This window comes from Anolis carolinensis, chromosome 2, assembly GCF_035594765.1.
Source record: "Anolis carolinensis isolate JA03-04 chromosome 2, rAnoCar3.1.pri, whole genome shotgun sequence".
NCBI classification, from domain to species: domain Eukaryota; kingdom Metazoa; phylum Chordata; class Lepidosauria; order Squamata; family Dactyloidae; genus Anolis; species Anolis carolinensis.
The window spans coordinates 169,947,946-170,015,004 of record NC_085842.1 but is presented as its reverse complement, the minus strand read 5'-3'; the positions used below and the strand labels follow the sequence as shown (position 1 = coordinate 170,015,004).

General features: G+C 40.8%; 4 long non-coding RNA genes across 11 annotated transcripts in view; 2 read left to right on the top strand and 2 right to left on the bottom strand.

Annotated features, from left to right (window-relative positions):
• Positions 1-7,954: 7,954 nt before the first annotated feature.
• Positions 7,955-14,218, bottom strand: LOC134296356 (uncharacterized). The gene is made up of 4 exons (XR_010003078.1): positions 14,026-14,218; positions 11,127-11,159; positions 10,471-10,500; positions 7,955-9,089 (listed from the first exon to the last, which is right to left on the bottom strand). It is a non-coding gene; the product is annotated as an uncharacterized LOC134296356 (long non-coding RNA).
• Positions 14,219-25,357: 11,139 nt separating this feature from the next.
• On the top strand, positions 25,358-34,424 carry LOC134296355 (uncharacterized). Of its 2 annotated transcripts, none has more exons than XR_010003076.1 (5): positions 25,358-26,001; positions 32,222-32,411; positions 33,372-33,410; positions 33,955-33,984; positions 34,244-34,424. It is a non-coding gene; the product is annotated as an uncharacterized LOC134296355 (long non-coding RNA). The 2 variants fall into 2 exon arrangements; XR_010003077.1 differs by lacking the exon at positions 25,358-26,001 and adding an exon at positions 29,359-29,592.
• A 4,540-nt stretch (positions 34,425-38,964) lies between these two features.
• Positions 38,965-44,111, top strand: LOC134295837 (uncharacterized). The gene is made up of 4 exons (XR_010002431.1): positions 38,965-39,640; positions 40,262-40,300; positions 40,764-40,793; positions 43,695-44,111. It is a non-coding gene; the product is annotated as an uncharacterized LOC134295837 (long non-coding RNA).
• A 12,875-nt stretch (positions 44,112-56,986) lies between these two features.
• The window catches only part of LOC103279764 (brain acid soluble protein 1), a 37,538-nt gene continuing 27,465 nt past the window's right edge, over positions 56,987-67,059 (bottom strand). For 3 of the 7 annotated variants that reach the window (XR_010003069.1, XR_010003074.1, XR_010003073.1), the window contains 6 exons: positions 65,133-65,171; positions 64,602-64,640; positions 63,435-63,473; positions 61,922-61,960; positions 61,524-61,562; positions 60,131-60,898 (listed from right to left, as the gene is read on the bottom strand). This is a non-coding gene — a long non-coding RNA (brain acid soluble protein 1). Of the gene's footprint in view, positions 57,226-58,356; positions 58,392-58,807; positions 58,847-60,130; positions 60,899-61,523; positions 61,563-61,921; positions 61,961-63,434; positions 63,474-64,601; positions 64,641-65,132; positions 65,172-67,059 lie in introns of those variants that run through there. The other 4 variants (XR_010003072.1, XR_010003075.1, XR_010003070.1 and 1 more) reach the window with 3 other exon arrangements.

Sequence of the window (67,059 nt, the reverse complement as noted above, 5' to 3'; positions counted from 1 at the left end):
CCATGCTGAGCGCATACTTAGGAGTGCTGAGAGGGGATCTTCTGACCATGCTGAGAGGGGATCTTTAGGACATGCTGAGAGAGGATCTTCAGGCCATGCTGAGCGCATACTTAGGAGTGCTGAGAGGGGATCTTCTGACCATGCTGAGAGGGGATCTTTAGGACATGCTGAGAGAGGATCTTCAGGCCATGCTGAGCGCATACTTAGGAGTGCTGAGAGGGGATCTTCTGACCATGCTGAGAGGGGATCTTTAGGACATGCTGAGAGAGGATCTTCAGGCCATGCTGAGCGCATACTTAGGAGTGCTGAGAGGGGATCTTCTGACCATGCTGAGAGAGGATCTTCAGGCCATGCTGAGCGCATACTTAGGAGTGCTGAGAGGGGATCTTCTGACCATGCTGAGAGGGGATCTTTAGGACATGCTGAGAGAGGATCTTCAGGCCATGCTGAGCGCATACTTAGGAGTGCTGAGAGGGGATCTTCAGACCATGCTGAGAGGGGAGCTTCAGGCCATGCTGAGCGCATACTTAGGAGTGCTGAGAGGGGAGCCTCTGGCCATGCAGAGAGGGGAGCCTCTGGCCATGCAGAGAGGGGATCTTCAGGCCATGCTGAGCGCATACTTAGGAGTGCTGAGAGGGGATCTTCAGACCATGCTGAGAGGGGAGCTTCAGGCCATGCTGAGCGCATACTTAGGAGTGCTGAGAGGGGAGCCTCTGACCATGCTGAGAGGGGATCTTCAGGCCCCGCTGAGCGCATACTTAGGAGTGCTGACAGGGGAGCCTCTGGCCATGCAGAGAGGGGAGCCTCTGGCCATGCAGAGAGGGGATCTTCAGGCCATGCTGAGCGCATACTTAGGAGTGCTGAGAGGGGATCTTCTGACCATGCTGAGAGGGGAGCTTCTGGTCATGCTGAGAGGGGATCTTCAGGCCATGCTGAGCGCATACTCAGGAGTGCTGAGAGGGGAGCCTCTGACCATGTTGAGAGGGGATCTTCTGACCATGCAGAAAGGGGAGCCTCTGGTCATGCTGAGAGGGGGTCTTCTGGCCATGCTTAATATGTACTGTCTTAAATTTAATCTGATTATACATACAGCTCTATATCAAATTATATTCTGTTACCTAATAAAAAGTAGAGGCAAACAACAGAAACTGGCATTTTCCTTCACTTTCTTGAATCATCTCGGTCTGTAATGGAGTTGAGTGAACTGGGGAAAGGGTTTTTCAAGCAACACACTCTTAATTCTGTTTGCTCGTATGAAATAACATTTTAGTTTTTTAAAGAGAAAAATAGCCAAAAACCCATCGAAGAGACCCAAAACAATATGATTGCATTAAAATCTATGCACAAGATTTGAATTTTGAAATGCAATATATGCAATTTAAAAATCCATTTTTGGCCTCTATGATAGCTATTGATAGGGTTGAAAACATTTGTATGAAAGTTCATACTTTGGTGAATTTTGATAAATTCATCAGAAAGGATCTGAAATGAAATTCTCCCTGCTGCAATAAATGCCTCCCATTTTGTGCACAATTTTGTCTTTGTGTACTGGGTTGGAGGATTCAGTGGATTCAGTTATCAAATCCATGAAAACAAGTCAAGGATGGGGCAGCCAGAGCCTTTGCAGACTTGCAGGAGTAAATGTCGCCTATAAGTGAGGCAAGTTTCATTTTGATAAGCCTAAAAATGACAAAGAAATGAGTCTCTGAATTTTCCCCATTGGCACCAATGGACCAAATCTTTCTGGCATGAAAACAGAAACCCCTCTCAAATTTGGGAAGTTCCCAAAAAATGGACCAGGGGAGCAGCCAAAAACTGGGCACCAAAAACAGCACAGGTTTTTGTAGAATCGCACACCCCTAGTAGATATTAAAGATGAAGCAATTATCAGGGCATAGAAGAGGCAGAAATGTGAATTCGTGCTAACATAGCTGAATGCAACAAGCACTCAAATCTGGATGAAGATTCAGCGTTTCTAAAAGTTATTTTCCTCTTGATTCTGAATAAATGCTTGATTGCTGGTTAATTGTAATAATAACAATAAAATAACAATCATAAAGTTTATTTATATCCTGCCCCCTCTCCCCAGGGAACTCGGGGCGGCTTACAACATAAATAATATAATAGGTCAAATACAATAAAATACATAAAATAGCATAAATAATTAATAACACATCCAATCGATATAAAACAGAAAATACAGCACAACCAGGTAACAAAATTAACAATAAAATTATGAACATTAAATTAAAATAAAGAGATATCAGATCCTTAGACCTCATTATTGGTTTGCATACATGCAGTCAAGACCACTCCTTCTATATACTTTAAACAGTACTTGCATAATGTATATAGAAAGTAGTAAAGCCTGGCCAGAGACTTAAATCTGAATTTTCCAAATGATCAGCCTCACTAGTATGTCACACTGGCCACCAACCATGATCTCGAACATCAAAAGTGGTACATCAAAATTTAGGTTCAGCAAGATTGATTACACAACTGAAAATTCAGATCAGTTTCACTATGGATGAGGCAGATGATGTCAATTTCCTAGACTACTTCCAAAACAAATATTGTATAAAATCTAATTGATCAGATGACTTGAGCCTATAGAAGCTAGGACAGATTGATTTGAGGATGGCTAAATTACTGTATCAGCTGTAGTTATTGTCTAGATGTCACCTGAAAATAGTTACACATAACTTAGAAGCCACTGATGGCATATTTATTTCTTTGTACAATTGACCCCCCACACCTTTTCAGGGTTAAGTGCCCGTATAGATGTGCCCCACTGGGTTTCCATGGAACAAGCAGGGATTTGAACATAGGACTCCAAAACTGTAGCTCATCATTCAAACCAAAAAACCACATTGACACTTTAACAACATATTACATATCAACAATGTTTCTTAACCTCATTAATTCTGCACAGAAATCTGTCTAGTAGTGGTTTCTCAATGAAAATGCTAACATTTGTGATGGATTTTAGAAAAAGGAGTGGAAAAAAAGCAGAGTACAAACTACAGGAATATGAAATGACAGACTTGTGCATCTCACAACAAATCTCAGTCCTGTAATGTAACTGTGTTTAAAGAATTCCCATAAGTCATCCTTGTGCTTTGTTTATAGCACAGCAATACATACTCGAGATCTATGATAATTGATTACTTGGCATCATCATGATAAGCTATCGCTCAAGGCTGAGTATGATTGCCTTCCAAGTGTAGGGTCTTGGCAGTCGGTCTGTAGGTGACTGTAGAAACCTATTCTTGATCCACACAGTCTTTCGCAGTGAGAACATTGATTTCCAGATGGAAGGCAGTCCCAACAGAGGTTGGCTTGGCATGCCTTCCTCTTGACATGTTTCTCTCTTTCATTCTCCATTGAATTCCACAGCACTGTTGGTCACAGCTGACCTCCAGTTATAATAATAATAATAATAATAATAATAACTTTATTTTTATACCCCACCCCATCTCCCCGGGGGGACTCGGAGCGGCTTACATGGGGCCATGCCCGACAACAATACAACAGCAGCAATAAAACAATAAAACAAATATCGAGAATAAAACAAATGTCGCATCAATAAAACATCATCAGTTAGAGCGCTCAAAGGCCAGAGCTTCCCAGTTCTTGATGTCTATGCCACAGTTTTTAAGGTTGGCTTTAAGCCCATCTTTGAATTTCTTTGCCTGTCCACCAATATTCTGTTTTCCATTCTTGAGCTGAGAGTACAGCATCTGTTTTGGGAGATGGTGATCGGGCATTCAAACAATGTGGCCAGGCCAGCAAAGTTGATGACAGAGAAGCATCACTTCATTGCTAGTGGTTTTTGCTTCTTCCAGAATATTGATGTTTGCCTGTCACCTAGAAATTACTTATTGGATAGATGGCAAACTCTTTAACCTCAGCAGGCTAAAAACCAAAATTAAAGTCACAACAACTTCTGTTATAGAACTCCAAAAAGCTGGTAATAATGTAGTCTGTGCTCATTCAAACATCTTTAAACATCTTCCCAGAAGCATACAAAAAGCTTGGCGTCTCACTGAACATTGAGAAAACTGAAGTGCTCTACCAACAATCCCTCTGCAATGCCAGAAATAAAGACAAACATGGACTCTCAACTTTTGGAAAGATTCTATCAGCGTTGCCTCCAAAAATCTTGCAGATCTCTTGATATTACTTAGTACTACAAATTTGAATAGTGCTTTATAAAGCGTAAGCAAAAGCATGTCCCTGATCCCAGGGTTGTAGCCAGGGCGGGGTGGTGGTGGTGGTGGTGGTGGCGGCGGCGTTGTTAGGTGTTCAACCCCCTCCCTCCAAATTTTCAGATTTAAAAAAACCTGGTTTATTCATGAATTTTAACTGATTAACCAAATCTCCATGAGTGTCCACTGAAGTTTATCGATGGAGCCTGATTTCTAAATTGTTTTGTGTTATGGAACTACTCTTCATATGAATGGTACAAAAAGAAATGGGTAGTGATTTCAAGCAAATACACAAGACTAGTGGCTGCTTGATAAAATGAATTAGCAGCTCTGTGCCGAAGTCCACCCCCCATACTTTTTCGTCCCAGGTCTTCCTCTTCTGGACTGTTTGTACTAAACTGGGTTTGGAATGATACAAATATCTCCTTGGCCAAACCCACAGAGCCAGGGTTTCAGGATGTTTACCAGGAACAACCTTAGGTAACAGAGGTCTCAATAAAAGAACTGGAAATATTAATTGTAATCTGGCATGCAGGACAAATAAAATCATCACTAGCCCTCAGTACATCAGCATGCTGGGAAATTAGCACTTATCTAACCACAAAGCCACACATTTCAGTTAATTTTGCATTAGCATATACTGATTTATTAATATACCCCCTGGATGTTTTAATCCCTTTTTTATATTCGTAACGGGCTCCAAACCTGGAACCCTATTCTACCGTGACAGTAATAGGTAAGAACCAGTATGCGATGGTGTTGGACTATGACCTGGAGACCAGGGCTTTGAACAAATTTTGACAAGAAAACCCCCATGAGACGTTCACATTAGGGTTACCATAAGTCAGAAATGACTTGAAGGCATATAACAGAAAAAATAATAGATTATATTTCTAATTTTTCTAGTCACCTCTCAAAGCAGCATAGTTATACAGTCCTATAAGTATCCATTCAGAAGTAAATCCTATCAATTTCCAAAGTCCTTGTTCTGAGCAATGTGTACAGAATTATACCCCAAGTTAAAGCCACCTTTGTTACCAGTGAATCCCACAGATCTATTCTGCATTTTTGAAGAACTGCTGCAAGTGAGGTAGATAGGTGACTAAGACATACATCCCCCCTTTTAATATGCTTAAATGAAATGTTTGCTAAGTAATATTTTCCAGCAATTTATACAGAATTGAATTATAGGTCACTGGTCTTTAATTTTCCGTTTCTGTCCTGGATCCTTTCTGAAAATTAAGGTTACATTGATCACTGTTCACTGCTTTAATCAGGATCTCAGATCTCAGATCTAATATGTATGTGATAGGTTTTGTTAACATGTCACCATAGTGCTACTGTTTGCTGTTGTATGTTGGAATCCGCCCTGGGTCCCCTTGGGGAGATAAAGTGGAATACAAATAAAGTATGTTTATTTATTTATTATTCATGTATGTGCATGGAATGTATTTATGTATGTGCGGGAAGGTAACAGCACTCCATGTAGTCATGCCAGCCACATGACCTTGGAGGGGTCTATGGACAACGTCTTAGAAATGGAGATGAGCACCAACCCTCAGAGTCAAACACGACTAGACTTAATGTCAGGGGAAACCCATTGCCTTTTACTATGTCCACTGAAAAACAGCTGGGAACAATATGGTTCAAGCACAAGACTTTAAACAATATCAGGGCCCTCTAGTTTGTCTGGAACAAGTATTTTGTTCAAGATAACCTTCAACTTGATTCCAGTTGTTCTGGGACCATCTGCAATTATCCAATAATTATGAAGAGGTACCTTGCCCGATGGCACTGTTACCTCTGTGTTTTCAGGTGTAAACTTTGACATTTCTCTCTCCTCGAAAAAAGGGAGGCTCCAAAGGTTTGTCATCACAAATTATATCCTGGATGTTATGGAGCAAATTTTAAGCACAGCTGCCTTGTAGCCCTTTAGGAATAGAAAGCCATTCAGATTTGACATTTGCAAATGTTATTTGTAAAAAGGATGATCCCTCTTTAATGAGGTTGCTTGTAAATCCTACCTCTGGGCTCACGTCCTTCCGGGAGCTCTGATTGGTTTGTGATGCTTTTATAAAGCAGTACAAGAAGAACACAAATCAAAAGGGCTTCCTGTTGATGCTCAGACTCCCCTGTGTACTCAGACAACCCTTGTCATGTTGTCTCTGTCTTCTCAGGGCTCTTCCACACAGCCATATAACACAGAATATCAAGGCAGAAAAAGCCCACAGTATCTGCTTTGAACTGGGTTATCTGAATCCACACTACCATATATACCAGGATCACAGTTTGGGGGTTCTCCTGGACACCTCATTGAATCTGGAGCCCCAGGTCTCGGTGGTGGCCAGGGGAGCATTCGCACAACTGACACTTGTGCGCCAGCTGTGCCCGTTCCTTGGGAGGTCTGACTTGGCCACGGTGGTCCATGCTCTGGTTACATCCCATTTGGATTACTGCAACGCACTCTATGTGGGGCTGCCTTTGAAGACGGCCTGGAAGCTCCAATTAGTACAATGGGCGGCAGCCAGATTAATAACTGGGGCAGCTTACAGGGAGCGTACCACCCCCTGCTAAGCCAGCTCCACTGGCTGCCGACATGCTACCGAGCCCAATTTAAAGTGCTGGTTTTGACCTACAAAGCCCTAAATGGTTCTGGTCTAACTTATCTGTCCGAACACATCTCCTCCTATCAGCTCACGAGAACCTTAAGATCATCCGGGGAGGCCCTGCTCTCGATCTCACCTGCCTCACAAGTGCGGCTGGTGGGGACGAGAGACAGGGCCTTCTCGATGGTGGCTCCTCAGCTGTGGAACTCCCTCCCCAGTGACATCCGGCAGGCTCCATCCCTTCTGGGGTTTAGAAAGACGTTGAAGACCTGGCTATGTGCGCAAGCGTTTAATGAATGAACTCAGTTAGCGTTGACATGGATTGGATTAAGGCTCTTGCACAAGGTCTGATGGATGACTGGCATATATGTTCAGCGTTACACTGTGTTAAATCTTTTATATATTGTATTTTACTATGTTATTTAACTATTTTAATTGTTTTATTATTTTATTGTATTATGATATACTGGTAGTGATCCTGCCAGTTGTGTAAGCCACCCTGAGTCCCCTCAGGGAGAAGGGGGGGGGGGGTAGAAATATCGGAAATAATAAATAAATAAATAAATAAATAATGTGGGATTTTAATTAGCTGTGTGGAAGGCGCCTCAATCAGCAGCAACTCATGTCCTCTACTCCCTACTGTAATGGCCTTAGAAATTTTTGTGATTGAGGGTTCCAATCTGATCATTCAGTTTCTGCTCTTTTACTCAATTTTCCTATGCCAACTCAATGGTAAAGAATCTGGAGCCTAGTATGAATGGATTGGCAGAGTTTTTGAGGGAGCAGGAATCAAGCCAAGTTTGGAAAGATGAAAGTGGCAAGTTCATAAGCAGGAAGTTTGGCAAGGAAATGGGAAGACTGAGGCCCCTTCCACACAACTGTATGAAATCCACATTGAGCTGGATTATATGGCAGTGTGGACTCAGATAACCCAGTTCAAAGCAGATATTGTGGATAATCCACCTTGATATTCTGAGTTATATGGATGTGGGGAATGGTCCTAAAAAATCACAAAGAAAAAATACAATGGCTGCTGGTGTCTAGGCTACCATGCCAGTGGATGCTTTCTGGGGGTCCTTCCACATATCCCATAATATCAAGGCAGGAAATCCCACAATATCTGCTTTGAACTGGGTTATCTGAATCCACACTGCCATATATTCCAGTTCAAAGCAGATAATGTGGGATTTTCTGCCTTGATATTCTGGGATATAGGGCTGTGTGGAAGGGCTTGGGGTTTTAGTCTGAACTTTAAAGGAGCTATCTGAAGTATTTGAGATAGGGTTCAGCACTTTGAGTGATTTCTTGAAAGACTGGAATCAAGCCTTGGCTGCATTCACTGTGCCACTGCAATAGGGAAGAGAGGAGATAATGAAACCATAAACTAAGATAAGTTTAGGGGATTGACAATGTCTAGATTAAAATACTTAACAGGACAAAAATGAACTCCATCAACCCACTTCAGGAAATCTTTTAAATATATACAATTTTTTGGCTGGAGGTACACCTTAAAAATTTACCTGTCCTGATTTACACATAAATTCAACTTAAGAACAAATGTTTCTTTTCTTTTCTTTTTTTAAAAACATATTATTTCTTTGATTTTTGGTGGTATTTTGAGAGTTCTGATTACTTGAGTTTCAATTAAATGAGAGTCCACTGTACAAGCGGAGTTGTATTGAATTTTTTTTGTAATTCTGCTTATTTGCTGAAGTATATCCTGGATAGGAATGAAATATTGCTGATCATGCTGTTTTGTTTAATACACTTCTCAAATAATTATAGCAACAAACAGAACAACGAACAGCAACATTTATTCTTATGTGCTCCCCCTCTTGTTCTTTAAACTGAAGTTTCTCTCTTTCTTTCTCTTGGAATATCTATTACAACCTCATGTACCATACTCTCAGAAGACACTTGTTCATCCTGCAAAGAGAAGAATGGACCATGTTCCTCCAGCTCTGCACTTTGCCGCTTGATTCTCATGCTGCATCTTTCTTATGCCTTTGTTTTCAGCTACAACAACTGATGGTTTACTGAGAAATAGACAAACCATAAGCCAGACAAAACACTGACCACTTTTGCTGAGAAAAGGTTGACTACTTTATTGATTGCATATGCTGTCAACATGACTGTTACACAGAACCAAAAGACGGTTAGATGTTTCGACAGCCGGGCAGTCTTCAGCCCAGTGTATCTGTTACCTCACTCACAATACCGGCTAAATGGTCACCACTGCTACCACTGTTAAGTTTTTCTGCTTTTCCTCCATGGCCTGTAATGTAAAGAGACTAGAATTGAAATGACTGCTGCAGTACTTCATTTTCAATTTTCACATACATATGTCAGATGGCACACATCAGAATGACACACAAACTAAGGAAAGCCTCTGTCATTTCTATTGTACTAAGCGTCTTTAGTATTCATTGGAGTTTGATTCCATGGAAGCTCAATTCTCATTATATAAAACACTAGTAAAATCAAGGTTTGCTTTTTGGAATTTTTATTTTGGGAATATTTTCAAGCTGAAAATTGTTGAATATGTGGATGCAGAATTTGTGGATACAGAGAGCCAACTGTATTGTTTTACCTTTTCCTATTTTGGGAACATAATTCACCTGATGATTTGGGCCAAATGTTCTGAATTTATTAGAAGAAAAGTAATTTCATATCACGGTGTGTTATGGGGCATTCCTAGTGAACCTGACTTCCATGCCTGTCAAACATATCTCATGATTGCCAGTTTTATATAATTAAATTCCTAAAACTCAGTTCTTTTTTTTTCTTTATGCCAGGAGCGACTTGAGTAACTCCAAGTAGTTTCTGATGTGAAAGAATTGGCTGTCTGCAAGAATGTTGCCCAGGGGACGGCCAGATGTTTTACCAACCTGTGGGAGGCTTCTCTCATATCCCTGCATGGGAAGCTGGAGCTGACAGATGGGAGCTCACCCCACTCCCTGGATTCGAACTGCCGACCTTGTGGTCAGCAGGGTTTAACCCATTGCTCCAATTTCGGTACTACAACTCTCTAGGATTCCCAAGCTACTGTGGTCATTGATCTTGCTGAATATGGGATTCTTAGAGTTATGGTCCAAAAGTCAGTTTATCAGGGTATTTTCATGTAGAAATCCCTAATGTGGCTTTCCCATTTCAGTGTCATAGGGAGCATATACAGTGTAGAATTAATGCAGTGTTGCACCACTTTTACTGCCACAGCTTAATGCTGGGAATAGAATCCTGGGAGCTGAACTTTGGTAAGGTGCTAAAAGCTTGTTTGCAGCCTGAAAAGGTTTAGCCTATTTTAATTTTGGTCCTTAGCTACTGTCAAGTTGTTCAGGTCTGCTGTAGAATTAGTAAAATTTGGCACTACCACCATGAGTCAATGTAGTTTGGTGAGCCACCTGCACTCTGAGAAAAAAAAAGCTAAACACCTTGTAAAACCTTACCTTTTATTATTCAATAGCATTGAGCTGTAACAGTTAATGTTGTATCAAGCAGCATTCATTCTGCAGTGTAGATGCACCTTTTGTCTTCTAAATATATATATATAGAACTAGCAACAACAAAACTTGAGCTGATTCCACTGGGTGTTGTAGGACAGGGCCATATATCACATAAGCACTCTATGTATACATCCCTGGTGAGATAGCCCTTACCTTTAGGATTCCTCGGGTTTTCCTCAGCAGCTGCCATTGAAGTAGAATATAGGGAAGATAAATAAATGGAAAAATATATGTTAAATTGATAGGATCTTTAATAACATATCATTCAAATGTCTAATACCCCTTGCTCAATACTTTTCAGTAATACATTTTAAACTAGTTCCAGGTTTCAGTTATCCATAGATCTCCTATAAACACATAACACAGTTTTTAAAACTTCCAGAAAAGTAGTATGGTTTAACATCATGGATATCACACAAATTTCAATACCATGAACACATTTCTGTATTCTCCATTTGAACCTGAATTTATTTAGCATAGAAGATACAAACTTTATTTTTCATTTCTTATGAGGAACTGAGAATCTGAGCCAGATACCACTCTGGTTTGTTTCTTCTCAATCTGCTCTTCTAATCATCTCACCCCTTCGGGTGCATAAGGCACCCTGTGGGATTCGTCTAGCCTGACCCTCATGGGATTGTGTACAAGACAAATGAAGAAGGGATTGAACAACTCTACATGTCATCCTGAGTTTCTTGGAGAAAATGCTGGATATAAAGGTAGATATTAAACACACTTCCTAAGAGAATCTCCTCCTTTGTGTTTTTTTTTTAAAATCTGGGTCTGTTGACCCTTTTTCATATACTTACCAGCATTACTGCAGGAGACTTCATCAGAAGAGACTGAATATGAATAAAAAGACACATTGTTGAAAAAAACTGAATATTAGCAGAAGTAAGTTAAACTCATATTGGAAATGGTTATGTCACAAAGGCAGTTACTGCACTGAAACAGAAGGAAGCACATCTCAAACTGCTACAGAGGGGTGAAGCATACCTACACTTTTACAGCATCGATTACAGAGGGCAGAGTCAGCAGGTCTAATAGATTAGATGAAAAATGGTTGTTAATCAAGCAGCAGCTGAGATCTTGAGATACAAATCACTCAGAGCTGTGACTCCAGTGTTATCTAGTCGGACTCTGCGGCTTCCTGGTTTGTTCCCAACTTTGACTCCTGCAACTCTGAATTTTGAAATTGGCATCTTTGGGTTTGTTTTGTACATCACTTTTCTGACTTTGTACCGGACACCTAGATATTCTGTTGTTTTCCAAGGACTCTTGTATCTGTCATTTCTGATATTGGGCTATTGATGTTGACTAGCTTATCCATTTCAGTGTGTTTGTTTGGACTTAAGTCCCAGTCAGCTGCTGTGTTTACAACACATACCCTGACATCCATTTTGCATACTAACAATGGATCAGCCAGGAATGGTCCTCTTAGGGACTCTGTTAGCCACTCCTCCCCACCCTGCATGTCACCATAGTCTTACACCTTGAGACAGGTCCTACTTGTCTGCCATTGTACTATGGCATTGTACTATGATGTGAGCCAAGTTGATGGGATGCTGAAGGGTATGGGGGAGAAGAGAGAAAGGGAATCACAATAGTCTCCCATCTCACTTCTCTGCATGCCTCATTGCCCCAGCTGATGTCAGAGCACAGGATAGTGGACAGGCAGGATACTGCCAGAAAATGGAGGGTGAAGAAAGGGGGAAAGGGACTGCTGTCCCATGTCACTAGGCTGTCTGAGCTTGGGAAATAAGGAGTATCCACATACACTGTTGCATCTAGTTCTGTATCAGAACCAGATTAACTGTTACTACAAGTCATGAGTCAGCGGAATGTCCAAATTCTGTGGAAGAGTTCCTTGGAGAGAGTTAAGACTTTCCTTTGACTTTAGCTAATGTGGGAACAAGGATGTGTTAAGGTGGCCTTGCCTTATGCTACATCTAGTCCACCTTATGCAATGTTAGGTAACTGCGGGGCTGATCCATCTATACACCAACCTAAGAGGTCAGTGTAGATGAAGTCCAGGACAACTGTGGAAGGAGCCATGGGCTTACCCTTGTATTTGGAAAAATTGAAAGAACCAATGCTCCAATGGCAGCAAGTGAGTATGGATGTTGATCAGAGTCTGAGCAATCAGAGTTTGAGCAATCTGAAAAAACTGAATAGCATTCTTGTCCATAATCCCAAAAATTGCCCTATATTTCTGATGTCATTACACAAATTCACTTGATTAGCTTTCAGAGTAGGTCTAGCCACCTGGTTTCAGAGCCCTAAGGAGGAATTTAACTTCTGTCAGTCTAAACCTAATTTGCTTTAGAGTAGATGATTTTCTGTCTGCCAGCACCCCTCTTTTCAGCTCTTTTGCAATTCCTCAGGAAGGATCTGTTTGCATTATATGGAAAGAAAAAGCACGGAAGGATGTATAGTGAACACCATCCAGTTTTGGGAGGCATTGAAAGGGAATATGCCCATAATGATCCCTCAAGGGTTTCAAACATAGAGGAAGAAGCATGTGAGAAGAACATTTCCTAATAGAGACTAAGGTTACCATTATGGTTTTTTAGTATCATTGCCTCTAAAGCAGGGCTCCTTAAACTTTTTAAGCAGAGGGCCAGTCCACAATCCTTCAGACTGTTGAAGGGCCGAATTACCATTTGAAACAAACAAACAAACAAACAAATTCCTATGCACACTGCACATGTCTTATTTGTAGTGCAAAAAAAAAAAAAACAACAACCATGAAAGAACAATACAATATATAAAAATAAAAACAATTTTAACCCACATAAACCTATCAGGATTTTAGTGGGCCTGCTTCTGTCCAATGAGATAGTCAAATTAATTAGGATTGTTGTTGTTGTGTGCCTTCAAGTGATTTCAGACCTTGGGCAAGCTTAAGTCTAAAACTGAGACCAGGGGCCAGATAAATGACCTTGGAGGGCCGCATCCGGGGACCCCTGCTCTAAAGAGTCCAAATTTAGAATATGAGTAGCACTGAATATACAAGTTGAGCATCCCTTATCTTAAAATCCAGAATACTCTAAAATCCAAAATTGTCCAGAACGGAAGCTGACATAGTGACACCTCTGTTTCTGATGGTTCAAAATGCATAAACTTTGTTTCATCCACAAAATTATTTAAAATATTGTAAATAAAATGACTTTTAGGCTATATGTATATGAAACAGAAATTATTTCTATGTTAGACATGGATCTCACCTCTAAGATATCTCATTATGTATATAAGTAAAGGTAAAGGTTTTCCCCTGACATTAAGTCTAGTCGTGTCTGGCTCAAAGGGTTGGTGCTCATCTCAATTTCTAAAATGAAGAGCCGGCATTGTCCGTAGATGCCTCCAAAGTCATGTGGTCAACATGACTGCATGAAGCACTGTTACCTTTCCACCGGAGCAGTACCTATCAATCTACTCACATTTGCATGTTTTCGAACTGCTAGGTTGGTAGAAGCTGGGGCTAATGGTGGGAACTCACCCTGCTGCCTGGATTGGAACTGCCGGCCTTGCATTGTGTATATACAAGTATTCAAAAAGCAGAAAAAATGAAATACATAACACTTCTGGTCTCAAGTGTTTCAGATAAGGGATACTCAACCGATATCATGCTCTCATTATTGTAAACGAGTCCTTGCAGATGCAGTTTGACTGCAATCCCTGTCCTTGATTTGAGATAAGGAACTTTACCTTGAAGGGCCATTGTGTTTTCCATATTGTTTCTCATCGCATCTCAAAAATGATGAATATATGATTTGTTATATAACAAACGGTGTCTTCTGCTCATAGAATTTCAAGTGAGGTCTGTCACTGTCTTGAAGAGGAGAAGTTGGTATGGTTTCAGCTCATACCCTCATGCCCATCAGCACCTTAAAAAATAAATATTTCCTAGAAGAGGGCAAACAGGGAAGAAAAGAACAAGTGAGACTTACCTCCAGACACCAAGATGCAGGAAATAGCAACCAGCACGAGGAGCAAACGGGCCTTCATTGTCCTGGAACTCAGAACCTTCCTTGTAGTCTGAACAGTTGCAAGGAAACTCTGCTGAACCCACTTTGCTCTGTCACTTTATGAAGGGGATGATGACTAGCCTGAAGCACTGGCATCTGGCACTTTGTTCACCCAGTTAATTGAGTGGCAAATTAGTATAATTAAAAAGATAAACAATGCACAAAGTACATATAAAGTACACATTGTGTTGGATTAGTTTTCATGGGGATTACTGTAATAATATCTGTTCATACACTGAAATGCTGTTCCCAAAGTGTTCAAGTTAAATGTCTGTTTGCCTGAAGCATTACTGGTTTGCACAAGGAAAAGACCATTGCAGGGTAGCGTGCCCTCTTAGCTTGTCCAGTCATCATCATTAACTAACCATTTGTTCCCGTTTCTCTTTCCCCGCTTTCTATGTCTTTTCTTTTGTATTGGCATTATAGCATTTTTTATACAACGGGAACCCTTTATGATATTTTAGTGAACAAAAGAAAATGACTTGTTAATGTTTGGGTTTGATTATTAGAATGGATTGGTAACGTAAGAAAAGAACTGGTGTTCATGTTAGAGACAGATGTAGCACATTATATATGAATATTGAGAGGAAGATTGGAAGCCACCTCTTTTTCCCCTCTAGACTTTTTTTTCTATTCTTTCTTAATTTTATGTGCCATACTGTTACAAACTGTAATAAATAAATGTTTTAAAGCATGCTGGGTGGGTGGAGAAATTGGTATTATAGTAACACTAGCTGTGCCCGGCCACGCATTGCTGTGGCGAAGTCTGGTCATATGGGAAATAAAGTATTGAGGAATTGGTGGTAGTTAAGGTAAAGGGTCAAGGTTTTTCCCTGACATTAAGTCCAGTCGTGTCTGACTCTGGGGGTTGGTGCTCATCTCCATTTCTAAGCCGAAGAGCCAGCATTGTCCGTAGACTCCTCCAAGGTCATGTGGCCGGCATGACTGCATAGAGCGTCGTTACCTTCCCGCCGGAGCAGTACCTATTCATCTACTTTCATTTGCATGTTTTCGAACTTCGGGGTTGGCAGAAGCTGGGGCTTTAGATAATCTGTGGAAGAGGCCTAAGTGAAACCTAACTCTGCCTGTCCCTGGGCTAGGAGACCAAGTGGGTGGAGCTTACCCTTCTAACTGGCAGCAATTGGATAAAAAAATTATTTCTCTCCCTCTAATTAGGACTTTATTTTGCTTTTCCTTTTGTTGTATCAACCTAGAGGCGTGGATGATGGGTTGTGTTGTCAAATTTCAAGGTTGGGGGCCTGTAGTTTTGTTGTTTTGTGGGTTGCCCTGATGCCATCACTCTTTTATATATATAGACTAGCTGTGCCCGGCCACGCGTTGCTGTGGCGAAGTCTGGTGGCATGGGAAATAAAGTATTGAGGAATTGGTGGTAGTTAAGGTCAAGGGTAAAGGTTTTCCCCAGAGATTAAGTCCAGTCGTGTCTGACTCTGGAGGCTGGTGCTCATCTCCATTTCTAAGCCGAAGAGCCGGCGTTGTCCGTAGACTCCTCCAAGGTCATGTGGGATGACTACATGGAGCGGCGTTACCTTCCCGCCGGAGCAGTACCTATTGATGCACTCACATTTGCATGTTTTCGAACTTCTGAGTTGGCAGAAGCTGGGGCTAACAGTGGGGGCTCTCTCCGCTCCCCCAATTCAAACCTGTGGCCTTTCGGTCCAGAAGTTCAGCAGCTCAGTGCTTTAACACGCTGCGCCATCAGGGGATATTATTTCCTAAAGGTTGTGAATATACAATATTTCTGATTGGTTTTTTTTGTTTGTTGGAGGCAAGTATGAATGCTGCAATTAGGAAAAATGATTAGGATGTAATGGCCTTGCAGCTTTAAAGCCTGGCTGTTTCCTCCCTGAGTGAATTTTTTGTTGGGAGGTGTTAGCTGGCGCTGATTGTTTCCTGTCTGGAATTCCCTTGTTTTCAGAGTGGTGTTGTTTGCGATATTTTATGTGCTTCTACTGTCTGTGGCCCTGAGAAAACAGGATTTGCCAGACTTTAATGATGGGAATACTTTGTTGGGAGGTGTTAGCTGGCCCTGATTGTTTCCTGTCTGGAATTCCCTTGTTTTCAGAGTGGTGTTGTTTGCGATATTTTATGTGCTTCTACTGTCTGTGGCCCTGAGAAAACAGGATTTGCCAGACTTTAATGATGGGAATACTTTGTTGGGAGGTGTTAGCTGGCCCTGATTGTTTCCTGTGTGGAATTCCCCTGTTTATTTACTGTCCTGGCTTTAGAGATTATATTGTTCTGCATTATTCTATCCCAGTAATTATTTCATATCAAAGAAGAATCTCACTTATCCAGCATTCGCTTATACAATGTTCTGGATTATCCAACGCAGTCTGCCTTTTCATAATCAATGTTTTTGAGGTCAGTGTTTTAAATTCATTGTGATATTTTAGTGGTAAATTTGTAAATACAGTACAGTAGAGTCTCACTTATCCAACATAAACGGGCCGGCAGAACGTTGGATAAGTGAATATGTTGGATAATGAGGAATTAAGGATAACCCTATTAAACATCAAATTAAGTTATGATTTTACAAATTAAGCACCAAAACATCATGTTAGACAACAAATTTGTCAGAAAAAGTAGTTCAGTACACAGTAATGCTATGTAGTAATTACTGTATTTATGAATTTAGCACCAAAATATCACGATATATTGAAAGCATTGACTACAAAAATGCATTGGATAATCCAGAACGTTGGATAAGCGAGTGTTGGATAAGTGAGACTCTACTGTAAATACTACATAGCATTACTGCGCATGGAACTACTTTTTCTGTCAAATTTGTTGTATAATATGATGTTTTGGTGCTTAATTTGTATAACGATTACCTAATTTGATGTTTAATTGGCTTTTCCTGAATCCCTTCTTATTATCCAACATATTCACTTATCCTGCCAGCCTGTTTACGTTGGATAAGTGAGACTCTACTGTATATTTCTAATCTTATATTATCTGCTCAGAACTGGATTATCTGAGGCCCCTTCTTCACAGCTGTATAAAATGCACACTGAAGTGGATTATATGGCAGTGTGGAGTCAAGATAATCCAGTGCAAAGCAGATAATATAAGATTATAAATGGGTTATATAGCTGTGTGGAAGGGCCTTGAGTCTACACTGCCATATAATCCAGTGCAAATTAGATAATCTGTGGAAGAAGCCTAAGTGAGGCCTAAATCTGCCTGTCCCCTAACTGAAACCTGGCTGTCCCTTGGTTGCTAGGCAACCAAGTGGGCAGAGATTAGCCCTCTAAACTGGCAGCAATTGGATAAAAAAAAATTATTGCTCTCCCTCTAATTAGGACTTTATTTTTCTTTTCTTTTTGTTGTATCAACCTTGAGGCATGGATGATGGGTCGTGTTGTCAAATTTTGAGGTTGGGGGGCCTGTACTTTTGTTGTTTTGTCCGCTGCCCTGATGCCATCACTCTTTTATATATATAGATTGGGTTCAATTCACACATTTTGAAAATGCTTCCATCATAGAAGTCATTAAGTAGAGGAACAACTTTATTTCAGTTTATTTCTTCATAGCAAATGGCTTCATAAGATAGATGAAGCAATATTAAAAGTTAAATCCATGAGGAAGCAAACATGGCAAGTTTGCCCCTTCCTTCAGATGCTTTTGCCTTGTATGTTTGGGTTTTTGAACCCCTACACATTCAAACATGCTCAGATTTCAGACTTATGGTTGCCATTATGTTTATCTGACATCTGTTTTGAAATTTATTTATTGTGTCAGAAGCGAATTGATAAAAGTATAGTTATAACGTGTTTAAAAACATAAAAAGTTAAAATACTTAGCATTATACTAGATTTCTTTTGACTAGAAGCTGGTCACTTGGAGTGTTTTGAAATGCCAGGGAGGTGTGATATGTTTTTTTTTTACACTGGTGACTTCCCACTGGGATTTGCTGAGTGCAGGTGAGAGGAAATTTCATTCATTTCATTTTTTGATAGCTTGCGAAATTTCCCAAATATATTTATAAATACAATGTGAGCACATGAGAGGAAAAAATGTATTGTGGAATAAAGTAAGGATGATAAAATCAGAAATCCGGACAGAGGATTTGGACTCCTTGCTTATCACTGAAATGCCTAGGCGAAAGAAACCTTTGTAAATAAGAAAAGCTAACAGGTCATTAATGTGAACACAAATGTTCAGGAAAGTATTTGGACTTCTCTATATCAGCCTGTTATTTATTTATTTATTTATTTCATTTCTACCCCACCTTTCTCATCATGGAGGGGAATCAATGTGGCTTACAAAATCTGGCAAAAATTCAATGCTGCACAGACAAAGAAGAAAAAAAAATGCACGTAGTTTCATTCCATAGTTCCCTATTCACTAAACACCTGCGTAAAAAGCCAGGTCTTAAGGGTTTTTTTTCCTAAAACTAGGAGGGATGGGGCTTGCCTGATGTCACTGGGGAGGGAGTTCCACATCCAAGGGGCCACCACTGAGATGGCCCTGTCTCTAATTCCCATCAATCGCGCTTGCAAAGAGGTTGGGACCGAGAGCAGGGCCTCCACAGCTGATCTCAAAGCTCTTGTAGGCTCACAGAGGGGGGATGCATTTGAACGGGTAAGTTGGACTAGAAGCGTTTAGGGCTTTATAAGCCAAAGCCAGCACTTTGAATTGGGCTCGGTAGCAAATTGGCAGCCAGTGGAGCTGACACAGAAGGCACTCCCTGTATGCCACTCCAGTTAGAAACCTGGTTGCCACCCATTGGATTATTTGAAGCTTCTGGGCAGTCTTTAAAGGCAGCCCCATGTTGTGACTCAGCCTCAGAGTGACTCTGATGAGGATTTTGGGATACAGGTTCAAGATGAAGGGATTAAGTTTCAGGATGAGTTTCAAGATTACTCTTATGGGAATTATGGGATTCAGGTCCAGGATGAGTTTCAAGATAACTCCGATGGGAATTATGGGATTCAGGTACAGGGTGTTCCTGCTGTAGAAGATGGGGAACAGGGAGGCTTTCCCAAGGGAGGAAAAGGTGTTGTTAATGCTGATGTTTCACAGGTGCAAGAAGCAGGAAGGGAGAGCAGCTCCCAGCCTGATAACTAATGAGCAGTTTGGCCTTGACGATACAGCCGATTGGAATTTAGGGGGGTTTGCAGAAGTCTTAGAATAGCAAATAAGAGGGAGGTCAAAGGGCAAAGGAATGCCTTCATGTTAAGCTATTAAAACAGTCTGCTGAGAGAGGAATCTTTGTCAAAGCAATGTCTCTTTGAATCAAGAAGCAAGTTCTGCTTTCCTGGGTTGTCTTGTAGCTTTGATGTATTCTCGCTCATGGGACTTTGTCATGTACTTAAAAGGACTTTGCTTCATGCCAAGTGCTTTTTTGGATTATTTCTTACAGCCTTGTTTTGCAGCTATCTTTTGGAACTGAACTTTTTGCCTTTTAAGAACTATCTTTTTCCCTAATTCCAATAAACTACAAAAGACTATAACCTGTATATTGCCAGGTGTATTTTAGCAAGGTGAAGCTAACCTGAGGTGCGACACCCCACGTAGAGTGTGTTGCAGTAGTCTATTCGAGATGTAACAAGAGCATGGACCACCGCGGGCAGGTCTGGTTTCCCAAGGTTGGGTGCAACTGGTGCACAAGTTTTAATTGTACGAAAGCTCCCCTGGCCACCACTGAAACCTGAGGTTCCAGGAGCACTCCCAAGCTACGAACCTGTGCCTTTAGGGGGAGTGCAACCCTGTCCAACACAGGCTGTAACCCTATACCCTGTTTGGCCATAAGACTGACCAGGAGTACCTCCATCTTGTCTGGATTCAATTTCTATTTGTTTGTCCTCATCCAGACCATCACTGCCAGGAAATGGATCAGGGCCATGTCAGTACTGTCACCGCAGCAGGTAGTTGGAGAGCTCCAGAGAGCTACTGGCCATCACTACATGCCCAGGCAGAGTGTCCTGCTTGTCTCCCATAGTATTTACACAAGTGTCTTTGCTGATGGCAACAAAGGTGCTTGGCAATGGCCAATTCTCCAGGGCTATCTGGTCAGCTGCTGTGGCAACAATAACAGCAGGGCAGGTAAGGATGACAGTCCAGCTGGGCTGAATTGATTTTGGTCTATCTGGACCATCTGCCCCCACTGCTGATGCAGATCAGGGGTGGACGATATGAACACCTCCATGGCCTCCTAATCCAGTCTGGAGTATTTTCACTCAGACTGGCCCCAGATTTTTGGATAGATATAGATTTTTGGATAGATATAGCCTCCGGTGGCTCAGTGTGTTAAAGCTGCTGAACTTGCAGACCGAAAGGTCCCAGGTTCAAATCCTGGGAGCAGAGTGAGCACCCGCTGTTAGCTCCAGCTTCTGCCAACCTAGCAGTTTGAAAACATGCAAATGTGAGTAGATCAATAGGTACTGCTCCGGTGGGAAGGTAATGGCATTCCATGCAGTCATGCCGGCCACATGACCTTGGAGGTGTCTACGGACAACGCTGGCTCTTCGGCTTAGAAATGGAGATGAGCACCAACCCCCAGAGTCGGACACGACTGGACTTAATGTCAGGGGAAACCTTTACCTTTATAGATCAGACATTAATCACTGACATTTGCTCAAAGAAGAAACATGGCAAGTAGGCAAGTTGGAATGTGAGGAAAGGTCCCTTCTAAATCCATACTTGAAAATTCATTCTGAGACCATCTTATTTGTGAATGTTGGTAGGAGATGGCTTGGACAAAAGACAGACCACATTTGGGCATGGGATAGTTTGGCTTCTTCATTTTATTATGAGTATGACTGATAGTTAACAGCATTAAAAGCTTTTATAGTTTTCTGTTGACAGCCACTCAACCCAGTGAATCTGTTACATCAGTTAGAATATCAGCTACATTGTCACCATCACGAAGATTTCTTGCTCCATCTCCATGGCCTGTAATAGAAATAGTGTAGAAATTAAATAACTTAATATTCTTATGTATACCTCACAAAACAAAGCTAATAATGAACAAACACTGTGAGAAACATCCATCGTTATTGTATTATTTTACCTGTTCATATGTTTGTGACTCTTTTGAACTGTTGTGTTGAGACTAATATTATCCCAGTAACACAAAGAAGATGGATAGTTAAAAGAACATGAAAGAATCCATCAAATTCAATTTTGAATGCTGATGTTTTGGATACTGAGTGAGCGCTAAATCTGAATGATATGGATGCTCAGAGGTAGTTTTAATCAGCATGCCTGTCTAACTCAAAGATATGTCAGTTTAGGTTTAGGTGAAGAAAAACTTTTACTGAAGGCAATGTCCTTTTGCCAGCTGATTTAAAGGATTTTGTGACAGAAGTGCTCTTCCCGATGATAACTGAAGTGTTCTCCCCAGTGATGCCCTTCCTGTTAGACTCAAGAAAAAGCAAATTGCTGTAGAAACTCCTAGCTTGTCTCTTTTTTCACTTTTCTCTCTTTTGCTATCCTGACCACTCAATGTGTCCTATATTTCACCTGCAAAATGTTGGAAGATTATGGAAGGAACGCACAGGGCAATTTCTTCCACAGAGAGGAAAGGGGTAAAAGATCAGCATATTTGGGTTTACTCCCTGACTACTGTTAGAGAATTGTAATACCATGTCTTTATTTTTAGCGAGTGCCTTCCTGTTTACATGGCCCTTACCTTCAACATTTCTCAGGCTTCTCTCAGCAGCCGCTAGGGAGAAGAAAAGAGGTGTAGGAGGGATTGAAAAACAGGAAAGCAGATGTTACATTGATGAAACGCCTCACAGCAGCTCAACCAGAAAAAAGTTCAACACCATGCTCATAATTTCAGTAATAATCAATACATCAGGTGTGGGTCTCAATTACATATCTTTCACCCTCTGGCAACATATTTGATACTTTGGAAAAATACAGACATATCAATGTTTGTGTTCCTGAACTTCAAATGAATATCCCTTACTGTCCATTCCACAAATGCATGTAAAAATTGTAGAAAGATTGAGGTCCCTTTCACACTGCCCTATATTCCAGGATCTCATTCCAGATAAGCTATTTATCACAGATTATCTGGCAGTGTAGACTCATACAATCCAGTTCAAAGCAGATGAAATGGGATCAGATCCTGGGATATTGGGCAGTGTAGAACTAACCTGAGTTTCCTTTACACAACAATTAGAACTTTTTGTTTTGCTTCAACAGAACTCATGAAGAACTATAATTTCTACTCTTGGGATGTGGAATTTGGGACATATAAAAGCCAAAAATACTCAGTTCTTATTGTTTTCAGCTAATTCACACTATTTTTATAATGGAATCTAGATGGAATTCTATTTGGGTTAGCATACAAAATCTGAAATATGACCCATGTTGCAAACACTCATAGGAATTTAAAGGAATTAATTGTCTATTGTGCGTGCCATTCTGAAATGTCTTTCCTTTCAATGTCCTCTTGGTACCAATTTGAATACCAAATTAAAATGTGGTTTTTTATTACAACCTTTGGGAGTTATTGCTTTTATCCATTTAGAACCTAGACACATTATTGAGTCTTTTAACTTTTTAAAATGTTAGATAGTTTAATATGTTTTTGGATTATAAATTATGTTTTACTTTTACAATTGCTTTTCTTGTTAAAGTTCAAAGTGCAGCATCATTTTGAATTACATGAGGTCATTTTCCGTTTAATCACACCGAGATCCCAGGATATAGTGGATGGAAGCTATATAGCTGTGTCTCCCACCCTCATGGATCTTAGTACAGTTACAATGCATAGCTCAAATTAGTTTTGTTTTTATTTAGCCCACATTTTTAATCTTAATGCACCAGTGGGGTGGGACATTTTTTTCATCTAAACTTAAAACAACAGCATGAAAAGCAGAAACTGAGACCTCAAAAAGGTTATTTTATGCCCCAGGGCTAGGCTCCTCCAACTCAAACTGTTGAATAGCAACAATTGGGACACTAAAAAGATATAAATATTTTACTACTTTTTGCCATAGGGCAGCTCATCCACTCCTGTCAATGTGACATATTGCAGCAAAAATTGCTGTAAGCTAATTATTTGCTGAAGTGGGATGCAGCAAAGCAGAAGTTTGGGAGGGGAGGTGTATGTCACTTTGAGCTCTTTAGAAGAAGGACCAAATATAAAAGTAATAATAGAACCATTTCTCTGATAAGGGAATCACTACTTTGTACTGCTTCAAAAAATCTCTGTCCAGTTTATTCTGTTCTCACATACTTACTAGCACTGGTATGAGATTCTTCATTAGAAGAGGTTGAACCTGAAAAAGAAAAATACTTAACTGAAGGATTAAAGGTAAAGATAAAGGTTTCCCCTGACGCTAAGTCCAGTCATGTCTGACTCTGGGGGTTGGTGCTCATCTCCATTTCTATGCCGAAGAGCTGGTGTTGTCCGTAGACACCTCCAAGGTCATGTGGCCAGCATGACTGCATGGAGCGCCGTTACCTTCCTGCCGGAGCGGTACCTATTGATCTACTCACATTGGCATGTTTTCGAACTGCTAAGTTGGCAGAAGCTGGAGCTAACAGTGGGCGCTCATTCTGCTCCCAGGATTTGAACCTGGGACCTTTCGGTCTGCAAGTTCAGCAGCTCAGTGCTTTAACACACTTCGCCACTGGGGCTATAACTGAAGGATTACAGGAGTGTAAAAAGTCTTCTTACTTTTTAAGCAGAGGCCAAGGTCCTGTATCATCAACATAACTTTAAGGATGGAGCTTTGTCCCTGGTACTTTTGTTTGATGAAATGATCCCCTGCCCTCTCCCTCCAAAAACAGTGTGGAAGTATCCGAACTAAAGCGGTTCTGAAGTAATGCAAACCAAAAACACTGGAAAATGATATCTGCAGCACTATTTTGGTCATGGGCATGCTGAGAATAGACAGTTGCTTTTCTCAAGCCTTAGTCTAGGGTTGCTATCTAAATGACTGTCTCTTTTTATATGAGCTGGTCCAAAGTTTATTGTCTTCAAGGGATGGCTTTCTTTTGGTCTCACCACCATTGCAATCATGTTTAGTGTTGACACAGGAGAGAAAGCCTTCTCAGCAGCTGCCCCAAATTATAGTACACCTTTTCATAGAAAATCTGGTCAGCCCTTCCCTCCTCTCTTTCCTCAGATAGACTAAGACCTACTTATTTAGTCAGGCCATTGATGAATATATATATATTTGTCATATGGCAGAACAAACTGAAAATGTCCAACATTCAGATTCTCCCTCACTCTTGTTTTTCAGAAGAAAGACTTAGTGAAGCTGTGATTTACCACATTCTTAAAGCTTAGTGGCAGTTCGAATCCTAAGATCATCTGTGAAGAAGTGTATAATTATATTTTCTTTACAGATGATATGTGTATTTGATTCTGTGTAAACAGTCAGGTTTGGCTAAGTTTAAAATGGTGAGTATTTCAGTTGACCATATGTATGGGGGAAGGTAGCCATCTTAGAATGCTAGAGCAGGTTACCATAGCAACAGGGGCGGAGCCAACCGCAGCTTGGAAAGAAAAAGGGGAATGTTTTAAAACCCAGCAGTTGGTGATTCTCTAGACACAGAGAAGGATCTGATCCTTGTGTGGAGAATCAGACTGGCTTAAATAGAAAGATTTGAGTCAGATTTAGGTTAGACCAGACTAGGCAAGTTAGGTGATTTGTCTAGGGTCAGTTGTAGAATCTGTGGATTAGGGAACATTAATCCCAGGGGATCCAGGAGGATCAGGGTTTAGTGTAATCCAGAGAAAGAAGTATTTTGAAAGTTTAACCACCTCATAACCGTTTGTAACTATTAAGCGAAGTGCCTTTACCAAGTTATCTGAAACCATCAAGCTCTGTACCTGCAATAAACTTGTTTTGATTTTATTCAAATCAAGCCTCTGTCATACTCTCATATTAAGTTAAGTAACATCAACATCTGAAGTAGAACAAATAGAAAAAGCTTAAAGGAACCAGTGCCATCTGCCTGACGTCTCACCATTGGTGGCAGCGAAGAAGATAATCAAACAAATCATTAATTAACATCATCTCTCACAAAACATCTTTATTAAGTGGTGGTATCTCTGTGTGTGTGTGTGGGATCAAAAAAAAGGGTTCCATCACTGACACACATTCCCTATCACCTCAGCATCTCTACATAAATTGGTGGCAGCGGTGGGATTCAAGGGGATTCCATCCTCTGCCACATCAAGTCTTGACATTATTTGGTGGCAGCAGTGGGATCTGAAGGGGATTCCATCATCTGCCACATCAAGGCTCACCACATAAATTGGTGGCAGCGGTGGGATCTGAAGGGATTCCATCCTCTGCCACATCAAGTCCCGACATCATCCTTTAACAATGACAGCCTAATGTACAAGAGTGCGTCAAAAAGTAATGCCTTCATCAAGCTAACTTATTTCTTATTTCACTTTAACAGCTACTGGACTATCTATGCATGGAATGATAGCGGTAACCTTACTCTAATGATATAGTATTTGTGAGGGAATAGGAAATAAAGACTCCATATTGTGATGAGTTAACTGGAAAGGGTTGCTATGGCGACAGCTGCCTGGCTATGTCAGCCAACATTCTGATTGGTTGCTGCCTTTGGCAGAGGCAGACCAACGGTTTTTCCAACTGACGTTTTCAGTTTCAGTTTGTCTTCTGGAGAGTGAGGGAAAAGGTGCTGACAGGTATTTTTAGTCAGGAATGTAATGGCTGTTGTGCTCTCCAAAGTTTGACTATTTAAAGAAGGAATGAGGCATATTTAAAAGGGACTGTTACATATTGTTGCCCTGTGTATGTGTTAGAACTTTTGAACCTGAATAAAGATACTGTTATTGTTTCACTCAAGCCTAAAGTGACAAGCCTTATTACACAGCATTTATCTTGATTTAAAAACGGTGATAAAGCTTCCGTTTACATATTTACATATTTATTCCGTTTACATATTTTACATAACCACGCCAACAGTATTTTCTTGTTCAGACTAAATGATTAGTAGAGCTCTGCTTTTGTATAGAATTGTTGTCTCATTTTCATATTTTTGCTAACGAAAATGGGGCACCTATACCAACAGAATTTTCATCTGGTTTATGAAAAAAATGAAAATTTTTGGACCATTGACTGCAATGGGAGGGCTCCTGAGGCTCCCCCCCCCTCGGTTTTTGGGGTAGAGGGGTGAAAATTGTCACACACGGAGAGCATTTCGACCACTTTTAGCCCACCAACTTTTAAAATGTTTGGGTCTTCTCCAGAGTACTATTGTTATTCATATTATTATTATTATTAACACCCATTGCCACACATCGGATATAATGGGAAGGCACTCCTCTCTCAGACTCAGCTTAGGGTTTCAGGATAGCTATCCTTGTTAATATTCATATTAATATGATCACTAAGACCCATTGGCACACATCGGATATAATGGGAAGGCACTCCCCTCTCAGACTCAGCTTAGGGTTTCAGGATAGTAATCATTATTAATATTCATATTAATATGATCATCAAGACCCATTGGCACACATCGGATGTAATGTGAAGGTATGTCCCTCTCAGACTCAGCTTAGGGTCCCAGGATAGCTATCCTTATTAATATTCATATTAATATGATCATCAAGACCCATTGACACACATCAGATGTAATGGGGAGGCACTCCCCTCTCATACTCAGCTTAGAGTCCCAAGAAAGCTATCCTTATTAATTTTCATATTAATATGATCATTAAGACCCACTGACACACATTGGATATAATGGGGAGGCACTCCCCTCTCAGACTCAGTTTAGAGTCCCAGGAAAACTATCCTTATTAATATTCATATTAATATGATCATTAAGACCCATTGACACACATCGGATGTAATGGAGAGGCACTCCCCTCTCAGACTCAGCTTAGGGTCCCAGGATAGCTATCGTTATTTATATTAATATTATTATTAACACCCATTGGTACACATCAGCTGTAATGGGGAAGAAGCCCTCTGTCAGTACCTGCTTATTGTTAAAGGGCCGAAACGAAAAGAAAATGAAAGCAAGCACGATGATTGTGCAGCTTTCATTTTCGTGTCACCTATGGTTTTGTATGAAAATGTCATCATTTGTTTTGTGTAGATGAATGGCCAAAACAAAATGATATCACAAAGGAAATGAAGGAAAATTTTTCACGCACATCTCTACTGATTAGAACTATGAATCTGAAGCTAAAAGAAAGAGTTATGATTGAATTTCTGGCAAAAATGGTTGTGTACCTAAGGAAATCCATAATTGCTTGAAGAATGGTTATGGAGATGCTGAATTGATATTAACAATGTGCAGTGTCGGGTGAAGAAATTTGAAAACGGAGAAAACGGAATTGCAGATAAACGAAGAAACATCCGGCTGACAACATCAGTCACAAATACAAATGGAGAACGTGCTGCTGAATTCATTTGAGGAGACAGACGCGTTACAATTCAGAATGTTGCTGATGCATTGAATATCTCATAGAATCATAGAATCATAGAGTTGGAAGAGACCTCGTGGGCCATCCAGTCCAACCCCCTGCCAAGAAGCAGGAAAATCGCATTCATATGGCTCTGCCCAAGGAATCATTGCTGACTTGGGATATCACAAAGTGTCTACTAAGTGGGTTCTTAAGAAACACTTAAGAAACTTAAGGAGGCAATAAGATAGAAGAGACCACTAAAGAGGTTTGTTCCATCAAGCTTCATCACTATAATGCATACCCACACACATCATTTTTCACAACCCATGTGATTGCAAAAATAGGCTGGTCAATAGTGCCTCACCCACCCTTAGCCCTGATTTGGCCCCTTCTGACTTTTACTTGTTTGGACCTCTGAAAGACAACCTACGTGGTTTCAGATTAAATGACTTGAATGATGTTAAAACAGCTTTAAAATCATGAGTCACGAAGCCAAACCTTGAATTTTTCCAAAATGGTTTTCATGCCTGGGTTAAACAATGGCACAAATGTGTACAAATCGATGGTGACTATGTTGAGCGGTAGTTTTGGGTATAGTTCAGGCTATGATCTGTAGCAACTTCTGCTGTTATATGTTCATTCATAACGTTTTTATGACACAGGAGGCAAAACGTTTTGACCCATCCACATATTATTCATTTAGTCTTCTGATAGAAACAGAAACCAGACCTGCCATCATTTTGGAACTGACACAGTGGGACAACATTTGCTTGGTCCTATTTTCAACAAAGTCTGCAGTATTGTTCCCAAGAAAGAAACAAATAGGAAAGGACAGAAGGATGGGAATGAAACCTACCTCCAGAGATCAAGATGCCGAGAACAGCTGCCAGAACAAGAAATAAGTGGGCATTCATTTTCCTGGAACTCAAGAGGCTTTCTGACACAGCAGTTGGGTACGAGAAAACCCTGGTCAATGAAAGGCCTGCTCTGTCAGCTTATGAAGGGAATCAGATTAGCCCAAGGGCCTGGTACATGTTGGCACATGGATTATAAACTAATTAAGTCAAAAATAATTATAATTCAGAAGATAAACAATGTGTACAGCAAATAACTTGATGAAGTCTCTTCATGATGAGAAAATATTAATAAATCCTTTTCTGTACATTGAGATCCTTCTCCCCAAGGCTATTCCTAATCAACTTCTATTTGCCAGTGGGATCACTGGTTTGCATAAGTCCACCGAAAAGTAGTTTCTTCTTTCAGCTTACCCAACTGTCACCAACTGACTATTTTCTCCCTTCCTTTCTTTTTTCTCACAGTTCTATTTTTTTCCTTTGTCAATCAATTTCAGAATGAACATCTGACAAGAATTTCAGATGTGTCCATAACAGTTTGAATATTTTGCCCAAAGAGTGATCATGTGAAAACAAAAACAATGTGATATTGGCAACCGTTGGCAACAATGTGATATTAGCAATCAGAAGAAATAATAAATTGTTGTTTTATATGCCTATAAGTTTTATTTCATTGTATTTTAAATTGTGTTTTATATTCTGTTTTCTGCACCTTGTGTCATGTGTGAGACGCCCCAAGTCTCTTCAGGGAGATTGTGGCGGGATACAAGAATAAAGTTGTTGTTGTTGTTGTTGTTGTTGTTGTTGTTGTTATTATTATTATTATTATTATCATTAATGGTTGCCCTGCAAACTGAAAAGAGACTTTGGGTGCAATGGCTGAGGTTCTATCCTATTTTTATCAAGGACTTAGATGATGAATGAAGAGAATCTGTATTAGGTTTTAAGGTTACACACAACCAGAAGAGACGGAAAGAAGACAGCAAAGGAAAGAAAACAAATCTTGGTATGAAATGGAATGGGATGGGAGACAGACAGAGATATAGCTTAGTAGTGCAATAGACACTGCCAATACAGCCCCCCCCCAAATATCTATTGCTCTCTATATATTTCCAGAGGTAGGGATAGGATGCACTGTGCTCTTTTCAGTTCTCTTCCTCTGCTTTTATTTTAATTTCTATTGTCTCTTATTTTAGGAAATAAAATACTGTATTTAGAGGGAGCTGCAACTATTCCCTTTATGATTCTTTTGTGTCTTTATTGGTGCTTATGAATAAATCATTTGACAATTTGCTGAAATGATTTCCTGATCCACCTCCCCTTTAATTTCTTGTCTCATTCTCCAGTCTTCTTTCATCTGCCAAATTCCGACAAACTGTGTTCTTAGAACTAATGGTGACAAATTCCATGACATTCTCTGGAAAAACCTTGATTTGTCTAATGAACGAATGTTTTCAATAATGAATGAATTGGTGATAACACTATGCAACAACATTTGAAAAAATCTGTTCCTGGTTTGAAGTTTAATTGTGTGACACTTACTTTTAAAGTAGTTGCTATACTCTGGGAACTTTGTTTCTGTGGCTGCCATTTTTAACTTTACAATGTGCAGATTGTTTGATAAACTTTTTCAATTTTAAATGATAGAACCAATGAGGAAATAACATTTATAACCCAGGAACAAAATCATGTCAACAATGGAATCATTTGTATTGTTGGTAGAAAAATAATTCACAATCTCCGCAATTTTTCCTTTCAAAGTTATAGTCCAGGAAGAAAGAGAAAAGTAAATTAACTGTGCAATGTGTTGTCGAAGGCTTTCATTGCTGGAATCACTGGGTTTTTGTGAGGTTTCCAGGCTGTGTGGCCATATTCCAGAAGCATTCATTCTTGACGTGTTGCCCACATCTATGTCAGGCATTCTCAGAGGTTGTGTGGTCTGTTGGAAACTAAGTAAGTGAGGCTTATATATCTATGGAGTAATCAGGGTGGAGGAAAGAACTCTTGTCTGCTTGAGGAACATGTGAATGTTGCAATTTGCCACTTTGACTAGCATTTTAATGGCCCACAGTTTCAAGACCTGGCTGCTTCCTGCCTGGGGGAATCCTTGGTTGAGAGGTGTTAGCTGGCCGTGATTGATTCTTGTCTGGAATTTCCCTGCTTTTTGAGTCTTGCTCTTTATTTACTTAATTTCCAACAGATTCCTCAACCGCTGAGGATGCCTGGTATAGGTGTGGGCAAAATGTCAGGAGAGAATGCTTCTGTAACATGGCCATACAGCCCAGAAAACTCACAACAACCTAACTAACTGTGCAGATGTCATTGGAAAAACTGTTTCCTGGGATCATGATCTGTACTTCCATGATGAAAGTCTTCTGACAAAAGTTACATCTAATACCTGTTGTAAGAATGTGTTTGTTATGAATCTTGCAAATCTGATAAAAAGGTCTTTAAACTAAATCCTACGGAGCAGGAAAACAGTATTTCACAGGAAATGGAGACACCAAGTAGTGGGGTAATGACATCGATGTTGTAATGATTGTGGGTATGGTGGAATATGAATAAATCAATGGGAAGGAATAAAAATAAGGAAGAAGCTGAAGGAAAAGAGCCATAGTTTTAGATGAACTTGCATAATGCGCAAAGCAAATAAGGTGAACCTGAACTCTAAATTCTGCTAAGCAATATAAGTTATTAGGTATCATTGAAACTTGATGAGATAATGCTCATGACTTGAATGCAGCAATTGAAGGGTATGACCTACTCAAAAATATGCCTAATATGATGGGAAGAAGAGCAGCATTATAGGTAGACAATGTGCATGACTTGGAATGCAGAAGGCAGATTGTAGTAGAGCTCAATAACAGTGTAGAAATCTCCAGGCCAGATTGAAAATTTGGATGATGTCTCCCAGAATCAATTTTCAATAACTCTGAAAGAAGAGATAACGTAGTAATGGGTCACTGTAACTGACTTGATATTTGTTTGAAGTTAAAGTGTGTTGGGAGTGTGAACTACAGCAAGTGTCTTATTTGCTTTGCGGGAAGTAGTAGAGGCAAAAATGGGGACAATAATCTTGTACCTGATTTTGTCCAATGGGGGAAAATTAGCCAACAATCTGGAAGTAGTGGAAACTTTGGATGGATGCAACAACATCCCTTGGGGATTTCATTTTTTCCAGAGGGAATTTCAGTCCAACTCAACCTCATGACTCTAACAATGCAAATTTCAATGTTTAAGAAATTATTGGATGAGATCTAATGGCCAGTGGAAGAAGGTCATGATGGTTGTGAGCTTCTTGTCAATCATACTATGTAAGTAAAAAAAAAAGGTGGTAATTGCATCATTAATCATTACCTGCAATATTACCTAGGCATGATAGCAGGTGAAGTTCAAAAATGTGTACCAGACTGCATGTTTCTCATTCCTTCAGTCATTCACATATGGAAGTTAAGGACATTTGGGAAAGAATCAATCAACTCAGGATGGCAAAGCATCCTAACTGCCCATGGCCCAAACACGTGGCCTATAAGCTCAGGGAGATTTGGCATGGAGTCTCACATCTTATTGGTCTATTATGTGTCTTTTATATGCCAATTCTTTATGACTTAATTATTTTTACTCTTAATCCCCAGGACCACAATGTGCTAGCACCTCAGGCTAGGTTTCTTCCCTTTATAAGGGAAGCCAGACTTTGGTTTAATAGAAAGTCTCCTAAACAGAGTTCCAGAATTCAGAATTCTAGGAAGCTTCTGAATCCCAGGACAATGAAGATCCGTTTCCTCCTTGTGCTCACAGCTATTGCCTTCATCCTGGTGTCTGGAGGTAAGCTGCAACTTGTGCTTTTTCACTTGTCTTTTTTTTGAGAGAGACAACTAGCTTGTTTTATGTTGTTCATGTGGTTAATAACAGGACTCAGCTGAGAGGTTTCAAGGTAGTGATAGGTCTCATTTCACTTCTTAGAAGGTAACACAACTATTTTATAAGAGTATGTTAAACATTCATTGTTTATAGGATAAGTTTGTTATTGGGTAGGGTATCTACAATCCTCCAGATCAGTGGTTCTTAACCTGTGGGTCCCCAGATGTTTTGGCCTTCAACTCTCATAAATCCTAACAGCTGGTAAACTGGCTGGGATTTCTGGGAGTTGTAGGCCAAAACATCTGCGGATCCACAGATTGAAAACCTCCAGATAAAGACCTCCAATCCACAGCCATCCTAGGCAATCTGGTCAGTGCTCAGGACCGATGGGAGAGGCAGTCTAACATCATCTGGAGGATCAAAGAGAAAGAGGGATTGCCAGTGCAAATTGCTTGCCCATGATTCACGTCCGAGCAATTTTCCCTCCCTATGTTTCTTGTAGATCAGTAGCTATTTCCTCTTGTCACCATGTTATCCTCTTGTCACCATGTTATCAGGGACAAAGACAAACCTCCATTATGTTACTTTTACCAAATGTGAGGACAATGTTATTGGTCTCGACACATTTAAGGCAACCCAAAGATCTTAATCAGCTATTCAGGCATTCACATATTGATCTTCCTTTCCAGACATTATTTTATACATTTGCATGATGGGAGGACAGCAGAGATCCTGTTCAGAGTTTGCTGCTTACCTGTTAATAGTGCTTAAATATGGTTGGCAATGACATCATATCAGGTGTTAAGCACACCAGTTCAATAATCTTTTCAATGAATTATTGCTAATAATATTGCTAATATTGTTAATTCTCTAAAAGATTGTAAAAGGCTAAGCGACTACACTGCCTTCTCTGTTTGTATTCAGGATCAGCATCTTCAGATGAAATCCCTGATCCAGATATTCGTAAGTATGTTAAAGCAGGGTCATATAGACACAGATTTTCAAGGCAAGACAAATCAGTAGATTCCCTTGACAACTGATTTTGTTAAATACCTCATTTCTTTTCATTCCTTTCCCCAAAGTGCTCAGGATGAGCCACGGGTTTATCTCTGCCTTACTAATTTCTATTTGTTGTATATGGCTTGACCTCTCCAAGCTATGTTGACTGAGAGTACAACTTAAAATAATCTGATGACAAATACCAGGATTTTAATTTGGCTTTCCCCCACCATGGCTAGTTGTTATTTGAAAAAAAACAACAAAAAAGCTTCAATGACAAGTGGAAAGAATCTGGGAGAATCGTTTACATGTGTATAGGTGACAATGCGCAAGAATTGCTACAGCATAAGAGTCCTTGCATTTCATTTCTGCAATATGATCTGATCTGGAAGTGGTCTGCAGAACTGAGTCTTATGATAAGGGAGAATTTTGGCTTAGTTAGTATGAGGATTTCATGCACTTAACATGTCTCTTTACACCTTCATTTCCTCCTTTCTTTCCCTGGCAGCTCCTGAGAGAAGCTCGAGAGATGCTCATGGTAAGCCTTCTCAAAATTCCATTTCACCCACAGTATGACACAACATAACTTCATTAATATTTAACCCAAAAATCTGGGCATTGGGGTCCAAAATTATATCTCATGTTCAGCCCAGGAAACTTTTAAGGTTGGAAATGATAAAATGAAAATGATTGCCATTTTTAGACATACTGATATGTGCTCCCTGAGGGATATACATTTGGGATGGAATGAAGGTGCTTCTGTGATGATTTCAGTTCTGCACTCTTTTCTGTTACAGGCTATGAAGAAAGGCTACTAGGCGGCGGCTCTTATGGTCGTCCAGGAAATCATCTGCCTCAACTTTTGACTGGCGTACTGGACACATTAGGCTGAGCAGCTATCTCAGCTTTAAAGTTTTGATTCTGTTGAGCATTTATGTTGGCATCCATAACAGAATAAAATAAAGTGGCCAACCCATCTGCAAGAAATGTTGCCTGTGTTTTTCATGGTGTGTGATTTTCCTGACACTCAAAAGTTCAGTTAAGTTCACAATTGTACTGAAACATATGCTTGAGTTTTTGTAAACTCATCCTCATCCTCAACATAATTAGGAGCATTGTTTGAATACCTGATATCAAGGCATTCATATAACATTTATATCAATTAAGCTGATAATATCATTTTCCTTGAGGTTCTTTTCACTACTGAAGATCACAAAACTCTTTCTGGTTTTCACAATAAGACCACTAAGGTCCATATCCTTCCACTTGAATAATGTTAAACGAAATATTATCTATACCTTGGTTTTATAAATGAGATGCACAGTTAACAGCAAAGAAAAATACTGTAAAAGGACCAATATAAGCAATTGATGCTTTGTAGAAGATGTCCATCTCATATCATTCATTACAACACCAAGAGGTTTTTTGCACAATACCTCTTTAACTACTGAGGTTGCATCTTATGATTTGTTGTATGATGAGATAGTAGAGTTCCCTAATACCCAGGATTACATAGAATGCAGCTATGGCAGTGAATAGGAATTATAGTTCTATATCTGTAAAGTGTGAAATCACCACAAGAAAGCAGCCATGATTTTGAGAGAAAACCTCCAAAAGAGATATGAATCAAGCAACCACCAAAACCACATTCTGTTTGTGCTGAATTTCCAAGCATCGGGTATTAGTTTTTTTATTGTGCCAGAAGTGACTTGAGAACATAATGCAAATCGTTTTTGGTGTGCAAGAATTAGCTGTCTACAGAGATGTTGCCCAGGGGATGCCAGGAAGTGTGACTATCCTGCTGGGAGGCTTCTCTCATGTTCCCGCAAGTTAGAGCTGACGTATGGGAGCTCACGCTGTCTCTTGGATTCAAACCGGCGACCTTCAGGTCAAAAACCCAACCTTCAGGACAGCAGTCCAGCCGGCACTAGGGTTTAACCCATTGCGCCATCACAGCTCCTTAAGGTAAAGGTAAAGGTTTCCCCTGACTATAAGTCCAGTTGTGACTGACTCTGGGGGTTGGTGCTCATCTCCATTTCTAAGCCAAAGAGCCGGCATTGTCCGTAGACACTTCCAAAGTCATGTGGCCGGCACTTCCATTCTTTCAGATGGATTTAAGACCCCACAATTCTATGAGACTGATCCATAACTACTTGGAAATTATGCCTAAAGAATCACCTTCAATAGCTACACTTCAAAATGAAAAGAGTGGAATGTCACAGGGTTCTATCCTAGAGCCATTACTCTTCAACATTTCAACATTTTTATCAATTATTTAGATGACGAAAGAAGAGAATTATTATCAAGTTTGCAGATGATGGGCAACTGGGATACTAACATCTTGGAAGACAAAAACAGAATCCATAATGGCCTAGATAGACTAAAATAATTGGGTAGAAATTTGTGAAATGAAACACAATAGAAACCAATACAAAATGCACCGGTATTGAATAGGGATTACAGAGTACATGGCTCAGCATTGCTACATGTGAAAAAGAAATAGAAATAGAATAGAAAAAGAAATAACTCAGAAATAGAAACATCATTTTATATTCACCCCTCTGATTGTTTGGGGCTGTTCCAGAAGTCCACCAAGCCCTTGTTGGAGAAGATTTTGAAAGACTTTCTCTGTTAGATGCAAAGAACATATCATTTTCACCTTGATCTAGTAGAAGGTGGTTTAGACAGTACTTTCTCATGTCTCCACCAGCATTTGGGGTTCATTTGCCTTCTGCCAATCTGACACTTTGTATTGGTCCCATGCATTTTGCCCTATGCCACAATGTCAAAGTTGTCACAGAAGGTATATATTCCAGTGGCTTGGGGCAATGTTAGACAATAGATCTAAAGACACTTGTAGAAGATATGTAAGGTAAAGGTAAAGCTTTCCCCTGTCATTTAAGTCTAGTTGTGTCCAACTCTGTGGGTTGGTGCTCATCTTCATTTCTAAGCCAAGGTCATGTGGCTGGCATTACTGCATGGCACTCCATTACCTTCCTGTCGGAGCGGTACCTATTGATCTACTCACATTTGCATATTTTCAAACTGCTAGGTTGTCAGAAGCTGAGCTAACAGCGGGTGCTCACCCTGCTCTCTGGATTCAAACTGCCAACTTTTTGGTCAGCAAGTTCATCAGCTCAATGGGTTAACCCGCTGTGCCACTGGGGGCTCCTGTAAGAATTTATTTATTTATTTATGATACTTTTACCCTGCCTTTCTCAACCCCAGAGGGGACTCAAGGTGGCTTCACAACATGGCAATAATTCAATGCCTTTAAAATAACGTACAAAACAACCGTTAATTAACATAAAATATTAAAAACAATTTGAAAACATTTAAACTCCTAACAACAGAGTAAATCACATGATCCATAGGCATAGTCCGGGCTGTTCCATTGGTCAAATTGCACATTTTTCAATATGTTACCGCACCTAATTTCCAAAGGCTGGGTCAAAGAGCCATGTCTTCACTTTTTTGCGGAAGATCAGGAGGGAGGGGGCTGATCTAATCTCCCTGGGGAGGGAGTTCCATAGCCGAGGGACCACCACTGAGAAGACCCTGTCTTTTGTCCTCACCAATCGCGCCTGCGAAGAGGACGGGACCGAGAGCAGGGCCTCCCCAGACGATCTTAGACACCGAGGTGGTTCATAGAGGGAGATATGTTCAGACAGGTAAGCTGGGCCAAAACTGTTTAGGGCTTTATAGGCTGAAGCCACCACTTTGAATAGTGCACTGTTCAGTATCAAACTGGCAACCAGTGGAGCTGACGCAACATGTGGGTTGTGTGCTCCTTGTTCGCAGCTCCAGTGAACAATCTGGCTGCCGCCCGTTGGACCAGTTGCAGCTTCTAAACAGTCTTCAACGACAACCCCACGTTGCAGTAATCTATTTGGAATCTAACCAGAGCATGGACTACTGTCTAAGAAGCAGAAAATCCCAAAGCAGGAGTACTAACAATTAGCCAATACATTGAGAGAGGATATCAGAAGGGCTAAAGCTCAGAATGAGTTTTGGCTTCTGAAGGAAATTAAAAAAACTAAATAGTATGGAAATTCCTTTGGTCATTTCAAAGCAAGAGTAAGAAGAAGAACAATGAGATAGTTGATTTTCTGCATGGAATACTGTATATACTCGAGTATAAGCCTAGTTTTTCAGCCCTTTTTTTAAGACTGAAAAAGCCCCCCTCGGCTTATACTCGGGTGAGGGTCCTGGTTGGCTTATATTTGGGTCAGCTTATACAGTAGAGTCTCACTTATCAAACACTCGCTTATCCAACGTTCTGGATTATCCAATACATTTTTGTAGTCAATGTTTTCAATACGTCATGATATTTTGGTGCTAAATTCGTAAATACAGTAATTACTACATAGTATTACTGCACATTAAACTACTTTTTCTGTCAAATTTGTTGTATAACATGATGTTTTGGTACTTAATTTGTAAAATCTTAACCTAATTTGATGTTTAATAGGCTTTTCCTTAATCTCTCCTTATTATCCAACATATTCGCTTATCCAACATTCTACCAGCCCGTTTATGTTGGATAAGTGAGACTCTACTATACTCGAGAATATATGGTACATTTATTATTTTTCACTATTATTATTGGTTTTATTACATTTATTATTTTTCTCTATTGTTGTTGCTACTATTACATTTATTTTACTCTATTTTTATTATTATTAATAATGCATTTATTATTTCACTCTGATATTATTATTATTATTGCATTTATTATTTTACTCTATTATTGCATGTATTATTTTACTCTATTTATTATTATTATTATTAATTTATTATTTCACTCTTTTATTATTAAAAGGATACATAAGCACATTTACATTGAAGAAGATGAGACTAATGATTTGATCAGAGTTGGACAGTCTTATCTTAAATTTGAGCTTTATGTAAATATTCAAAAACATTTAACCTACTGATGCCTCAATTAATATAGTTTTATTGTTATTATTTATTTATTTATTTACAGTATTTATATTCCGCCCTTCTCACCCCGAAGGGGACTCAGGGCGGATCACATTATATACACATAGGGCAAACATTCAATGCCCATAAACACATCAAACAGAGACTGAGACAGAAAGACGCAGAGGCAATTTAACCTTCTCCTGAGGGGATGTTCGATTCTGGCCACAGGGGGGAGCAGCTGCTTCATCATCCACTCTGACGGCACTTCCTCATTCCAAGTCGTAAATTAGTTAAAGTTGCCTCCCCACTTTTATAAGTGGTACCTTATTTCCTACTTGATAGATGCAACTATCTTTCGAGTTGCTAGGTCAGCAACGAGCAGGGGCTATTTTTAATTTTTAATTGACAGGTGCTCACCCCGCCATGGGCTGGCCTTGAACTCATGACCTCATGGTCAGAGTGATTTATTGCAACAGGCTGCTCAACAGCCTGCGCTACAGCCCAGCCCCTGGTATCTATTTTTATTTCTGAAATTTACCACCCTCGGCTTATACTTGAGTCAATGTTTTCCCAGTTTTTTTGTGGTAAAATTAGGTCCCTCGGCTTATATTCGGGTCGGCTTATACTCGAGTATATATGGGCAGAACTGCTCAGCAACTACTGTGGCTCTGTCTTCACCCAAAACAAACGGAATATCCAACCTGGTAAAAACAGAAGTAATGCTGTAGGAAGGTGGTGTGTGTGTGTGTGTGTCTAGACCATGGAAGTAAAAAAGTGAAATAATTCCATTCATTAATTATTGCCCGCCATGCAGGTTGAGCATTATAGGAAATGAAGTTCAAAGAAATGTAGCATGCATCACATGTTTCATCGCTTCAGTCATTCATACAGGGGAGTTAAAATAAAGGACTCCTTGGAAGGACTCAATCAACTCAGAATGGCTGAGATTCCTTCCCATGCCTATACACTTGACCTTTAGGTACAGGGAGATTTGGCACTGAATCTCAAATTCATTTGCCCCATTGTTTATCTTCTAAATGTTAATTCCTTATGACTTAATTAATTTCACTCTTTACCTAAGGACTACAATGTGCCAGTCCCTCAAGCTAGGCTTTGTCCCCTTTATAAAGGAAGCAAGCAGGTCTTTGCTTCAATAGATAGTCTCCTGAATAGAGTTTAGAGTTCTAGGAAGCTTCTGAATCCCAGGACAATGAAGATCTGTTTCCTCTTTGTGTTTGCAGCTATTGCCTGCATCTTGGTGTCTGGAGGTAAGCTTCACTCTTTCTTTTGAGGTAGGGAGAAGACAATTGATTTTGTTGTTGTTGATAATTGAACATAACTATGGCCATTTCATCATGTTCTCTCAAGATGGTGTTAGGTTCACTTCTAGGAAGCTAACACAATATTTCCATAGTAATACATTACACATTCATTGTTTATAGGATGGGTCTTTGATTGAGTAATTCAATCAATTTTCCTTCCCCAGTTTTAGTAGGTCAGCACCTATTTCCTCTTGTCACCATCTCATTAAAGCTAAAGAAAATCTTCTAGTACTTTAATTTGACCAAGTGTGAATACAATCCCATTGTTCAATGACTTAGGTCAAGATAAAGATCTTACTCAGCCAACCAGGCATTCACATACTGATATTCCTTTCCAGACATCATATGCACACATGTCTGCTGGAAAGAAAACACATCCTGTTTGCTACCTATCTTTCAGAGATGCTTGAATATGGCTAACAATGACATCTTTTTAGATGTTCAACAAGACCAATTCATTAATCTTGTCACAGAAATATTGCCATTATCATGCTGTTAATACAAAAGGTGGTAAAAGACCAAATGACTAGATTGTAATTTTACACTCCTTTCAATCTTTTTATTCAGATGCAACATCTTCAGATGAAATCTCTCAACCTGATGCTTGTAAGTATTTGAAAGCAAGATGAAATAAACACAGATTTTCAAGACAGGACAAAGAAACAGATCTGTTGACAATTGATTTTGTATAATACCTCATTTTTCCACCCTTTCCCCCAATGGCCTCAGAGTGAGGCTGAGAATAAAATTAAAAATAATCTGATAGTAAAATGCAGGAAGTTAATTGGTATTTTGTTTTGTTTTTTTATTTGGAAAAAACCTTCCATGTGGACAAGAATGCGGATAAATAGTTTCACAAGTGTGTAGGTGACAATACCCATGGATGACTATAGCATAAGAGTCCTTGTCTTTCATTTCTACAATTTGATGTGACCCACAAGTGGTCTGCAGAACTGAGTCTGATAAGGGAAATTTTGATAGATTTTGTTATTGGCTTAATTGATATGAGGATTTCATGCACTTAACATTATTCTTTACCCCTACATTTTCTCCTTCTTCTCCCTGGAAGCTGCTGAAAGAAGCCTGGGCGATGCTCAAGGTAAGCCTTCTAAAACTCAGGCACAAGCTAAGAATATTTATAGGTGGAATATTATAACCAAACAAAGCATAAAACCATGAAGTTTGTAAACCTGAATAATCAGCCAACTTCTGTGTGCAATATTCTTCATGTTGGTCTTCTTATATAGGTAAAGGTAAAGGTTTCCCCTGATGTTAAGTCCAGTCATGTCTGACTCTGGGGCTTGGTGCTCATCTCCATTTCTAAGTCGAAGAGCCGGCGTTGTCTGTAGACACCTCCAAGGTCATGTGGCCGGCATGACTGCATAGAATACTGTTCCTCTTATATACCTGAGATGAATTTAATAAATGGGTTGATGGATTAAATCATCACAGTACTGCATACAACAACTTACTTTATTTTATGAAGTAGAGAATGGTGACTATGTAAGTCAGAGTGCATAATATTCGAGATTGGGTAACAGATGGCAAAAGGTACATGAAGGTTCCCAGAAAAACAACTCTCTGTTCTGAGAAAGGAAACACAACAACAATTAAATAACAGTTTTCTGTACTTTACTAACACTAAGAATCTCATTCTGCCCCAGCTCTGGCTTGAGAGAATCTTTGATGGAAAATTCTCTTGCATCCCAGATCAAATCAACCCAGACCCTTTATCTGGGGCCAATCTGGACTGTTGAATTTCAGATTGGCTCAAGATGGTTTGATCACCAGTTTCCCAGCTGCTGAGGAGCCAGTGGCACTGAACCCAGTTTTGCACTGCCAGACAGCCACCATTACTGTCCCACTCCCGTTCTCATTGTAGTGATGGCCAGAGGGTGTGATGTGGTTGGTTGCTTGTTGCCTGGAGTGACATTCTTTTTTTCTTTTTTTTTTGGGGGGGGGGGAGTGTTAGGAAGAATTGCTCTGTCCTTTCTGCCCTTCCTTCTCAGATTGTCTTTGCACCCCAGCCAACATTACTGCAAATGATGAGCAATGGATAATAATAATAATAATAATAATAATAATAATAATAATAATAATAATAATAATAATAGGGTGCCATGCTAAAAGATCTCAGCCGGCATTTGGAAACAATAGACATTGACAAAATTACCATTGCCAACTGCAAAAGGCCACCCTACTGGGATCTGCGCGCATCATCCAAAAATTCATCACACAGTCCTAGACGCTTGGGAAGTGTTTGACTTGTGATTTTGTGATACAAAATCCAGCATATCTATCTTGTTTGCTGTGTCATATAATGTTGTTGTGTCAACAATAATAATAATAATCTTTATTTGTATCCTGCCATTATCTCCTCAAAGGGACTCAAGTTGACTTACAAGGCACTACCCACGCTGCGTTCATTGGCCGTAATTGCAAGTGGCATCCCAATTCCCTTGGCTGCCCGAGTCTAGGGAATACAGAATGGCTGTCTTGGAACTGGCCCAACTGCCAGCCCCAACTGGAAGCTCTGCTCTGGATTTCAGGGAGAATTTGTACAGCTAATGTTTTTTGTTAATGCAGTTGACAAGGCCACATTAAGCAGCTTTGGTTCATATTAACTGCATCAGCTCCTTATGCTTTGTAACTACTGCAGAGCTTTGCCCTCACCCTTTGGAATAATGGGTCTGTGTAGATGTGTCCCCAGAATTTCCCTCTGACATTTAGATAGGAACATGGCCAAAACTCCTTGATGTTGGGAGTGATCTAGTTTTCATTTTCCTCTAACAGTGGTTCTCAACCTGTGGGTCCCAAGGTGTTTTGGCCTACAACTCCCAGAAATCCCAGCCAGTTTACCAGCTGTTAGGATTTCTGGGAGTTGAAGGCCAAAACATTTGGGGAACCACAGATTGAGAACCACTGCTCTAAAATGAAAGCAGCATTTTGTATTTTATTTTATTTTTTGCTAAAATTGCTGTTTTAGTTAATACTGTCCATTCAAGTATTGGTCCTAAGGTCACAACTAGAGGATGCAGTGTAGGGATTTATTGGTCAACATCAGCAAATTGAGCTGCTCCCAACAAGCTGACAGCCAATGGAGTTGTTGCAACAGGAGGACTGCATAAATTTAGACCTCGAAGAGAATTTTTACAGAATGATGCACCAATGGTATTTGACTCCAGCAAAATTGTTGATTATACTAACAATTTATTTTGGAAATATGAAAAAGACGGAGACTTTCTATCATATGTGGTGGACATATTAATAAAACAAAAGAATATTGGTGAAAGATACAGAATTGAATATATTTTAAAAGCCAAAGTGCAATTAGAGAAGTCTTTAAGATAAGACGTTAGGCAGATGACAATATTTGCATCATAAATATTTAAGTAAAGAGATAGGAAGTCACCTTTAGTGTCCCCCCCCCTTTTTTATTATTGGGAAATGGATGGGGAGCTTAATGTTTAGTTTTAGACTGAGTATAATGCTGGTAATATAAGCAATATTTAACATCACAATTGAATACAGTATATCAAATGTATAATGCTGAAAAATCTCCAGGTCACTACTTACTCTAAAAAGTCATTTTTTAAAAAGCTGGAAAGCAACAGGAGGTTGGGTTAAATAAACTTCACGTATTTCACACCATTTAACCAGTTCCACAAATTCACCCTTGATTTCTTATCTATTGTTACCTATTTAATATCTTTTCCTTTCAAAACTTAACATCCTTGAACAGCCAAGTAAGTCTTATTCACTCAGCAATGTGACACAATATAACTTGAAATTCATTAATATTTAACTCATGAATCTAGACATTGGGGTCCAAAATTAAATCTTTGTTCAGCCCCGGAAACCTTGAAAAGTTGTAAATGATAAACTGGAAATTATTGCTATTTTTAGACATACTGATATGTGCTCCCTGAGAAATATATACTTGGGATGGAATGAAGATGCTTCTGTGGTGATTTCAGTTCTGCGCTCTTTTCTGTTACAGGCTATGAAGAAAAGCTATTAGGCGGTGGCTCTTATTATAGTCCAGGAGATCATCTGCCTCAGCTTGTGAGTGAATTACTGTACATATTAGGCTGAGCAGCTGTCACTGAAGAGACTGTATAATTTTCATTCTGTTGAGCATTTATGTTGGCATCCTGAACAGAATAAAATAAAGTTGTCAACCCATCCTGAAGAAATGTGGCCTGTGTTTTGATTTTCCTGACACTCAAAAGTTCAATGCAGTTCACGATCATACTGCAACATATACCTTAGCTTTTTTGTAAAATCATCCTAATCCTCAACATAATGAGGAGCATTGTTTGAAAACCTGATATTAAGGAGTGCATATAAAGTTTCATTCAGTTAAGCTGATACCTTTATATCCTTTTCCTTGAGGTTATTTTCACTACTGTAGATTACAAAACTCTATCTGAATTTTACAATTACTTTGACTGAAAATGCTGATACTTGAAGCAAGTTAAAAGAAACACTATCTACACCTTGGGTCTAAAAATCAGATGCACTTTTAACAACAAAGAGAGAGTTCTGAATGTCCAGTGGTGGCGAATCTGGGTTGGCACTACTGAATGGCCACCCTTAACATCACTTTCCATTTTGCATGTTGTAGCAATCTCCAGGGCTCAACATGAGTCCTGTTGGAACTATCCTGCACAAATTTGTAGTCCTCATTGCTGGCCTGTGTTCAGATTTCCCTCCTTTCAGAACATTTCTCCCTCTTTTGAACCCTGAAACATGTGATGAGCTTCATGCCTCTCCATGCTTGAAAAGAGGCTGAAGTGTCCTCGCAGTGTGAAATTTCTCAATGTGATGAGGTCAGATTGTGGGAGTTCCCTCCTTTCAGGACACTTCTGCTTCTTTTCAACCACAGAGTGCTATGCATGACAACCGGAAGAAGTTTAACTCATGTGATGAGCTTTGTGCCTCTCCATGCTTGAAAAGAGGCGGAAGTGCTCTACGACTGGGAAATTTGTCAATGTGATAAGGTGTTTTCTTTTTTGTGTCAGGAGCGACGTGAGAAACTGCAAGTCGCTTCTGGTGTGAGAGAACTGGCTGTCTGCAAGGACGTTGCCCAGAGGACACCTGGATGTTTTTATGTTTTTACCATCCTTATGGTAACTCTCATGTCCCCGCATGAAGCTGGAGCTGATAGAGGGAGCTCATCCACACGCTCCCCAGGTTGGATTCAAACTGGCAACCTTCAGGTCAGCAACCCAACCTTCAAGTCATCAGTCCTGCTGGCACAAGGGTTTAACCCATTGTGACATCGAGGGCTCCTTGATAAGGTGTTAATAGCATTTCAGTAGAAGACCACAGAGGGCATTCAGTCCAACTCCCTTCTGTCATGCAGGAAAAGAACAATTAAAATATCATCTGAGCAGTGGGAGGGAAATAGCAAGCAAGCAAGGCGAAGAGGAAAGGATCTGGACAGTGAGAAATGCAGGGAAAAAAGGCTTTTGGTGGTGAGGGAAGTGAGAAAAAAGACTTTTGGAGATAAGGGTGAGAGAAAGCAGGAAATAGGAGGGAAAGTTTGGAGGGGGAGGAGGAAGAAACAACAACCATGGAGCCCCTCAATATGCTTCGCAAGGCCCTAAGATCTCTGCAGAGCACACTTTGAGAACCATTGCTCTAATTCATTTTTATAATTTTTATAATAATTTTATTTTTGTACCCCGCCTCATCTCCCCGAAGGGACTCGGGGCGACTTACATGGGGCCAAGCCCAGTCAACAACAATGAAATAACACCATAAAATAGATTAAAAACAATAAAAACAAGTCATAAAAAATCACATATCAGAACAAAAGATAAAATCTTAGATAAAATCAGGAGAAACCTGGGCCAAAGTGCTAGTTATGTCAGAATCATGAGGAAGGGGTGGATTGTGTAATGGTCTTCCAGACCATTTGGAAATATTTGAGGTTGTGATGTTTTGTGTAAACTTCAGTTGGGTGTATGGCCACCTCTAGTGGGTGTCTTAATACCTGAAATGCAATTTTGATTATCAGGAGGCATTTGTCCAAATTGTGTAGTTCTGTTTCATTGGTGTCAGCTTTCTTGAGTAATAGGCACCGCACAGTGAAGAAGGTGAGTCATGGGTTGTAAAAGAACTGCCCCCATACCATTTCAGAGTCATTGGTTTCTACAATGAAGGGAGTATGGGAGTCTGAATGTGGTGAAATTGATTCCAATGAAAACAGTTCCTTGAATTTTCAAAGGCTTGTTGAATGGATGCAGCTCAGAAAAATAGGAGATTTGCACTGAAGGAGATCAGCTAAAGAAGTAAGCTTTGCGAGACTGAGATGAGGTGTCACCGTAATTGGCAACCCTCAGAAATGGTTGAAATTCCCTCATGGTTTTTTTTTTTAAAAGATGTCAAGAAAGTACTAGTTCAACTTTGCCTGAATGAATCTCCCTTCGGGAGCCAATGTTTTCATAGCAGGGATGTTGAATGCATGTTTTCCTAGCTAGATATAGAGCGGGTGCTCCCAAAGTCACTGGAGAACAACTCTGACATGGGTATCAATAATATTCTGTTCAGGGAATCTATCAAAAATCAAATGAAGCGGGCTTGAAATATCCTGCCCCTGTGTCACAGCTGGTGACAGTTGTGGCAATCGAAGCTGCTTGAGCCCAAAGGGTGCAGAATGGCTGTCAAAACAGCTGCAGATTGTTCTGGTTAGGAGTCTGGTTGAGGGTTGAATTGTCAGCCTGAAAGACGTTTCCTGCCCTTTCTTTACAATAAACTTTATCAACCCCTACGCATTAATCACTTACATTGCCACTCTGTTTCTTATCCTCAGATTTCCATGTATTTTTTGTCAAAAAGTGGACTCCCCTTCTAAAAGATAAATACAGATTTCAAAGCCAAAATATTAACTTCATTACATATTTTTTACATTATATCTATTTTCGTAATGTCAAAAAATCACGTTACCGATAGTCCACAATAGATTTCATTTCCAGTAGTCCGTCTGGAAACTACACATTTGGAGGGGATTCATTCACCTTTCACCAGACTAATCTTGGAGGAGGAAATGAAGAGGAAATGTTTGTCCATTAAACCCAGAACTTATTGTTCTATTTCAAAATGTCTTAAATAAAGGAGTTTTGTTCTGGGCCTCAGAATTATACATCTCAGGTTACTATTAAAAATATCATTTCAAATACATGGTTATAACCCTTTTGAGACCCATATTTGCATTTGTTGTTATTTATTTGTTGTTATTTATTTGTTCAGTCTCTTCCAACTGTTTGTGACCTCATAGACCAGCCCACTCCAGCCCCGTCGGCCGTTGCCATCCCCGGCTCCTTCAAAGTCAAGCCAGTCACTTCAAATTATGAATTAAAAAGTCTAGAGAAGTTAAAAACTAAATTTGATAAAATCTCCTGGTTCCAGTATAAACAAATACAAGATCACTTTAAAGAAGACAGAAGAATTGGCTTTATGGGGAAAAAAAACTCCATATGGGACAAAATAATTTTCAGCAGGAAAAAGATAATAACAAAAACACACAAAATACTCCTTGAGTGGAGCACAGAAAAAGAAATAGTGAAAGAATGTATGATAAAATGGACAAAAAATATTGGAAGATCAATAAGCTTAAATGAATGGAAAACTATGTGGAACAAGAAAATAAACTATACATATGCATATGAATTGAAAGAAAACTGGCTGAAAATGATGCACCAATGGTATATGCCCCCTCAAAAGATAGCCAAAATCTCAAAAAATACGAATTATAAATGCTGGAAATGTGGCAAGTATGAAGGGACCTTTTTTCATCTATGGTGGAATTGTGAAAATGCAAAACTGTACTGGACAAGAATTCATGAATTAACACAAAAGATCTTAAAACACAAGATACCTTTGAAGCCGGAATACTTTCTACTTGGAATAACTAATTTGGAATGGGAAACAAATACAAACTCTTTATATACCTTTCCACAGTGGCAAGAATTGTGTATGCCAGATCATGGAGAATAAACACTATCCCAGAAAAAGAAGAATGGATAGGAAAAGTAATAGACGTTATGAACATGGACTATTTAACGGTACTATTATCAAGATCACAAGGAAGGAACATAAAAGAGACAGATTGGACCCCCTTTATTAAATGGCTGAAAGATAACAAAATCAAATGGACTGCTTGAAGAATTAATGTAAAGAAACAGTACAAACAGTTACGTTTAAAATCAAACAGGACTGAATAAATCACTACCGCTATAGGATATAGAAAGATTAAGCATATTAGGTAAGGAAAAAGGAGAGAGAGAGAAATGACTACCATGAAGAAGAATGGAAGGACATATTTAACTTCTTTTTTTCTTTTTTCTTTTGTTATTTTTCTCTATACTTTCCCACTTTCCTATACCCTCAATGTCTGTCAAGGACAGAACGCCACAAGATTCAAAGTAACAGAGTTTATTAGTTTACAGAACTCAAAAATGCCCGTAAAAACACAAGGGCCAGGCAGTGTTTTGCCTTTAGGAGCAAAAAGGGACAAAAGTAAATGTTCAAAAGATAAACCGGATTAAACCGGAGTTTAATCCGGGTAAAACAAAACTGCTTGCTTCAGCCAAGGTATTAACAGAACGAAAGCCAAGGAACAAAAGATACAAAGAATGCAACTAATTGGCAGCAGATTCCTCTCTGCTGCCAACACTGTGCTTAGAGTAACTTGCGTCGCTCCCACACACACACACAGCAGACAGGATCTCCAACACGAGCAGACGCAGCCAAGGATTGTAGAAGTAGAGTAGACCAGTTCCGTTCCGTAGATCAAAGCCAGACGTTTGTAGTTTTTCCAAGTCCAAGAAGGGGGGAAGACAAGCCGTGGTCAGTTCAGTCCGGGTTCTCAAAGCAGGAGATGGCGTCCGTCAGAAAGACGACGGAAGGTCAAGCTAATAAGAGTAAGCACAGGTTTGCACAAACAAATGCCCACACAATCCCTCCCGCCGTCTGACCTTGGATTCCAATCAACTTACGTCTCAGCACAGGAAAGCACACAAGTCTTCAGGGAAGCGTCCCACACACACACACGGATCCCAAGCGTTTGCCCAGATTACCTTGCCCGACGCAATTTGCAATTGCTCCCAAGCCCCATTTTATGCCAGTTACAAATCTTCATCACTGTCAGCTGTCCTCCTTAACCCGGGCGTTTCCTCATCACTTTCCTCGTCAGAGCTGGAACACCTCTGACTACGCCCAACAGCATCTCCAGCTGTGGATCCCGTCCCATCCCTCCAGCTACGCCATGGGTCTAATCCTGAAGGTCCCCATTCATCTTCTGCCCCATCATGGCCAGTGGCCCCCAATTCCTCCCTTACCCGAGTCCAATCCATCTCATCCTCCTCTGAGCTAACCAGCCCTTCCTCCATTCTCTCCGTGAAACCTTCGAAAGACTCTTCGTCAGAGGGTGCTGCAAATATGTCTCGCAGTCTTTTTCTCTCTCGCTCCTCGAGAGTATCCGACTCTCGAGGAGTCTTACGCCCACGCCTGTCAGAAACAGAGCCACGAGGCTCAATCATAACACTATCCCCTCTCACAAAGGCCTCCTCCCCCGATGGCGGAGAAGTGGCAGTGATACCCTCCGCTATAGCACCACGACGACTAGAGGTATCAAGTTTCAACAGCGAGCGATGAAAGACTGGATGGACCTTTAAACTAGACGGTAAACGCAAACGAAACGCAACAGAAGAAATCTTTTTAACGATAGGAAAGGGACCCAAATACCGAGGCGCAAACTTTCCCCCAGCCTGTTTAATATGTTTGGAAGATAACCACACCAAATCCCCTTCTTCCAATTCCTCCCCTGCCTGCCTGTGGCGGTCAGCCTGAGTCTTCTGCGTTGCCTTAGCTTCCAACAGTAAGCGACGGGCAACATCATGCAATGCAGCCATTTCCGTAGAGCGGTACACAGGGTCCGAAGAGACCACATTGGTCGACGGCGCCACACCTCCCCGTGGGTGAAAACCATAAGTTAGCTCAAATGGCGTATGCTGACTAGACGTGTGCACCGCATTGTTGTAAGCAAATTCCGCCACCGGTAACCACTTCACCCAAGCCGTGGGTTGATCTAAACAAAAACAACGCAGATATTGCTCTAAGAGCCCATTAACCCGTTCCGACTGTCCATCCGTTTGCGGATGAAAGGCTGAAGAAACGTTTAACTTAGTCCCCAAGCACTCATGGAAATGTTTCCAAAAGCGTGACACAAATTGCGGAGCCCTATCTGAAATAATCACCTCGGGTGCTCCGTGCAAACGATAAATGTGCTTAGTAAATAGTAAGGCCAACGTAGGGGCCGCCGGAATGGTTGAACAAGGAATAAAATGAGCCAGTTTACTAAATAAATCCACCACCACCCAAATACAAGTATAACCCCCAGACTTAGGCAAATCTGAAATAAAATCCATGGAAATGATTTGCCATGGCCTGTCCGGAACAGGTAAAGACGACAACAACCCTCTAGGGCGCCCAACAGGCGTCTTACTCTGCTGACAAACGGCGCAGCTGTCACAAAAGCGCAGAATGTCTTGCCGCATTTTTGGCCACCAATAGCTCCTGGTAATGAGCTGCACGGTCTTGAATCTGCCAAAGTGCCCAGCCATGGGTTCGTCATGGTGGGCTCTAATTACCTCTAACCTGAGGGCCCCCACTGGTACGTAGACCTGCCCCCTGCGTACCAATACTCCGTCTTGATCTTGTAGATGCGGCAGTATGGTACGGTTACCTGCTGAGAGCAGCATCAGTTGCTCCTGTGTCCACACATCATCCCTCTGAGCCTCAAGGATCTGGTCATGTAACCCGAGCTCATTATCTACAACACACAGAGAGGCAGTAGGCAAGATGGTCTGACATACAACCTGCTCATTGGTCTTAAACTCCGGCTTGCGGGATAAAGCATCGGCCCGCAAGTTTGCCTTCCCCTCTACGAACTGCACCTTGAAGTTAAACCTGGAGAAAAACAAAGCCCATCGGATTTGACGCTGGTTTAACTTCTTTGCTGTTTGCAAGTGCTCTAAGTTCTTGTGATCAGATCTGACCACGATCTGGTGCCGTGCCCCTTCAAGCCAGTGCCGCCACACCTCAAACGCCACCTTAATCGCCAACAACTCCTTCTCCCATATGGTATAGTTCTGCTCGAAGGGTGTTAGTTGCCGCGAGTAAAATCCACAGGGACGCAAGGTCCCTGAGGAATCCTTCTGAGACAATACAGCCCCCAACGCGTAGCTAGAAGCGTCCGCTTCTACCACGAACGGTTTGTCAACATCAGGATGGGTTAGTATGTTGTCCGACTGAAAACTAGACTTAAGTTGTAGAAACGCCTCGTGAGCTTCCCGCCCCCACACAAATGGCTGTTTCTTGCGCAGAAGCTGCGTCAAAGGTACCGTGAGCTTTGCAAAATTCGGAATAAACTCCCGGTAGTAATTAGCAAAACCTAAGAACCTTTGTACATCCTTCTTAGTCTTCAGCTCCTGCCATGAGTTGACGGCGTCAACCTTATGTGGGTCCATTTTAAGTTCCCTACCTGACACTACATGACCTAGGAACTCCACTTCAGGCACATGAAAGACGCATTTGGAAGCCTTGGCGAAAAGCCCATTAGCCCGCAGTCGGTGCAGAACCTGCTTGACATGTTGACGATGTTCTTTCTCGTCCTTAGAAAAAATCAAGATATCATCCAAATAAATCACTAAAAATTGGTCAATTAGGTCCCTGAACACATCGTTCATGAACCTCTGGAAGACCGCAGGAGCATTGCAAAGCCCAAAAGGCATGACTCGGAACTCGTGGCATCCGAAACACGTGTTAAATGCCGTCTTCCATTCATCCCCTTCCCGTATACGGATTAAGTTATAGGCCCCCCGCAGGTCAAGCTTGGTAAAGACCTTAGCCCCTTGCACCCTTGATAACAGTTCCGAGATTAAAGGGAGCGGGTACCTATCCCGAATGGTGTATTTGTTTAGGATCCGATAGTCGCAGACCAGCCTAAGTTCCCCAGTCTTTTTGGCTACAAAGAATACTGGTGCCGCAGTTGGAGAACTAGATGGGCGAATAAACCCCTTGGCTAAATTTTCATCTAAAAACTCCCGCAAAGCTTGCCTTTCCGGTACAGTCAAAGCATACAGCCTCCCTGCTGGCAGTTTCGCACCTTCTGCCAACTTGATGGCGCAATCATATGGCCTGTGCGGTGGTAATTTGTCCGCTTCTCTTTTACAAAATACATCAGAGAACTCCCCATACTCAGCGGGCACTCCCTCCATATCAGCATGAGTAACGTTTAGAGTGCAACAATCCTGCCTCTTTAAGATCACTTTACGTGTTGCCCAATCCACTTGTGGGTTTACTACAGCTAGCCAATCCATCCCCAGGATCACATCATATCTAGGCAAGCTCGTAATATCCCACACAAACGTTCCCGTTACTCCCTGCACCTCCCACGTTACTGCTGAGGTTTCCTGGTTAACCACCCCAGTCTCCAGCAGTCTCCCATCTGCTCCCTCCACCCATACGTCGCATGCCTTGCGCACTCTAGGAATGCCATGCTTCTTCGCAAACTCAATGTCTACATAGGAGACCGTAGCTCCTGAGTCCAGCAGTGCCAGAGTAGAAACAAGTTCCCTTCCCCCAACAGATAAAGTAATGGGTACGAAAACATGCTTCCTCCCCTCAGTTGACTGCTTGAGGAGCCCTAGTGCGTTGGACTCACGTCGCACTAGGGCTGGCCTTTTCCCGAAATCTGGGAAGGTTTCACATTACAATTTTTGGCAAAATGCCCAGCATTCCCACAGTACAAACACAAGCCCAGCTGCCTCCTACGGCTCTTTTCCTCTGTAGACAGCTTTTTAAAGACCCCAAGCTCCATGGGCTCTTCCCCCATCACCACAGGTGCCCTGGTTACATGCATGGGTGGCGCACACATTGCTTTTGAGTGTTTACGAGCCTCGAACCTTGCGTCTAAACGTAGCACCTTAGCTACTAAGGCGTCCCAGCTTTCAGCCGGCTCCAAGCGTGCTAATTCATCCTGGAGCATATCACTTAACCCGGCAGTAAATAAAAGCATGAATGCATTTTCTCCCCAATCCAGCTGGTGGCGATACAGGTTAAACTTATTTAAGTAATCCAAAACAGTCCCCTTTCCCTGTTTCAACCGATACAGAGCCCACCCAGCGTTCTCCGTGCGGAGAGGATCCCCAAAAGTATCAGTTAACAACTTTTTGAAATTATTCAAATTGTCTTTGACTGGGTCGTTTCCCAAAATTAAATTAGTGGCCCATTGTCCTGCGGGACCGGTCAACAAACTCAAAATAAAAGCCACCTTGCTAGTGTCAGTAGGAAAAGCATGAGCACTGAGCTGGGAAAAATAAAGCTCCACTTGTGCCAAAAAGGTTGGCAATTTGCACCTGGTCCCGTCAAAGCGTTCAGGAGTCAAAACATGTCCTTTCACAGCAAAAGCTGTTTGGCTTGCGGTAAAGGCCGTTTGCAATAGGTCTACTTTGGCTCTTAACTCATCCATCGTCTTCCTGACGGGTTTATTGCTGCAATAAACTTTTTATGGGCGTCGGGCAATCTGTCAAGGACAGAACGCCACAAGATTCAAAGTAACAGAGTTTATTAGTTTACAGAACTCAAAAATGCCCGTAAAAACACAAGGGCCAGGCAGTGTTTTGCCTTTAGGAGCAAAAAGGGACAAAAGTAAATGTTCAAAAGATAAACCGGATTAAACCGGAGTTTAATCCGGGTAAAACAAAACTGCTTGCTTCAGCCAAGGTATTAACAGAACGAAAGCCAAGGAACAAAAGATACAAAGAATGCAACTAATTGGCAGCAGATTCCTCTCTGCTGCCAACACTGTGCTTAGAGTAACTTGCGTCGCTCCCACACACACACACAGCAGACAGGATCTCCAACACGAGCAGACGCAGCCAAGGATTGTAGAAGTAGAGTAGACCAGTTCCGTTCCGTAGATCAAAGCCAGACGTTTGTAGTTTTTCCAAGTCCAAGAAGGGGGGAAGACAAGCCGTGGTCAGTTCAGTCCGGGTTCTCAAAGCAGGAGATGGCGTCCGTCAGAAAGACGACGGAAGGTCAAGCTAATAAGAGTAAGCACAGGTTTGCACAAACAAATGCCCACACAATCCCTCCCGCCGTCTGACCTTGGATTCCAATCAACTTACGTCTCAGCACAGGAAAGCACACAAGTCTTCAGGGAAGCGTCCCACACACACACACGGATCCCAAGCGTTTGCCCAGATTACCTTGCCCGACGCAATTTGCAATTGCTCCCAAGCCCCATTTTATGCCAGTTACAAATCTTCATCACTGTCAGCTGTCCTCCTTAACCCGGGCGTTTCCTCATCACTTTCCTCGTCAGAGCTGGAACACCTCTGACTACGCCCAACAGCATCTCCAGCTGTGGATCCCGTCCCATCCCTCCAGCTACGCCATGGGTCTAATCCTGAAGGTCCCCATTCATCTTCTGCCCCATCATGGCCAGTGGCCCCCAATTCCTCCCTTACCCGAGTCCAATCCATCTCATCCTCCTCTGAGCTAACCAGCCCTTCCTCCATTCTCTCCGTGAAACCTTCGAAAGACTCTTCGTCAGAGGGTGCTGCAAATATGTCTCGCAGTCTTTTTCTCTCTCGCTCCTCGAGAGTATCCGACTCTCGAGGAGTCTTACGCCCACGCCTGTCAGAAACAGAGCCACGAGGCTCAATCATAACAATGTCCCCCCACTTTTTATGGAAAAGAGACTATATTTTATCCTCAATAAAAATTATTATTAAAAAAAGAGGATAATATCCATCCATCGTGACCCTCTTCCTTTTTCTTTCCATTTTCCTCTCAACTCCAGGGATTCTTGAATGACACCGATTATCTCGACCCATTCCAGTCTGGCTTCAGGCCTGGTCATGGCACTGAGAAAGCTTGGTCACCTTGGTGGATGACCTCCGTAGAGAGCTCGACAGGGGGAGTGTGTCCCTGTTGGTTCTCTTAGACATCTCAGCGGCTTTCGATACCATCGACCATGGTATCCTTCTAGGACGGCTCTCCGGGATGGGCCTTGGGGGTACTGTTCTGCAGTGGCTCCAGTCCTTCCTGGAGGGCCGATCCCAGATGGTGAAGCTGGGGGATATCTGCTCGGACCCCTGGACTTTGACCTGTGCGGTCCCGCAAAGTTCCATTCTGTCCCCCATGCTTTTTAATATCTACATGAAACCGCTGGGTGAGGTCATCCAGGGTTTTGGAGTTCGGTGCCATCTCTATGCAGATGACACTCAACTCCACTACTCCTTTCCACCTACTTCCAAGGAAGCCCCTCGGATCCTAGACCAATGCCTGACCGCTGTGATGGGTTGGATGAGGGTCAACAAGCTGAAGCTTAATCCTGATAAGACAGAGGTCCTCCAGGTCAGCCGTTCGACCAATTGGGGCATAGGGTGGCTACCTGTGCTTGACGGGGTCGCACTCCCACTGAAGGCGCAGGTCCGCAATCTGGGGGTCTTCCTAGATTCATCGCTGTCACTTGATGCCCAGGTGTCGGCGGTGGCCGGGAGGGCCTTTGCACAATTAAAACTTGTACACCAACTGCGACCGTACCTCGAGAAGTCTGGCTTGACCACGGTGGTCCATGCTCTAGTTACCTCAAGGATGGATTACTGTAACGTGCTCTACGTAGGGCTGCCCTTGAAGACGGTCCGGAAATTACAGTTGGTACATCGGTCGGTAGCCAGGTTACTAACTGGAGCTGTTTACAGGGAGTGGTCTACCCCCCTGTTCAAGCAGCTTCACTGGCTGCTGATAATATTCCGGGCCCAATTCAAGGTGCAGGTTATTACCTATAAAGCTCTAAACGGTTCAGGACCTGCCTATCTTCGTGACCGCATTGTCCCCTATGAACCTACGCACTCTCTGAGATCTTCTGGGGAGGCCCTCCTCTCGCTTCTGCCTTCCTCACAGTTACTTTTGGTGGGGACGAGAGAGAGGGCCTTCTCGGCTGTGGCCCCTCGGCTCTGGAACTCCCTCCCCAGGGAGATTAGGTTGGCACCCTCCCTACCATCCTTTAAGAAACAATTGAAAACCTGGATGTTTGGGCTGGCCTTTGGAGAGACAGCAATTGGATGACCAGCCTCATTATAATTCTATTCTGAATGTTATTAGGCTCCTTTCATTGGGGTATTTTAATCTAATGATTTTATCTTATATTGCTGCTATAGTCCCCCCCACCTTTGAAGTTGACTGAATTGCATTGGTGGTTGTTTGATATTATTACTATTGATATTATTACTGTTGTATAAACCTTTGTTTTAACTTCTGTTTTATCATCTTCTTGTGTTTTAAACTGTGTGAATTGTTTATGTATTTGCGTTGTTACTTTTGTAACATTGTGAGCCGCCCCGAGTCCCCACGGGGAGATGGTGGCGGGGTATAAATAAAGTTTTTATTATTATTATTATTATTATTATTATTATTATTATTATTATTATTATTTTCCCCCGGCATCATCATTTTCTCCAAGCTTTCCTGTCTTCCCATGATGTGGTCAAAGTACTTCATCTTTGCCTCTAATATCCTTCCCTACATTGAGCAGTCGGGCTTTATTTCCCAGAATATGGACTGGTTTGATCTTCTTGCAGCCAAAGGCACTCTCAGAGTTTTCCTCCAACTCCACAGTTCAAAAGCGTCTATCTTCCTTCACTCAGCCCTCCTTATGGTCCATAGGTTACTACGGGGAATACCATTGCTATGCATATATGTGTGTTTTGTATTAAAAGTCATTAACATGCACTGGAACAGGGAAACATATTTGCCTAGATGCAGTCCTGTGTATGGGGGAAAACTTAAAATACCTTTACAAGTGTTACAGGCATTAAGATACCTTTACAGGCTGTCAAAGGGGATACAGTGTCTTGCACTGTATTGCTAGCTTATGCCCAATTATTTTTGAGCAGATATCCTTTCAGGCCTCAAAATAACTAAACCTCTGTTCCTGTTGCCTTCAACATGGTTTGTGTGTCTTCATCCGGCTGGCATTGAAACGGGGCACACCGGACATCAGAACCTGCGCCTTTGCAGGTAGCTGATTTTCAATTTCAGTTTTATGTTAACTTTCCCACAAGGAGTGCATAAAATCGCTTTATCACTGGACATCTTTATGTTTCCAGTAATAATCCAGATGATTTTATATCTTGAAAGCTTCCCTTGAGAACCAATCTTTCCCTTGGCATTTTTGACAGTATGTTTTTTTTAAAAAAACCCACAACAGAGAGAAAAGATGCAACATTGACAATTTATTGCTGAGAAAGGGTAGGTTGTTTTATTTATTTCAATTCATTAACGTCATGACCAAACTTCAATTTCCAATGCTTCTAGAGAAGAAGGTGGATATTCGCTCTTCAGGAATAAGGACTATATCAGAAATGGCCTCTTAAATAGCATTGACAGTATCAGATCCCAAATTTTATTTACAATATAATTACTCTCATTGTCACTTCCTGCTTGCTCCCAATCTGTAAAATAAAGTAAAACAAAACCAGAATTATGTAATCCAGTTCCAAGAGATGTGCCTCATCTGATACATCAGATCAACACAACTTTCTGTCATTGTTTTGATGTTATTTATTTATTTCACTATTCCCCTGAAAATGAGACTCAAGTAGGTAACAACATTTTCAAGTATTTGAACTTAGGAGTGCAGGTTTTTTGGGGGGATATTTCTTCCTCCCTCTGCTTCCAATACTCCTTCAAGAGCAGAAAAATATCAGCTGGTAGGTTAGTAAAACTCTTTCAATGAAAAAAGCATGAGGTTACCATAACAAAGAGCAGCATAATCATAAGAGAAGAAATATCTCATAGGAGGAGAACAAGGATCTCTTTAGTCCACAATTCTGTTTGCCACACTGGCCACCGTAAAACTTCTTGGCCATCTCAGAACCAGGATCCTTCTTGGATTGCTGTGAGTTTTCTGGGTTGTATGGCCATGTTCCAGAAGCATTATCTCCTAACGTTTCGCCCACATCTATGGCAGACATCCTCAGAGGTTGTGAGGTCTGCCATAGATGTGGACAAAACGTCAGGAGAGAATGCATTTGCAACTTGGCCATACAGCCTGGAAACCTCACAGCAACCCAGTGATTCCAGCCCAAGCCTTTGACAAAACATATGTCCTTCTTTTTTGCACTCTCAGGCACACAGCAATTATTCAGGGAGAGTTAGGAAACCTATGGCACTCTAACTCCAATTGGAGACTAACTCCAATTAGTCTCAAAGTTTAACTCCAAACATTCTGGAGTTGCTGCATCAGGTTAAGAGATACTGCAGCTGAAAAAAATACCAAGAAGGGCACAAGCCTTGCACCTCTTATTTAGCAAATAGCAGATGAAGCATTATCTTCTATACATATATTCAACTTAATTTAGGAATGTCTGTCCAAGCTACATCAAATACATGTCAATAGGACTCATATTATATCTATTTTAGTATCTGAATGGAGCGACACTGGATTGTCTTTGAGCATTTTCCAACTGAAAAAGAGGGGGTTTGTGGATCTTCAGATACTGCATGAAAGCATTGGGGGATCTCTTCATTGTGTGTTCTAAATTTTTCTAATATCCATATCCATGTTGTTGCGATATACCTACCATCATTAGAAGGTGGCTTGTTTAAGAGGCTTGGTCTAAGAATCAAAATATTGTAAAATGTTAGTAGGGAGCCTGAAGCCTATTATCCATAGTTGGAAATACAAAGGCTTATTATCTTCCATTGAATGGTGCGTTGATCTTACTGTATAGTCGATGTATAAATATCAATCTCATATGATCCCACCCCCCTCATCCTCCCTTGCTGCTCTTCCTTTAACATTTCTAATTCCCATATAAATAAGAATAACAAAGAAAGACTCAAGCCTTTAGTGACTAAGTGGAGTAGCAGTGGACCATTTTGTGACATTTTTCATTTTCCTTTTTTTGAGGGGGAGAAGTCGGGGGTCTTGAGAGACTGCTGAAAAAGGATTGGTGTAGTATTCGCTATGTGGTCTGTATTATTCCAAACTCCTTTCTAATATTTATGCTCAATTTACTCTTCTATACATACCATCATCAGAAGGTGCTTCATCAGCAGAAGGGTCTTGATCTAAAAATTAAAATATTTTTAAAGTTAGCAGATTTGAATTATTATAATAACCAAAGAGAACCCCTGGTGGCGTAGTGTGTTAAACCACTGAGCTGCTGACCTTGCTGATAAAAAGGTCGGTGGCTCAAATCTGGGGGGTGGGGCGAGCTCCCGCTGTTAGCGCCAGCTTCTGCCAACATAGCAGTTTGAAAACATGCAAATGTGAATAGATCAATAGGTACCGCTCCGGCAGAAGGTAATGGCACTCCATGCAGTCATGCCAGCCATATGATCTTGGAGGTATCTATGGACAACACTGTCTCTTCGGTTTTTGTATTATTTTACATTGCTGTCAAAAATTAACGTAATTTTTCATATCCCATATACATACTGCTGTGTGGAGATGATCCTTCAGCAGCAGATGGTGAACCTAAGGGGAAGTCGTTTTAAAAGATAAAATAGATAAATATGACTCAAAAGTTAGCAGATCCAGATCACTCTATAAAATCCTTTAACCTCATAAAACATCTGCAGAAGAAAAAAAAGGCTGTTACCAAAGCCTTATTTGTTTCTCATTGATCTATCCCAACAATGCAGGAACTATAGTAAAGGTAAAGGTTTTCCCCTGACATTATTAATTTTAAATGCTAAGGTTCAACATTTTCTGTTCAGAGGTCATCCTATCTTGTCAGAATATTTGTGCGACAGTTTTCAAACAAAATATTCACCATCATGAAACAACAGCAGAAACAACATGGCAAAGCCATATTTTGTACTAACCAATGGATGCGCAATTATGGTAGGGAAGGGTATTTTGACCCTCTTGTAATGGAATATAAGGCTGCAACTTTGGTCAAAAGTCAGCTGCGAATTGCACTCTTCCCTGCTCTTTTTTAAATATCTGTGTCTATGGCTCTTGCTATTATTTACATACATGAGAAGTTGGCTCTTTTACCAAAGAGGCTTGACTTAGAAATCAAAATATTTTTGAAAGTTAATAGGGAGCCAGATCCTACAACTATAAAGTTGAAAAACAGTAAGGTAAAGGTTTCCCCTGACGTTACGTTCATTCGTGTCCGACTCTGGGGGTTAGTGCTCATCTCCATTTCTAAGCCAAAGAGCTGACGTTGTCCGTAGACACCTCCAAGGTCATGTGACCAGCATGACTGCATGAAGCACCGTTACCTTCCCGCCAGAGCGGTACCTATTGATCTACTCACATTTGCATGTTTTTGAATTTCTAGGTTGGCAGAAGCTGGGGCTAACAGCGGGAGCTCATTCCACTACCCAGATTCGAACCTTCAACCTTTCAGTCTGCAAGTTCAGCAGCTCAGCGCTTTAACACACTGTGCCACCGGAGGCCCACTATTTATTATTCACTATTTATTACTCAGTGGTCAGAGGAACTTATTCCTGTAGCTGCATGAACATAGGATTTATAGATAAAGACCTCAAGGAAGTGATGGTTTTGGATACATTATCAGTTTATATTAGACTTATGTGCAGATTTTGTTTCTTCCATTTCCTTCAGTACCTTAGGTACTTTGGGAGCCCAAAATGGTAAGGGCCCTCCCAGTACGAAAACCCACCCGCAATGAAAGCAAACGGGAGCCAATCTCGGCTCCTCCTCCTCCTCCCCTACTTGGCATCACAGTTGAATGTTTTTGATTTTCCTTTATTTTCCTTATACTTTTTATTTAGTGGGAGTTGGGGACCTGACGGACGGTGGGTGTGTTGTGTGCGCATGCATTTGAAGGCTTGAAGAGTCACCCTTTTACTTTAGCTTCTTTTTCTCCTTCCCTTCCTCTCCTTCAGAAAGTACTTCTAAAAGATAATCATCATTATTAACAATAGTAATCCCAGCAAACAAAAAGAGAAGCCTATCTCTCCTCTAGAGTAAAAGTAGATACACCTTTAAGGAAGTTTAAACTGGAGCAGAAAGGAGATTGCAGGCAGTAGAGAAAAGAGAGGGGATTTTTAAGGTAGTCCAGAAAGGATGCAGCTCCACTGAGCTCCAGGCCATCACTCTTCCTTCCCTGGCCCTCCTTAAAATGTGCTCTGCTGGTGCTGGCCCTAGGAGAGAAGAAAGCACACACACCTATCTCTCCTCTAAAGTAGAATAACTTTAAGAAGCTGTAAACTCAGTATCATTTTCTTCAAAAAGAAGGGAAAGGATCCAGAAACTTAAGAGTGGTAACTCTGATGCTTTTTTAAAATCCAGGTCTTAATGAAGGATATGGAAGGGGGGCCTTTGGGAAATCCCCCCCCCCAATAATGGGCTAGATATGGTGTTTTCTTAACCCCATTGCTGACACCCAGGCTCCCTTGAAAGGAAGAAAGGAAAGGCTTCCAGGGGAAAGGGGAGACTTGTAAGTTCCCCAATGGGCCAAAAAAAAAATCTTTTTTTTTTTTTTGGATGCAGAACAAAAACGCTCATTCAGCAGTGCACTCGTTTTCGGGAGGCACTGAAAAATGGATATGGAGGCCTTCCACTATCCGGCAAGCAGAAACAGACCTGAAATGCACAAGCCTAGTTTACATCAATGTACATGTTAGTCCATATTGTATTAAACTGTCATCTTTGCGCATTTTCACCCAGAAAATGGGGTGGGGGGAACTGAAGAAAAAAATGGTTGCTGAGTTCATCATTGTTCTAAATCTCTTTTCTAATAAATTTATCTTGCTCTCCTCTACCTACCATCATCAGAAGGTTGCACTTCTGTACAAGAGGGTGCAGCTAAAAATCAAAATATCAAAATAAGTTAGCAGGGAGTCGGAGACTAATACTCCAAGGTTGTAAATCAATAGTCAATATTAATTATTCAGTGGTTAATGAACTGTCTAATATATCTGGACGAATATGAGTGTTACAGATACAAATTTCATGGGAACATTGACTTTGGATACATAGTCACTTTGTATTAATTAACATGCTAAACTATATAGTATTAAACTGTCAATCTTAGTGGTTGAATTGAGTGGACCAACCTGGGAAAAACGGGGAGGCTTCAGAAAAAAAAGGGGCCGAAATCATCTTATAGTCTGCATTGTTCTAAACACTTTCTCTAAAGTGTTAATCTTTTCTCATCTACTTACCACCATCAGCAGGTTCCTCTTCTGTAGAAGATTCTGGATCTAAGAATCAAAATATTTTTGAAAGTTAGCAGAGAACTTGAGGCTTACTATCCATCATTTAATGATTAGATAATCTTAATTGTTCGGTTGAAATTTATAAGTTTGTATCACACTCCATTCCCTCAGATAACCTTGTCCATTCCCCTTATAGGATTGTAGCCAAGTTTTGTTTAAATTTCAGTTTTTTTAAAAAAAATAATAATAATCCTGGTTTACTCATGAATTTTAACTGGTTAACCAAATCCCCATGAGTGCCCACTGAAGCTTATCTGCCTTGAGTGTCCACTGAAGTTTATCGATGGAGCCTGATTTCTAAATTATTTTGCATTATGAAACTATTCTTCATGATTTGCTAAAAAATGTTTCAACCCCCCCCCCCCCTCCAAATTTTTTTTTCTGGCTATGGGACCCACAAGTTGAGAACCACTGCTAACACCTAAAAATGAAAACAGATGATTTTTACTACCAAAATGTATCCTAGCCCCCGCCCCCAAGTTTTTGCATTGCCAATTGAAAAAATGAATTTAGAACATTTTCACTCACATGTAATTTTTTAAAAAAGTTAGCAGGTTTGAATCATTTATATCAATTAACTCTTTCACATATACCATCCTCCCTGTAATACAGTGATTATCAATCTGTGGGTCCCCAGATTTTTTTGGCCTTCAAATCCCAGAAATCCTAACAGCTGGTGAACTAGCTGGGGTTTCTGAGAGTTGGAGGCCAAAACTCCTGGGGACCTACAGGTTGAGAACCACTGCTAACACCTAAAAATGAAAATAGATGATTATTACTACCAAAATGTATCCTAGATTAGCCGCCTTTTCTTAGTCCTGCTCCTCTTTGTTCTAATCCAAGGAGTGGATTGGAACAAACTGGAGAGCAATTTCTATACCAAGAGCAATTCCTATAGTGGAGAGCAATTTCGACCCACACCCATTTACAGAGAATGACAGCCAGGACTGTAGCCAAGGGGGGGGGGGGGGGTAGGGGTTCAACAACCCCCCCCCCCCCCCAAATTCAGGTTTTTTTAAAAATCCTGGTTTGCTCATAAATTTTAACTGGTTAACCAAATCCCCATGAGTGCCCATTGAAGCTTATCTGCCTTGAGTGTCCACTGAAGTTTATTGATGGAGTCTGATTTCTAAATTATTTTGCATTATGGAACTATTCTTCGTGATTTTCTTTTTAAAAAGTTTCACCCCCCCCCTCTGATTTTTTTTTTCTGGCTATGGCCCTGATGACAGCGTCCTGTCTCTACTAAAAATCAGATAAAAATGAGAATTGGATGTGATTTCTTGTTGCAGTTTCTGTGTGTTGGAGGAGGGTTGAGCTTTTAGACCAGAAATTGATAGGGCATGGGGTCGTCCGGGTGGTTTTAAGGCAAGGGGTTTCAGAGCCACATGAATCATCTTATGGTCTACATTGATCTAAACACTTTCTCTAAAGTGTTAATCTTTTCTCATCTACTTACCACCATCAGCAGGTTCCTCTTCTGTAGAAGATTCTGGATCTAAGAATGAAAATATTTTTGAAAGTTAGCAGAGAACTTGAGGCTTACTATCCACCATTTAATGGTTAGATAATCTTAATTGTTTGGTTGAAATTGATAAGTTTGTATCACACTCCATTCCCTCATATAACCTTTTCCATTCCTTTTAGCCCCCGCCCCCAAGTTTTTGCATTGCCAATTGAAAAAAAATGAATTTAGAAAATTTTCACTCATGTAATTTTTTAAAAAAGTTAGCAGGTTTGAATCATTTATATCAATTAACTCTTTCACATATACCACCCTCCCTTTAATACAGTGATTATCAATCTGTGGGTCCCCAGATTTTTTTGGCCTTCAAATCCCAGAAATCCTAACAGCTGGTGAACTAGCTGGGGTTTCTGAGAGTTGGAGGCCAAAACTCCTGGGGACCCACAAGTTGAGAACCACTGCTAACACCTAAAAATGAAAACAGATGATTTTTACTACCAAAATGTATCCTAGATAAGCCGCCTTTTCTTAGTCCTGCTCCTCTTTGTTCTAATCCAAGGAGTGGATTGGAACAAACTGGAGAGCAATTTCTATACCAAGAGCAATTCCTATAGTGGAGAGCAATTTCTACCCACATCCATTTACAGACAATGACAGTCAGGACTGTAGCCAAGGGGGGGGGGGTAGGGGTTCAACCCCCCCCCCCCCCCAAATTCAGTTTTTTAAAATCTTGGTTTGCTCATGAATTTTAACTGGTTAACCAAATCCCCATGAGTGCCCACTGAAGCTTATCTGCCTTGAGTGTCCACTGAAGTTTATCGATGGAGCCTGATTTCTAAATTATTTTGCATTATGGAACTATTCTTCAAGATCTGCTAAAAAAAGTCCCCCCCCCTCCGATTTTTTTTCTGGCTATGGCCCTGATGACAGCGTCCTGTCTCTACTAAAAAATCAGATGAAAATGAGAATTGGATGTGATTTCTTGTTGCAGTTTCTGTGTGTTGGAGGAGGGTTGGGCTTTTAGACAACCAGAAATTGATAGGGCATGGGGTCTTCCAGGTAGTTTTAAGGCAAATGGTTTCAGAGCCACATGTATCATCTTATGGTCTACATTGTTCTAAACACTTTCTCTAAAGTGTTAATCTTTTCCCATCTACTTACCACCATCAGCAGGTTCCTCTTCTGTAGAAGATTCTGGATCTAAGAATGAAAATATTTTTTAAAGTTAGCAGAGAACTTGAAGCTTACTATCCATTATTTAATAATAGATAATGTTAACTATTTGGTTGAAATTTATAAGTTTGTATCACACCCCATTCCCCCATATAACATTTCCATTCCTTTTAGCCCCCCCACTTTACAGGACTGTAGCTAAGGGGGGGGGGGTAGGGGCTCAACCCCCCCCCCCCATTCAGTTTTGTTTTAAAAAAATGTATCCTTTGCCAACTCTTTCCTGCTTTCCTAATATATTCAGGGGGCTCTTTTACAGAAGATGGCAGGCCCAGGAACCGAAATATGAAAAGTTAACAGCAAGCCTTAGACTCATACTTCAAGGATGGAGTGACAAATACTTCTGTCTATACAGGAATTTGTATCACATGTCTTTTTTTCTGTTGTCTTTTTTCTCCCTTTCCCTAATTTTCACATTGCCAAAGAAAATATAATTTAAAATGTTTTCTCATGTGGACATACCTTCATGAGGAGATGATTCTTCAGCAGAAGATGGTGAACCTAGGAGAAATGAATAAGCTGTGTTTTAAAAGTCGAAATAGAGAAACGTGTCTTTCAAATATTAGCAGTTTTAGATCACCCTATAGCCATTTTTTCATGAAACATCTGTAGAAGAAAGAATTACCATCAATTACCATCTTGAAAGTCAAGATTAGCAAAGACTTTCAATTCGATCAGGTCCTACCCCTCGGCCTTTTGTAACAATATTGGGGAAGACCCAGAAGAAAACACACAGACACTGTCACGTATTGCTAAGCATTTGGATGGAAACGGATTACTTTTTTCAGTATGTTGGCATGATAAAACATCCAGAAACAGGTAGCTCTTCCAGTCATGGCCGGTTAGCTAATGTCACAAATATGTCATTAAAATGTGTCACCTAGTCATCACTTGTTCACTCAATAAGTGTATGATAATTAAAAGCACAACCAATGTGTTAGAACATATATGCATTATAACTATGGCAGATGTGCTTCAGAGGGGATGCATCAGGCTGCCATTAATTTCTATTATAATAATTATTAGTATTAGTATTCCCATCATTCTCCCAATAATGAGACTCAAGGAAGGTAACAGTATTTTTAAATACTGAAGTATGTGAATTTGCGGTGAGAGATTGCCTCTCCATTCTGACACAAAATGATCACTCCTTCAGACCTGCAGGAGCAGAAAAATATCAATCACCTCTTCTTTGAGCAGAGGGAACATAAAGTAATCATGCAAAATCTGAGCTGGACAATCTTATGTGCCCCATGCCATTACCTACTTTAAATGTTGACTAGCTTAAATTTTAAGGATTGAATTTCAGGACATTTTTATAGAAAAACTAATGATGCCATTTCATCTGATTTTCCAACTCAAGAAAATGAGGGGTCTTGAAGGTCTTGAGCAGTGGTTCCCAGACGTTTTGGCCTTCAACTCCCATAAATCCTAACAGCTGGTAAACTGGCTGGGATTTCTGGGAGTAGTAGGTGAAAACACCTGGGGACCAACAGGTTGCGAACCACTAGTCTTGAGAGATAGCAGAAAAGGACTGGGGGTTGAATATATCACATGGTCTGTATCATTCAAAAACCCATCCTAATATCTATGTTCATCTTCCATGCTTAACATGATCAGAAGGTGGCTCCTATGTAGGAGGGTCAGAACCTGAGAATCAAAATATTTTTAAAAGTTAGCTTGAGATTCATCCTTCATAGCTGGAACAATGAAGGCTTGTTACTCATTATTCAGTTATCATTTAATTATCCAAGATGTCCATGCTTTGGAGAGTGTAAAACAGTATTTAAAGCCCATCTTCTTAGGAAGCTATGGCCACCTTCATCAATCTGTACTCCACAAAAAGGAAGAGCATCCTGTTTAGCAAGTCTTGCAAATGCTGATTTATTTTCAGCAAATTTTTAGTTTCATACCAATTTTATATATCTATATACCTCATGCTAGAGGTTTAAGAAACCATGATCTAGTACATGCTCACAATTCCACCAGAAGTGAATCAGTTTTTCTATTGGTAGTGGGAACATTTTTGCTCATGTATTTGTGGAAAATAGCACTGGAAATTCTGAGGTTTGAGACTGAGATGAAAAACGTCATGAATGAGGTGTCGTGCCATACATAGCACAATATGCAGGTCCAGATCGGCCTCATAGTCCTGACTGACTTGAACATTAGAGGATGGATGACATCTAACATGTTGAAGCTGCAACATCAGAAATGATACAAAGGATTGGCTAGGTTCTTGTCTTACTGAGCCAGACATGAAACACTATGGCAGGAGACACTCAAAAGGCTCACGACAAAACAAAATGCCACTGTAGTTCTGAAACTACTGCTAAGTTGACCTTTTAGGAGATTTGCTACCTTTATGTTTCATATTGTGTTGTATGAA